Source organism: Micrasema longulum, unplaced genomic scaffold (genome assembly GCF_059751315.1).
Source record: "Micrasema longulum isolate JH-2025_06_02 unplaced genomic scaffold, ASM5975131v1 h1tg002261l, whole genome shotgun sequence".
Lineage (NCBI taxonomy): Eukaryota > Metazoa > Arthropoda > Insecta > Trichoptera > Brachycentridae > Micrasema > Micrasema longulum.
In genome coordinates this window covers 1-72089 of record NW_028279419.1, presented here as the reverse complement: position 1 = coordinate 72089, position 72089 = coordinate 1, and the positions used below count along the sequence as shown (strand labels likewise).

The window sequence follows — 72089 nt, the reverse complement described above, 5'->3', positions numbered from 1 at the left end:
TATCAACCATTACCAATAAGTAACATCAATATAATCTAGCATGCGTAGACTTTAATAATAGTCATCGGAACCCATAGATACATAAATATAATAAAGATTAACTATAATTGATATAGGGTATAGGAGAAGGTTCATTGTAGATAGGCAAATAAAAAAGAAACGTCGGCCATCTTCGAATTCATTTTATATATGACGTTTGCACAAAATTATTTTAAATCTTAACCAGTACGGGTCTTTAATCAATTAAGATAAAAATAACAGTTTCAAATTATCAAATCCCGTAAAAAAAGCATCATAAACAATCGTTAAGTTTTTTCTATACAAAATACGAGAAGCGCTCTTTGCTAACTTTACCCCAAAGAAGCTGGTTTTAGATTCCCATATAAACATTTTGTAAGTTTACTGTTTGCATCACATGCAAATTGCACCGTGAAATAAGCCCCATATAAACCCCACGTGCGGGAGCGAGATAAGAAGACATAGTGCCGTTCGCGCACACGGATTTCATACGGTTCGAATCTCGGGATGCGAACAGTACCAACGTCGAACAGGTCTCTAATTCTCATGGGGCGCGAAATTTAAACAACGAAATGAATTATTTTTAAGCGTTTGGTCCAGATTTGGTAATTTTGAAATGAAGTTAAGAAGCAAGCCCGGCTTAAGAGCTTCTATGGAAATACCGCCACTGCTCTGGTCCCAATGAGGTTCTGAGTAAATGCAATAATTTGTTTATTCGCAGAATGTCTATCAAATTATTTTTGCATATTATTCCAGAGTTCAAAGGGTATTTTCAGTAGCTAATTTTGATTTGATCTCTTCTTCTTTCTATATTTTTTTTTTTTAAAAATAGGACCAGTGGGACTGCAAAAATAGAGAGACATAACACTGTTCAATACTGCTTATAAGATATTCCCAAACATCCTTTTCCTCAGACTTACTGAATGCACCAATAGGATTACAAATATCATTGTGGTTTCACACTCGGGAAAGGAACAACTGACCAAATTCAGGGCCTGCGACAGATACTGGAAAAGTGACAGGAATACAACATAGACACCTACCACCTGTTTGTTGACTTAAAGGCAGCCTATAATAGCGTAAACAGAAATGAACTCTATGAAGCAAAGTCTGAGCTAAACATCCCAAACAAGCTGATTAGACTTGTAAGAACAACAATGAGCTCAACCATATCCAAAGCAAGGATCGATAAAGATCTCTTAAAACCTTTACAGGCGTATAATGGCCTACAACAAGGGAATGCGCTAATGCGGGAAATTACAAATTAAAAATGATCAATTCCTTTACATACCTAGGTTGTACACATGAAGAAATCAAGATGAGAATAATGGCTGCCAACCGTTGCTACTACGCGCTTCAAAAACAATTACGGTTCAAACTAGTACAAAAAATACTAAAATTATACAGTATAAAACTCTGATTAAACCAATCCTGGCATATACCTGCAAAAGCTTGGTTATGACTAAGGGATATTGAGGGAATCATGGCAGCTTTCAAAAGAAGAATCTTCAAAGTTATCTATGGTCCTGTGAGAGAAAACGACTATTGGCGTCGTTGCTACTATAGAAAGATATATGAAATCTACGGAGCGCCCGATGGAATCAACTCCACAAGGTGGGGCGCTTGAGGAGTGCTGACCATTGAATTAGAATGCAAGACAAAATCCCATAAAATGCCTTACTCTCTCTGTGCCACAAGGACGACGAAGGTTAGGAAGGCCCAAAATGCGATGGGTAGACTGCATCAGTGCAGATTTGACAATGTTGGAAGTGAGGAACTGGAAAGGAAGGGCAGCAGACCGGCGAGAGTGGAGAAAACTCCTGGATTCAGCTAAGGCCCAATCGTATGGTGATGATGAAGTACTGTATTTTGTAATTTGGAATAACAAGTCGTACATAAAATACCAGCAGTTGCCTTGCAAGTCCTGCAAATTTTTGTTTCCAGAAATCATTTTAGTTTTGAATTGGGTATTTTCTTTAAAGAGAAACATATAATATATGTTTACAAATCGACGTATAGTGTACAAATACATATTCGTATTTTTAGAACTTAAGTGTCCAGAAAACGAGGAACTTATTCCATGTCCCGGATACTGTAGTTTTGACGCAGACTGTGGGTCAGAGGTCTTTGGAATATATCGCAGTTGTCCTGCTCCACCAGTAGAAGAAGTACAGAGATGCTCCCCGACCTGTAGATGCAAACCTGGGTTGGTCAGAATCAACGATAAGTGTGTCACACTTGATAAATGTGAGTTCACACACAGTTCTTTATCATTATTAAATTATCTTGTAAGAGAGATAGTGTAAGCTAGGGTATTAAAATGCATGTTAGAACTACATATTGCCGATGACAAAAATTGGGAACAATTTGAGTACTTTATTTATTTTTTGGTTCAAGCAAAGTAAAATGTGCTCCTAGATCTATAAAAACTTTGTAATTAACTTGATACTAGACACTTTTTCCTTAAAAAAAATTATTTCTTATCAGTTTTAGTTTCTGCATAATTTCTAATCCTCTTTTTGCACAAAAAATGTCATTATAAAGTATTTTTTAGCTCTTAGAAATTCAGGTTAAAACTATTAAAGTACACATATAAGAATACGGACCCTGTTTTATTTTAGTAATTGTTCAAATCTAGGCAGACGTTTACTTAAAATCAACTAATATATTTTAATATAATTCTATATATTGTTTTCAGATAGGGATATTTTTTATAGAATAATAATAAAATTAATTTTTCCTCAGGTTGTGAGCCTAACACGAGGCTGGTAGACTGCCCAGCTCCATGTGAGTCTAGTTGCTCTGCTACTCCCGCCTATAATTGTACGGTAATGTATTGTACTTGTCCTCTCAAGAAATGTATTTGCGCCAAGGGATTTGTACGCAGCGAAGACAAGTGTATACAAAAGACAGAGTGTCGTAAGATAAATTTTATTGAATCTCAATTCTGTTAATTAGAGATGAAACTGATTTCCTGTAACTATCTGATATCCTTCCTATCCGGCCGGATACTGGATTTTAGAGCAGTATCCGGCGGATACCTTATATTCATTAAACTATGAAAATTTCATGAAATCAACGCCACTCAATTGATTTATTGATATCGACCGTATTTGGGAATAGGGAAATAACTCTCATGATTTGAAAAGTTTACCTTTTAGCATAAGAACGTTCGTTAGTGTTTAAACACAAATAAAAAATGAATATATTTTTTTTTCTTTAATTAAAAATCTATTTCCGTGAATAAAAGAGTCAACGGGCCGGATATCCGGCTATCCGGCTTACGGGCTCGCCAAATATTCAGTATCCGGCTAAACCGGTATCCGTTTTATCACAACTGTTAATATTGTCTTTCAGGGAGTAAATTGTTTCAATCGGGGAGTTTTCACCGACACCAGATATTGAAACAAGATTACGTTTTCGTTTCAATCGTAAGCGTTGAACACAAGATTCAGTAATAAATAAACATTGAGAACCATTTTAAATAATAACACGTACATTATGATAATATCTATAGTCGTCACATATCACACAGTCACTAGTAAAACAAATTTTTTTGATTGTAGAATTTAGTGCATTTAATTCATTGCGATTTCCATTACCAGATGACGTCGAAGTAGAAGGTACTTCATTTTGAACAATAATGGTATGTACAGGGACGTTTAGAACAGATTTTACATGACATTTTGCTAGCGCAGTCTTTTAAAAAAATGTGCTCCCAAACAATTGTAGAATAAATTACATTGTTTTGTGAAATTTTCGTTCATCGATAGGCATGGCTTTGAATTTATTGCATGCATATAATAAATGATCCTTATTACAGCAGTGACATTTTAAATAATATTGGCGGTGAAAGAAGCTTTAAATGTTCTAGCGCTTCCGGTTTTAGCTTTGGTGAATTGATTCTGAGGTGAAATTGACTGATTGTCTCTGTTGTAAATTTACATACATGTTTCAGATGCATTACATTGATATTCATTACACTGAATTAGAACAAATATTCGATATTTTCAATACAAATTCTATTCAATGTTTTAGCTTTGGTGAATCGATTCTGAGGTGAAATTGACTGATTGTCTCTGTTGTAAATTTACATACATGTTTCAGATGCATTACATTGATATTCATTGCACTGAATTAAAACAAATATTCGATATTTTCAATACAAATTCTATTCATGAATTAAAACGAATTCTCACTCGTTATTTATTGGAAAAATAATAGATTTATTTTTAAATATAATATTAATTTAGCTTTGTTTCCTGGAATACGTGATTTTTTATTTAGTTAGACATAATTTAAATTGCACATTTATTGCCAAATGGCAACTTCTTCCAACCAACTGATGATGATGATGATGATTTCACTAAATAAAGGTATTTAGTTTATTAGGTTTTTTTTATAATTTTTTTTTTATTGTTCAAAAAACTTATATTTTTTTTAATACTTATGTTGTATTATTTTTTTAATTATTATTATCTAGTTATTCTCAACTTTACTGTGTTATATTTATATTTAAAACATAATATTTTCTTATGATTATTGTTATATTTTATTGAGAGATGTTATATTTCTTTTTTACTTTTTGTTTTTTGTATTATATCTTCACTATTTTTTTTAGTTTTAAGTATTCTATTATTTCATACTTCATGTTTTTGTGCAATGCTGTGATTATTTCTGTAAATTATTATTTTTTGTAAAGGTTCTTTGAACCGTTGATGTATAAATAAATAAATAAATTCTAAAAACTCTAGAAAGTTATCGAAAGTAGGAATTTCTATATTATGGGACAGCTCGAATGAAGTTAGTATTTAATAAGTTAATTTATTCGAAAAAATATTCAATAATAAAAACGACCGTTTATTGACTGGAAAATGGAAACATAAAGTTTCTAAATTTTCAGACAAGGTGATAAAAAGTTTCTTAAATGTAATTTCACTTTTTATACCTCGATCAGGTAAAGATTTAATATTGTCAGGATGGTTATTTTCATCGAAATCGATTTTCATATCGTTTTTCTAGTAACTTGATAGCGACGCTATAATTAATGTTTAACGCTTCACCTTACAAGGTAATACAATTTTCGAACTTCATTGATGACGTCATTATTATGTATTAGGCTCTTAAATATTGACATAAAGTTTAACCACTTTGTAATCTGACCATTGAAATGTGACAGATTAATATATGGCAAAAAAAATATCTTAGAATTATTGCCGTGACTAGTGGATCCGCTTGAACAGTATTTAGGATTTACTTTGAGAAGAGAGTATAGGTATATCTTCTTAATTTCACAAAACTATTTCGTGAATAAACTATATCTGTGTTCGTATTTTGCAGGGTCAAAACCAGCCTTTTTAGAAGCTTTGACATTAATATGGCTTTTGAGGAAATCATTTTTGATTTTTTCTAAGTTTATATTGTGTATTAAAATCCTTTAGTGTAGAGATAAATGATGAATAGTATATTGTTATGAAAGAACACAAATATTATAAAAATATATACGGGTAGGTAGGTACGTAAAAAGGAAAAAACATAAAAAATAATTACAAATATTTTTTTATTTGAACGTAGGTACAATTCGAATGAATTGGATTCATCTGAAATGAAAATTCAAGAAAACTGTCTGCATCTTGTATCCAAAATCTGTTCTTAGGTACACTAATAATTTTAAATATGAATTTCAACAGTCAAGAAATGTAAAAAACACATGCTTAAAAAAATAAAGAACACGTTCAACTATACATATGTAATATACCAATAGAAAATCCCAGACTTTATCATGTGGTAAAAGAGTAGTAAATAAATAGAATGAAAACTTACTTTTTGTAGCAAACAAACTCATTTCCCAATTACAAACATGTTTTATTAGTCGGCCTCCTGGTGTAATGGTCAGCGAGTTTGCCTACCATGTGAGAGGTCTCGGGTTCGATTCGAAATATTTATTTAAAAGGGTGTTTTCACACCAGAATATTTCTTTAGTCCATAGACTGGTACCTGAAGTGTAAGACTGATCACCTTACCTTGATGTAACAAAAAAGTTATCAAGATACGCTGTGATTGGTGTACCAATGCAGTGCCCTATGCACCATTAGGCGTAGAAAGGGAATGATGGTGATTATTTATGAGTAATGACAAGTTCGACAAAAATGTGTTGCCAGCTGATAAAATTGTAATACCAGTATGTTTTTTGGGGAATTTTTATCTACGTTTCCAGTCATATGATGACTGTCCAAAGGTACACCCGTCCAAAGGTACACAACTTGCCCCTTCTATATACATAGTGTACGTCTAACCTTTTTTTATTTTATTTTCTAGCAAAATAATCATTTTTATGCGAATAATTCTTCTCTGGGGATAGTTGAATGCTATCAACACGCAACAGTGAAAACTTCAGTAAGTTAATTATTTTTAATTTAATTTATTAATTATAACGGTACATTTATAAGACAAATTGAATGATCCACTGGAATAATGATGATTGTCCGAAATAAGTCAATTTTAAACTAAGAACGGAATTTGATTGCTTTATTCACGTAGTAACTTTTTACATTTAAAAACTTTTATTATCAAAGTAAGATCGTAGTCGTGATAGATAATTTCTAATAATACGGCTACACGACTAGAATGCTAAGCGTCACTAACATTCACAACAGTAATTAACAATAATAATAATAATGCATGTTCATGGACAAAAACGACCATCACCTCCTTGTTGCATAAGTTCTAACAGTTTAGCTGTTTATTTAACTTTAAACCGGAGTTTTGCACTAACCGTTTGAAACTTTTATTCTTTAACAGTTCGGAATAATCGGATGGGGTGGTGCTTTTAAAACACATATTTTACCGGTCGAAAAAATACAAAAAATAATTATAAAAAAACTGTCTACTTTTCCCACTGTTCAATTATTTAAAAAAAATAAGGTTTCAGATATAAAATGGTGTGTAAATAAAATAAAATAAATAAAGACAAAATAAATAGTAGTGTTTCTAGGTTACAAAACGTCAGTACGCGACCTAGAACAGGTGGAAATATCTTAATTCCCAAATTAAAAGCAACTACAGCACATCATAATACTTACAGAGGAATATTTTTCTTTAATGAAATGAACAACGAAAATAAAAAGTACAGTCAGGAATAAAATATATATTTAAAAAAGTCCATTGTGGATTTATGAACATGACGTTTCCCAGCTTACGACATGGTTAAAAATAAATAAACTAACATTAACTGTGGAGTAATTTAATGTTACGCATCTCGGCGGCCTCCGTGCTGTAGCGGTCAAAACGCTTGACTCACGCACGGAAGGTTCCGGGTTCCATTCCCGGTTAGAACACAAAAATTAAATTATATTTTTCTCCAACCTCGGTGTTCTGTGTTGTAATTCATCAATTGGGCCTCCTGGCCTGTTGTTGTGCAAAAAAAAAGACTCGTGACGTCATAAAAGTAGTTTGTTTTTATTAAAATAATTTTTAAAAAATTTCGTTTTTTTTAGAAAAAAAAACCTTCGCTGTAAAATTAAATGCTTGCAGGAAATATTTTGACTATATGATGATTTTGATAAAATGTACTTTTTTGCAACGTACAGGTTGAAGTGATCAAGTGCAAACGATAACCAATAAACTATACCGCGTTGTTATGATAACCGGCAACATATTTTTATAGGAATAATTACCTCTTTGAAATCTAAACAACCATGCCACTTTTCTTCGAAAACGGTATTGGACATTGGACAGATTCGATATGGTCAATATGGGTTCTATAGAATGGAGACCAAATCGGAGAAGCATATTCTAGGTGGGGTCGAAGCAGTCGGCAGTCAAGAGTTTTAATGGTATTAATATTTTTGAAGTCCGTCGTCATTCTATTCATAAAACCAAGAAATTTGAGAGATTTGTTTACAATAATACCAATATGTTCACGATATGAGAGTTTACTATCTAAAATTGTTGTATTTATTTTACAACATTTTACAATCTTTAATTTATAAGGTACAGACACAGCTTATAGTGATAGGCCAGAAACGATGCATACTTGTGCCCCCCCACTCCCCAGAAAATCCGTATTTAGTCAGGGAACATTATTATTATTATTATTAAATATTTATTAAAAAAATGTTTTTTAATTAATTTCAGAATATCTTCAACTGTCCGTTCTGAAGGAGAAAAAAGGGTGCCTTAATTTTTGTAAATGTTTTTTTGTTATAAGATATATGTTTACCTCGAAATAATAAGATCTTGTTTATTTAACCCTTTCTGGTATTTTTAATGTTGTTTTTTGATATTTTTGAAGTTGTTTTTTGATATTTTCAATGTTTTTTTGTATATTATACTTAAGAAATTATTCAATACACCATTTTTAATTTACAGTGGTTCTCAAACTCATAATCAACCCACAAAATTAATTCAAAATGTTTTATTGACTTACAATATATTCATATAAAGTCATATAATTAAGAATAGTCCAGAAGGAGCGTAGAATCATATTTGAATACATCGGACTGTGTCCAATAATTCCCCAACTATGCCGCACATTCGCCGCGCGCATTTTTGATGTCGCCGCGTAATGTTGCACGATGGAAAAAATATAATCATAACACAAATGTCGGGTAAAAAAAAAAAGCAATCTGATAATTTCTCTAAAATATTATTGTGCACGCGGAAATATTGATTGACACAACAGAGTAGATAAGTAAAATGTCATTTAAAAAAAGTAATTGAATTAATGAACGTTGAATTTAAAATATAAAACAAATTTTATTTTACATAAAACGGATATTTTTATATCATGTCAAATTATATTTAATGTTTTAAAGATAATTTCGGTCAAATGTCCACCACAGAGTTTTGTAATCCGAGGTCCAATTTTCATTAGTTCTCTCATTAGACGAGCAATGTAGGGTAAAAAAAATTACTACCCTGGCAACACTAACAAAATGTCCATTTTGATTTCTTCGACAATGTGACAGATGGAAAAATAATTCAATTTTGTGTAATGTATTTCCTACTTACACATTCATTTGCTAATTACACATGAAATGTGACCCCATCCTGTTTATTTAAGATCCTAGCAGTATTTCTGCACTTTAAATTGACTGCACTGACAGAACACGGCATAGTTGAATTCAAATCAGGAGTTGCGTACTGAGCGACGTCTACAAAGAAACTAATGGGTCAAAACGCAAAACTTCTCATTTATGAGTACTTTAGTCGCCTTCTTTTTGATGCTCGTATGCGGTTTCTAAACTATTCTTAATTCTATGGTGAATGTATATTGGAGGGGGAAGAAAACCTTACTATGAGTTATTTAGAAACAATGATAAAAACAGATAAGGATGGAAAAACCTCAAATGCGCCAAAAAAAGGATAGGCAAGGAATTTAATACAAAAAAAAAAAAATTTGCTATGAAACTCAATTTTTTTATTGAAATGGGACCACGTAGAAGAGCATATATACCATACAAACGAAAAAAAACAATTAAAAGTTTTATTTCATCTTAGCGGTTCATAGCCGATGACACACACACGTGCTAAATTATTTCAACTGAAATAGAGCGACGATCGATTAAGCAAGTCATCGTTTCATATTGAATACAATACATGATATTCTGCGAGACATAAGAGCGATGTCCTACGTCACTATTATGGGTAACTTATACAGCGCCATTTTCGTAATATAATACCTCAAGGGCGCTTTACAAAGTGATTATAAAGTTATAAATTCAACAATGTTTTGAGTATGTCCAAATGCTTGCAGACTGGCTGGATTTTCTCCCTAGGGAGTTGTTCATATTTAAATTTGTTGCAACAGAGAGGGAAAACATTTTTGAGAAGGGGATGTGGAAGTTTGGGCATTAACAGGGCTTACGTCCTGTCATTGGCTGGTTTAAGTGGCCACTATACACACAAAGGTTTCAGGTCTTTTACTTCACAAAAGTCAACAAATGGAGGAGTTGAGGAAATGTGGATGTTCAAACATGGGGAGAATGGTGAATGTTACACAGTGTGAAAGTGGCCACTTAAACCAGCTACCACTATTCTATATGTTTATATATCTGTGTGGATTTAAATGTGATTATGTAATATTTTATATGTATTTTATGTATATTTTTTAGACACTATAATTATCATATATTAAATCATGTAAATGAATGCCACGATACGAGTTGTGCCCAGTGATTCATATTTTAAAAAAAAGTTTTATGTAAAACGTGAAATAATAATAAATAAATGACAGTTCGTAAGCCCTGTAAATGCCTTGACTCCCATACTCCCTTCTCAAAAATGTTCTCCCTCTGTGTTGCAACAAATTTAAATATAAATTTAATTTAAACTTTTTTAATTTAAGAAAAACAATGTACTTTTTCACCATATGCTAAGGATTTATTTAAATGATTTAGAGAACAAGTGGGTTTTAAGTTTTTTTCCGAAACATCACTTCACTCTCACAGCTTCGCACCTCTGCTGGGAGAGCATTCCATGCCGTAGGGCCTGCGACCGCAAATGCGCGTACGCCGAATTTAGTGCGTTGTTTGCGTAGAGGTATAGTAACTTTTCCTTTTGACGTAGATGTAGCTGATCTAAGCGTAAGACGTCTGTCAGCTAGTTCATCTGAAATGCAGAGTTCCCTTATATATTCTGGTGCAGAATTGTGCAGTGACCTACACATAAGCCAACTGAGTTTGTATTCCACCCTCTGTGGAAACCGTAGCCAGTGTAATTCCCGAAGTATTGGAGTGATATACTGAAATTAGAGATTCCAAAAAAAGCCTCGCTGCGGCATTCAATACAGATTGTAGGCGAATAATTTTATTCATTGGTAGACCTGCGTAGATACCATTACAATAATCGACTCTAGACGCAAACACATTTATTAATTGACGGGCGGCATCAACTGGCGGCCTCCGTGGTGTAGTGGTCAAGACGCTTGACTCACGCAAGGGAGGTTCCGGGTTCGATTCCCGGTGAGAACACAAAAATTAAAATGTGATTTTTCTCAAGCCTGGGTACTCTGTAATGTAATTCACCACTGTAATTAGGCCTCCTGGCCTGTTGTGGTGCAAAAAAAAAATGTTAAAAAAAAAAGCTGGCAAATTTTTGCGTGTGCATTTAATCTGTCTCAGCTGGTAAAAGCATGAACTTATCGTTCTACTAACTTGAGCGTCAAGAGAAATGTCAGAATTCCTATAACACATTCACGCCATAGAGACATGAACAAAAGGATGTTTCCTATAAAGAGACAGCTCACCGCAGTGACTCAGTTCCAGCATGTAGTCCAAATGTAGCCAGTTCAACTCTTTCTCAAAATTAGAAAATTGTTTTCTGAATTGCAGAAATGCGGATCTTCAAACTCTTCTTCTTTGTTCCCCGAATTACAATTTACTTCGGAGAGCGAACATTAAATTGCGTTGTTCCAAGATTGTCTAATGATCTCCCACAAACCATAATTAACATGAAAGATCTTCAAATGAAATAAAAATAACTGAAGAAATATTTTTTCGATACTTTATTGTGCCTGTTTATAAAAAAAATTGTAATATATAAATAAAATAATTGTAATATAAACCTGTCATAAAAAAAATGTGTCCCACCGAAAAGTCTTTAGACTAGGGTAACAAATTCTTGTATGTATTTTTTTAATTATAAAATAAACGCTGCTCTGCAGCACTGAAAACTGAAACATGGGCTAAATGGTGAATGTTACACTTTTAGTAAAGTGGCCACTTAAACCAGCTAATGAAAAGTCATATGCCTAGACTTCCATACTCCCTTCTCTAAAATGTTCTCCATCCGTGTTGTAATTTGTTACTCGGAAAAAAAACAAAGTCACGTTTACCCTTCTACGTGGGCGTAATTCAATTATGTACATAAGATCGTGACATTGTTTATTACTCAATTTGATAACGTATACAGCTTACTAGATAAAGCAAAAATTAATTTAATGATTTTAACTAATTATTATTGTGAGCTCGTGATAGTCTCAGGAAGCCTTCCCAATTTTTAACGGTTTTTCACAAAAGGTTTTTTTTTCAAAAACCTCTTTTGTTTTAGCATCTATAATTATATAAGTTAGATTAAAACGTTGCACTGTAGGAGTTTTGCTGGTGTATGTAAGGAGTTCCTTCGCCAGTCGAAGATGACAGAAGGAAATGACGGTATGCCATAATGTATATTTATAAAAAATAATAGAGTTATTCGAACTGACGGACCGAACTAAACTTCTCAAAACTTCTACACTGGCGGTACCTAAGGATTCTGCTGCTTTAATAGTAGTCTGTTGTGTTATTTTTGCCTTTAACTGCGAAATTGAGGTCATCTCCTATTTTCCTGACCGTCATCAATTTGACATCCGTGTTAAGTGCTCGTTGTTCAACTCAAAACTCACACAAACGCATTTAAAATCCTGTGGATGTAAATTTAAAAATAGATTATATTAAATTTTAACCAAATGTGCCATCTTAATCGTTTATCAAGAAATGTGTAAACATATTTTCTACAATATATATTTTACTGTGCATTTTTACGCTGTATTCATTATTATTATAATAAACACAAAATATTAAATACAAAACATGCTTAATTAAAATTAAATAAATGTACGACATTTTCTGAAGTGATTCGCTCTAATCCAAGAGAGATTTTTTAAAACATTTAAAATAATATGAAGATTTTAAAAATCAACAATCTGAACATTAAAAATGTTTTTGTGTAAGTTTTGCAAAAGCGCCAGCACTAGATAGTCGACCTATACATGATTAGATTAAATTAAAATACATGTATATTTATAAACCGGTGTTTTGAATCCATAGCTTAATACATACCCTCGGGACACCATTGAGGGAACATTATTCTGCATAAAAATAAGAATACAAACAATGTAAAAGTATAAATAAATAAATATACATCGATACACATTATAATATTTTTACTATTAAGAATCATAGCAAAATTCAGACGACCGCAGAAGAATCATGCGTATATTTTATTACCATATTAGCAACTAAAAAAGCAATAGTTGTTTATGTCACGCTCATAAGCGCGCCTGAGCGCGAAAGAGACAGAGATTCTTTTCATAATGCGTATGCCGTGCGATGCCATACCATGAGCTTATTCACAAATACTACACAATGCGTTTGTGTAAGTATTGCGAACGCGCCAGCTTTAAAAATCCACCAATTGGTCAATAAAAATATTAAAAATTTTAATCAAGAAATTTAATTGATATTTTTATAATATTTTTTATCTTAACTGTTTGCCGTGTAACTTGCCCCTAAAAAGAATTGGTGCATCGCATTTTTCCTGGGCTGGTATTCTGAACAGAATTGCGCGCGAAGAGATCGCTCTCTAAATCTAGGGTTTCCTAGGACAGCGGTGCCCGAATCTTAACGGCCGTAGTGAACGGTGATGCGGTGGATAGCCGTCGTAACGTCGACTAGAGAGTGGTTTTCTAAAGAAACGGTGCTAAATGGTGTTGATAACACCGTTTTCTTAGGAAACCGCTCTCTAGTCACCGTTACGACGGTTATCCACCGCATCACCGTTCACTACGGCCGTTAAAATACGGGCACCGCTGTTCTAGGAAACCCTAGCTTTAACATTAGTATTTAGCGCGTATTTACGCGTTTATAATGCGTTTTCTACGCGTGATTTTAGGTTCAGAATACCACCCCTTGATGTTGGTTTTTGGTCAAAATACTCTCGGACAAAAATCCGATTAGTTGTACAGTAGTTAGTTGTTTGCTTATAATGCTAGAAATCTCGGTTCGATTGCATTTAATATCGACATGAAGTATACTTTTAATAGGTTTATTTACACTGGAATATTTTTGAGTATCCTCGGACTTGAACCCGAAGCGTGAGACTGATCACTACCTTCGTAACCTATTATTAATTTTAATTTGGTGTACCAATAAAAACTCAATGATGCAAAAAATTAATAATTCATTGTTTTATTTTGGAAGGTTTATTGTGTTCAAATGAATGATAATTAAAAAGTTCTGTTACGTATATAAATGATCAATTTCGATATATTCGTTATATTAACCTTAATCATACATACAACTTCTAAGATGCGTTTTCTGGTATTGACTCTCTTTGTAGTAGCTTTGGCTACCTTTGTAGGTAAGACATTTTGTTTAATTATAAATGCAGGTTTATAATAAAGGCACTGTAAATAATGCATATATTGTATACTAAATATTTTGTACTAAATAATGAACACAGCCCAATATGCATTTTTTAGGATATATTTATGCATAGAAAAGTATTATAAAGGAAAGTAGAAGGACACAATGGTATATAGAAGACTTGGTGGGAGTGGAAGCGGGAGAGAGGTGTTTATATTTGAATTTGATTCAGTGATCCTTTGAAAGAAGACAACTTGTTATCAAAGAAATCAAGACTGGTATGTTTGTTGGCAGACCTAAGAATTCTGGGCAACCATAGTTAGTTCTATGGTTATAGGTGTGAAAGATATTTAATTTTATTGAGCTCAGTAGTTCAGACGCATCAAATAGTAAGTTGAGAATTTTAAATAGGACTAGAAAGAAGGTTGAATTCATTTCGACGGTCTTGAAGAGAAGATATATTTATTCTAGTTTCAAACTCATTATACATATATTGGTCTTTGGATAAGTCCAACTTCTAGCCTATCTTTCTGAAAAATCGAGTATTTTTGTCTCGATCGCTACTCTCAGGCAAAAAAGTCACCCCATATAAAAGTGGTTGACACGTTTGGCTACCATGCTTGAGGTCCTGGGTTCGATCTCTGAGAGGATCGACATAGTTTATTTACATTATTACATTTCACTGTACCTGGGTTAGCACCAGAAGCGTAAGATTGATTACCTTCACGTAACAGACGGTCGAGATACACTACACTTTATATAATAAATTTGTTTTTTTTCATTATTGTTATGTTTCTGATCCTATATTTGTGGTGATATACTCATGTGTCTGTATCAACTAATTGCTAGTCCCATCTCAACACAGGACTTTTAGCCCCATGGAGTTGGGACTTATGTCTCAAATAATGTGTAATAAACTTCCTAAGTTAATTAATAAATATTCCAATGAATTGCACTATGTACCGATTTGATTTCCGTTGAGATTTAAATAGTTAAAATGTGATTATGTAGGTGCTTAATAATATTGTTTTTCTTAACTTTATATTTGAAACACTAACTTTGAAGTTATTCATCATCATAAAATAAACAAAAACAATTTTGTTTCCAACCATTTTTTTTTTCTACCGACCAGCTTCAAAGCTAACCAAACTTCTTGATCAAGGTATACTAGGATATAATTCATTAGTTGATTATACCTTGATAAAGAAGCTTGTGTAGCTTTGAAACCGGTCGGCAGTTTAAAAAAAAATAAGTAACAAAGTTTTTTTTATAAATTTTACTTAATTGATTTTATAAAACATAAAAAACGGTATATAAAAATAAACATGATTTGTAAAAAACGTGTTGTGAAGAACAAAAGGTCTACTATTTTATTTTAATTTTTCCATATGCATAGGTTAAAAAAATTAAATGCTAGTAAATGTAAAAAGGTTAAACGGTAAAAACACTTAAACTTAAAAAGGACGTTCGATATAATAAACCGTGAAATACTAATTAACATCTTAAAAAGAATTGGTATAGGTGGCAACTTGATTGATGTGCTGAAAATCTATCTGACAAATAGAAAGGTTTAAGTCTAAGTCAATAAAACATTTAGCAATATTTAATACACGAAGGCTGGGGCACCCCAAGGATCCATTCTGGGTCCATTATTGTATATTACTTACGTCTCATCAATGTCAAAAAATTTTAAGTATGCCAAACATTACATTTACGCCAGTGACACGGCACTTGTAATTTCTCACAGACATCCATCTATTGCGAAAAGTCAATTACAAGAATACTATAATTCCTTGCTTAAAAGTTCCATGATATGCGTCTTATAATAAACGCAAAAAAGACTAAAATTATGCATGTCAGATCCCCTCATGTACCAGCACTAAATCAAATTAATATAGTATCTCATAGTTAAAACGGTATTCATAATAGTATCGTCATATTTTTTAACTGTAAAAAAAATTGGTGTAGTTAATGAATATGTGTATTAGGGTACAACAATTGATTTATTTTTTAAATGGGATAAACATATACTAAATTATTTAAAAGATTAATAACAGTTATAGGCAGCATTTTTAGAGTAAAATATTTTGTTCCAATAAAAACATTAAGACTTATTTATCAATCATTAGCGAAATCAATTATTAGGTTTGGTATTACCAGTTGACGCCTTTCTTGTAAAATCAACATTTGAAAAATTCAATTTTTACAAAACTCTGCTCTTAAATTAATCAACAGATAAGCTAGGATTGGTAAGGAAGAGGTACCCAAACTTTTTAAAAAGCAAGGGTGCCTGTCCGTAAATGCTATTCTACGGCTCAAATTTGTTACTAGATATCAATTTGATAGTAACTACCAGAAAAGGTATATATGTACATAATACAAGGCTAGCATAGCGTGAAGGCTTGTTAGTACTGAGGTTTGTTAACAAGTAAAGCTAAAGAATACTTTATTATACAATTCCTAAAACTTTCAATACGATTCTTAAGCCGATCTTAAAAGAAAATGTTGACAAAACTTTTAAGAAAAAAAATTAAATGGCTAATATGTAACAAGTTTTTATATTGATTTTTATTTTATATTAACAGTCATATATTGAAATTTCGTTTTAAAAATACGTATGCTTTTAGTTCTTTATAATGTTTTTATTACTTTTTCAATTTACTGAATTTATTAACTTTTTTATTTGTAAAGGAAAAATAAGAAACCTGCTGACAAGCTGGTTTCGCGGTTTAGTGGGTTTCATTATTTTTCCTTTTATATTTTCTGTTCATGTTTATTTATTTAACTGATAAGCGTTGAAATTTTTCACGCAGGTATATATGAGCGTTAGGACTATAAAGTACATTGAACAGAAGTGAGAGGGAGTGATAGTCTCTCCGCTGTTTAATTTTGAGCCATTTCAGTTGCCTACGATAATCAAAAATGTGGTCAAATTTCCTAAGACCAAAAATGTACCTTATGCATGTATTCTAAAGTCGTAAATTAAAATAAATACAAATAAAACAAAAATAAATGAGGTAAATAGAAAAGATAAACAAATTTGTTTATTTTTCAATATTTTTACAGATACAATTAAACCAGCCACAACAAAGAAAAAAAATTCATTTGTATTCATTATTTTTTAATGTTTTTACAGCTACAATTGAATCAGCCACAACGGCTAAACCTAAATCTCCAACAGCAAGCCCAACAAAACCCCCAACAAAACCCCCAACATATGCTACTACTAAACCTCCAGCAGTAACAACTAAAACGCCAACTAAAACAACGGTTGCCCCAAAGAAACCTCCGACAACAACAAAACCACAAACCGTTCGTACCACTGCAAAAATTACTACACAGAAACCTTCTCTAGGTTGCAACGGAGACCCAAATGCAGAAAAAAAACCCTGTGGAGATCCTTGTCCATTAACATGTGATAATCCATCTAGAAATAACAGAGTATGTCCTGAAATTTGTATCGTGAATGGATGTGTATGCAAAGTTGGCTTTGTCCTAAACAAAAACCAAAAATGTATTCTACTTGCGAATTGCCCTAAGAAAACAAGTTTTTTTTTACAATAAAAAAAAACTAAGAAAAATATAAACAATAATAAAATTTGATTGTGAGTTTTATTTCTATTTTAAATTGCATTTATAAATATTGCATTACTTTTGTTATTACTGAGATTGTTACGTTTTTATGGACCAATAGTTATTTCCTAAAAAAATTAATAGATCTTGTCAAAAATTTAATAGTTTACATTAAATCCATTATTGTAAATCCAGACTAGGGCAAAGACACTCAGTTCATAGCTCCAAGACTGTTTAAAACATTTCATAAGGGCAATAGATGAATTATTTTAATCTATTTCGATTCATTTTTCATTGAAATTATGGATAAAAAAACAGATTTGAATTGCTTTTTAAAAAGTACGTCTCGAAACCGGTAGACATAGAAAAGTCGGTAAGTGGTATACAAATATTTAACAACATTAAGCAAATGTTTGAGCACAAATCAATGCTTTAAATATGAATAATATTTTATCAGTGAAATGAATACTGTACTGTACAAGTAACAGTTTGGACTGTATTCCACAATCCTGTAGCAAGGGGTAGGTGTTGGCCGTGTCTCGCTGCCGTCGTCGCTCTCGGGGTCGTAAATCCCGAAAGTTATGTAGTCTCGAAATTCCTCTCAAGTCCGGTGTCACTGCGTAGGTCGGTGGAAGATACTGGTTCGTAGTCCTGGGGTGAAGCGATGGTCAAGTCCAAGGTGTAGATCCAGTAGTAGAGCGGGAGGTCGGGCGGGGTGACGAAATGAAACGATCAGACTAACTTGATGTCTCGAGGCGAACTCAATATTTATTCTTTAAAATGTACACATTATATAGGGCGTGTTGCGGGCTCCCGCTACCTGCGTCCGAACCGGCGTTAGGCCAATACGGGAGTGGGGGGGGGAAATACCGCTCCCACTATACCCGGCCGGCGCGCCTCCCCCAAAGTGCATATAGGGAGGTGCCGGCGCTCGGCCCGGTCACTTCGCTGGGAGCCGCCGCACGCGCCACATCAATTACAAATGCCTTTTTTAAGGCAGTCCTTAGTCTTTATACAAATACAAATATGCATGTTAGGGCAATAACGCGTCAAACGTCTAGATTCAGGCCCTTTTTAGGGCCTGTAACACAAATTCCTGCTCTATAGTACCCCGGTATCGCTAAAGTCAGACCCGAAAGTGGAATATTCATCCTTTATTGTGGGTCCAACATTTAGCCTACAGATACCGGGGGCCCTAACTATGTTATTGCATTTTATTATCATATTTAACCGTCCGTTACAAATACCTTTATTATTTTCGGTATATTTTTAAAGGAAATACAAGCACACAAGATGCTTTAGCTAAATTAACTTTGATCATTTATAAAAGTCTCGACGATGGTAAAAAGTATTCAGGTATTTTTATTGACTTAAGAAAAACTTTTGATAGTATATCTCATGATAAACTAATTAGTAAATTAATTCAAATTGGTATTTGCGGAAATGTCTTATCTTGGTTTCAAAGTTACTTAAGAGAACGTCAACAGATAGTGAAACTTAATGACACTTTTAGTAATAAATATTTTTTTCAGATTTTGGGATACCTCAAGGCACAGTTATTGGACCTATTTTATTTATTATATATGTTAATAATATTTTTAATATACTAAATATGAATGGTGATATTATTTCATATGCTGATGATACCGTACTCATTATTAGGGGATGTTCATGGGACGAAGTAAGTTTAAAATCAAATATAGATATTAATAAATTAAAAGAATGGTTAGATGACAATATTTTGTCTCTGAATACTGAAAAAAACATATTACATCACTTTTACATTTAAAGAACTAGTTATACCTCCTACAAATATTTGTATCCACACAACAAAATGCAATGAAGGATATCAGTTTCATAATGATAATTGCCTTCAAATCACTGAAAAAAATAGCATTTAATATTTAGGCATTATAATTGATAAAAATATAAAATGGAAGGAGCAAATAAATAATATTGTAAATAGAATGAGAAAACTTATATATGTATTTATTAGATTAAGGAATATATAAACCATCGAAAAATTCAAATCAATTTACTTCGCATTCGCCCAATCCATAATACAGTACGGAATAATCGGATGTGGTGGTGCTTTTAAAACAAATATTTTACCGGTTGAAAAAATACAAAAATTAATTGTAAAAGTTATTTTGAAAAAACTGTCTACTTTTCCTACTGTTCAATTATTTAAAAAAATTAAGGTTTTAGATATAAAATTGCTTTATAAAAAGATTTGTTTGCTTCAAATACAGAAAGATAAAATAAATAGTAGTATTTCTAGGTCTCAGAACGTAAGTACGCGACCTAGAACAGGTGGTAATATCTTAATTCCTAAATTGAAAACAACTACTGCACAACATCATTATACTTACAGAGGAATATTTTTCTCTTATAAAATGAAAATAAAAAGTACAGTCAGGTATACAATATATTTAAGAAAGAAGTGAAAAATTACATCTATAATTCTTCCTTATGTAAAACCGATTGAAAACATCGTTTATACCTTTTTTGTAATTTATTTATGTTATTCTAAAAATACTATTAATTAAAATAAAATTAACTATTGTAAGATGTCACTCCCCATTATGTACACAAGAATTGTTTATTTCTTTTACGTAATGGGAAACGTTAATGTAAATAAATGGGCGTATGTATAGCCTGTGAGCTCGCCAATACATGACAGATGACATTAACATAACCATAGAAAAACAAAGCAGTTGAGCTCTCAGAAGTAAAGCAACGTGAATGCAGCAATGCTTGAACTACATGTCAATAATATTCTAATAATAAATAATATTATTTGGCCATACGGAACTTTAAAGCACACCTTGGTTTAATTACTAATAGTATTTTATCGGTTAGGTAGGTGTATTTAAAAAAAATGTTGCGTACCTGAAAAAAGCACAAATAATTATGTTTTTGTAAATGATGTCAGTAGCGACACTCAGAGAGTGGCTTTGTGACGTTTTGACATTTTTTATAAGAAATTCATGGCGTAGCCGAAATACTGTTATAAAAACGAGGATGTTTTTGTTGATTGACGTTAGCAGGCGCTACCCAGGGACGACTTTGTGACGTGAGAAATTATTTAAAAAAAGAGATTTATGGCGTAGCCGAAATATTGTAATTAAAACGAGGATGTTTTTGTTGATTGACGTTAGCAGGCGCTACCCAGGGGCGACTTTGTGACGTGAGAAATTATTTAAAAAAAGAGATTTATGGCGTAGCCGAAATATTGTAATTAAAACGAGGATGTTTTTGTTGATTGGCGTTAGCAGGCGCTACCCAGGGGCGACTTCATGACGTGATGAAATTATTAATTTAAATATTTTTTTTCATTTTACATAGCGTAGCCGAGATAAGAAATTGCGTGGTGTTTCGAAATTTAACCGTGTAGGTAGCCGCCTAGTTACAATATTATTTTTGTATTTGTATAACTCCTGTTTTATAATGTTTATGTATTTATCGCTATAAGAATTAAACTAAAGATAGTTTTTACTTTTAATCGCTATCCGTTTTTTAAATTATGTTTGTAACACTCAGTAATATTTATTTTTCAAGTATTCAATGTTATTTTTGCATTTTAATTAATATTGTTAATATAAAGCGTATTTTTATTTATTCGAATTTACTAGACTGTTTTTATTACAAAAAATAAAAATGCATATTTCTCTATGTATTTTTCTGTTATAAACAATCTATTAAAATAATACACATCAAATTTCCATTGTCTGTTGATTTTATTTGCAATCTTCTTTTTTTTCGATGGTTAAAACTCTAGGAAATTCAAAGACAATAAAATTTTTACTGTCATATATTGGCGAGCTCACACGCTATACATAGCCCAATAAATGTATTTGATAAATGTAAAAAATTGTATATAGTTGTAATATTGTATTTTAATTTGTTATTAATAAAAATATTTAAAAAAACTCATTTTCGTTTCGACAAAAAAATTTTGTTAAAATATTAGCACTTATTATTTTAAAAATATATATCTTATTCTTTCGTGCTCACATATCTTCAGGTTAAACCGATAACAATCAACCAGCTACAATAAAAAAATACAAATAATTGCAACGTAATTTGAAGATAATCTGCTTATTTTTATTTTATTTTTCAAAAAAATTATACAACACATTCATTAGAAGTTTAAAACAATTAAAAATTAATGTAAAAATCAAATAAAATAATAAAATATTTTAAAGGGTAAATATAATAGGAAAATCATATAGCGCTGTTTCATATAACAGTTATAATAAAGGCTTAGTTACCATTCACCATCTTTGAATATGTTCAATAGGTTTGATCTATAAAAACAATATCCTTCACTAAATATATCAGATACGTGGAAATAACTATTGTCGAGTTCATGAAGCCTATTACGGCATTTCAAGTATACACTGGCCGTGAATTGTTGCTATAAAACAGTAGCACCTGTTTTGCAATTCTTCCAGGCACCCTGAAGTTGATGAAAGATAACAGTTTTGGGCAATCTCATATTGAATTTAAAATTTTTAATAGGTTTAAAAAGTCTTTAATTTTTCTAATATCGTTAAATTTGAACAAATTTAACGTTTTTCATAAAATCCTAATTCGAAAATTCATGACTAATTCCAAGTTTAAAATTTATATTCCTTGAGATTTTTTTAGGACTCTTTTCAGAAAATAATTGTTGTAAGCAATTTATATTGTAGAGTTGTAGTGAAACTGACTTCTCCCTTATAAAGTATACATCAATTTCAGAGTGCCTATGTTTTTGAATTCCGTAGTCACACGTTATTCGTTTTCAGTGATTTACTAGTTATGTTGTTTATGTGACTAATGAAAGATAACTTTTGATCGAAAACGACACCCAAGCCGCGAACCTCAGAAGTTGAGACTAATTGTATATTACACATCAGATAATCAAAGACTATGGGATTTTTTATTCTAAAAAATCTCATTATCTAGCGTTTTTTAATATTAAATTATAGTTTATCAATATTAAATTATAGTTTATTAGCGGATCACTACTGGAACATTTTATCTAAATTACGTTTCAGTCACAGAATCATTTACAGTATTAATAACTTTAAAAATCTTCATGTCATCGGCAAACAGCAATCAAATACATCCATTATATCATCAACAACGACGATGAACAATATTAGGCCCAAATGGGAACCCTGTGGAACACCACTAGTGGCACAGAAAGATTGGGATAAAGTGTTTAAATTTTTTACCGTTAGTGTTTTATCAGTCAAGTAACTTTGAAACCATTTAGTCATAAGACCACTTATTCCTAGTTTAGATGGTTTTGCGACAGTAAATTTTAAACACACCTTGTCAAAGACCTTTCTTAAGTCAGTGTAAATAGAATCTACCTGTTTCCATAATTTAAATTAATTTTTTTATGGCATTTTCGATCTAGCAGACATGAATCTATGCTGAGAAATTGTTATTATATGCTTTAAGTTTGTTGATGCAATTAATTTATTCAAAACAATTTTCTCGAAGAGTTTAAGGATAGCAGATAATTTTTTATGTCATAAACATACTTTAATAATAAGAATAGCATTTTTTCACTAATACTTTGTTATTGTGACCAATTGACACTGCACATCACATAACAAGGTTATTCACTTACTGCATTAAAATGAAAATACAGTCCACTCCGCTAAATAATATCATAGAGAAGGGCCCCAGGGCTTAACCCCCCGCTATATCTCGCCCCGCATGCGCGGAGGAATTCGTTTTACCACCATATTTTTTTTCATCCTCAAAAATAGACTTTCTTTATCTGATTTATGCTACTTATAGTAATTAATTAAATAATAAAGTAGACTCTTTTAACCTACTCTCCAAAATTAATCTAAATGTCCCCTTTTGCGTGACAAGAAATAAGTATTTATTGCATCTGCCAGTCTGTAGCACTAACTATGCACAACACTCTTTCCTATATCGTTCTTTCTTTAACTGTAATTGTTTTTTTCATCTATTGATATATTTAAAATGCCCCTTAATTTATTTAAAAATAAATTAAGACTCATTCTTTCTGGCTGCGATACGATCCCACTTGCTATTTAATGATGCTCACACTTACACACACCTAAACACTTACTCCTACACAAATACACATAAACACACCCTTTTGTTGTACCACAATTTAATATGTATGATTTTTATTCAGAAACTTCACACAATTTTTATTTTTATTGTATCTGTCTGTGTGCAACGTTACATCTCACTTGTGCTACTGTGAGTGTTTATAATGTTCAAGAAAATAGAGAACGCCACCAGTTGTAAAGTTAAATAAATTTCCCAACGCAAGGAATGTGCGACTCTGCGATATTCATAGGCAACTAAAGCAGGTGTATGGAGACAATGTTATGGATGAGTCGTCTGTTTGGAGCTGGTGTCGATTTTTCAGCTTGGAAATAGAGAACATACATGATGACGAGCATTCAAGACGGCCGTCAGTCATTACGGACGAACTGCTGAGTTCAATTGACGAATTCGTTAAAAAAGATCGGCTCATTGCAATTGACGAGATCCGTGAACATTTCTGTAATGTTTCACGAACAGTTGTTCATAAATTTGTTAAAGACCACCAGCATTACTCGAAAATTTCGACAAGGTGGGTCCCTCGCATACTTACTGATGAACACAAAACCACGCGTATGTCTGCAGCACTGACGTCTTTGGAACGTCATTCTGATGAAGGAGACTCTTTCTTGACTCACATAGTCACAGGTGACGTAACGTGGGTTTGTTATGCAACATCCGAGAGTAAAATACAATCAATAGAAAGGCACCATGTCCATTAGGCTGGATCGGAAAGTATATTGAAAAAGGAAAGAAAAACTGAGTATCAGTACTTTCTTCGTCTTCTTCTTCTTATCAGCTCGTTTCTTTCCACTGCTGGATATAGGCCTCTTCCACATTATTCGAGGTTTTTCTGTCCTGGGCACTCTGTTTTCATCCATGGCCCACGAGTTCGACGACGTCGTCAGTCCATCTCCTCTGTAGTCTCCCTACTTTCCTTTTACTTTCGTACTCATCGTATTATATATTTACATATGTTTGGATAATTTATATAGCGCCATTTTTGTGAAAATCACTTCAAGGGCGCTGTACATTCAATAAATATCCCAGCACGTCTTGCAGCTACAGAGCGCATGGACGGTTGGGATTCTAGTTCCTCGTCTCCAATTGTGATATATAAAAAATACGATATATACGAGCTAGATCACGCTAGATCACAATATAGCACATCTTGCATCTACGGAGCGCATGTCTCAATCTAGCCCCTATTTTTATTTTTTTTTTATTTATTTATTTCTTAAGTTAGCTTATATTAAAACTAATATAAACTATTATGTACATTTACATCATCTATATATATTTACATTTCCTTACAGTAACTTATACATTTATTTTTAAATTCTTTCAGACACTTTTCATTCTTCATACATTCAGGCATCTCATCATACATTTTTAAACCCTTATACATCAAACAATTTTGCGACTCAGCTCTTTTCAATAATGGTAGTCTTATTTTATCCTTTTGTCTAGTACATTATTTTTTTAATTTTTTTATTTGACAATGAAGTTTAGAGTTTAAGTGATATTGTAAAAAATGAAATAAAATACAAATTTATAAAAGTAAAAGTTAGATTACAACAAGTCTTGCAGCTACTGAGCGCATGGACAGTTGAAATTCTAGACCTCATTTACAAAATTTAGATATTTGATAGTTGATAACATTTACATAATACGATTTATAAAATATGATAGCTAACATCACAAAAAGTTGACAACCTCGAAAAAGTAAGTTAAAATAAAAAAATATATGAAATTAATATTTAAAAAATTTATGAGTATTTTAGAAACAAGAATTAAAACAGACAGGAATAAAAAATATCTCAAATGCGCGAAAAAGGTACATATTTGAAAGAAATTAAAAACATTACATTCAAAAAATAATAAAGAAATTAAAAGAAAAGAAATTAAAGTTGGTTTAACACAATATAAAAAGAATAACAAACAACGGTATTTTTTTTAAATTAAAAAACCTTACACACGCGTAAATCATTTCACTTAAAATGGATCGACGATCGATGTAGCCAGTCATCGTTTTATATTGAATATAATACATTATATTCAGCAAGACATAAAAGAGATGTCCTACAGTACATGCACGCCATAGAGACATGAACAAAGCAATGTTTCCTATAAAGAGACCACAGCGCGTGGTAGCGCCCAGTCAGCCCAGCCAACCCGGAGAGACAGCTCAACGCAGTCACTCAGTTTCGGCATGTAGTTTATTTATTTTAACACTTATAATACATATACGTATACAATATATATACATATAAGGGCGGGCATATTGCCTTAAGAAAATTTCTTTCTACCTACCCAAACCGTTCAGTTTGAGAATATTACAAATACATAGACATATTAAATCTTAAGATTTTATACAAAAATTAAAAACAAAGATTAACAAAATAAAAATATATAAAAAATTAACACTGCACTATGAAGAGAGGATAGGGGATGGGAAGGAAAGAAGAAAGATAAAGGAACAATTTAAATATTTAGATAGTGACATTTCAATATTGACTTAAATGTTAATAAAGATGGGGCGTCTTTAACATTAGTGAGTAGATTATTCCACAATCGAGCGGCTACTACTGTGAAAGAGGAAGCAAGAAAATAAGAGCGATGACAGGGTATTAAAAGGGTTCTTTCGTTACTAGAACGAAGAGATAGTCCGTATTGTGAAAGAGGTTGGAAGAACTTTCTCAGATAAACAGGCGAAGTGGGATTATTTAAAATATTGTGAAGAAGTGATAGAATATGAATGTTTCTTCTATGCCTGATACTGAGCCAGTGTAGTTGCGTGCAATACTCGGTTATGTGGTCAAATTTGCGAAGATCAATGATATAACATTTACAAATATTCTGCAATCGTTCTAACTTATCAAGTAATTCAGAGTTAGCATCTGGATAACATACATCCGCATAGTCAAAGAGTGGAAGAAGTAAGCTCTGGACTAATGTTTGCTTAACATTAATCGGCAAGAAATTCTGTAATCTTTTAAGTTAGTGCAAGTGTAGTTAAAGTGCAGCCAGTTCAATCCTCCTCAAAATTGGAAAAGTGTTTTCAGGCGTTGCCTAGTATGTGAAATAATTCGATCGGGTTTCTCTACACAACAATAAAGGTTTCAGCTCTTTAACTTCACTAAAATCAACAGCTAGAATAGAATAGAATGTTAGAAGATAGATCTTCAAACTAGGACAAAACGTTGAATATTACACAGTGTGTAAAGTGGCAACATAAACCAGCCAATGAAAAATCATATACCCTGTGAATGCCTAGACTTCCATACTCCCTTCTCTCAAATGTTCTCTATCCCTGTTGTGATTTGTTACTCTAAAAAAACAAAGTCACGTTTACCCTTCTTCGTAGGCATAATTCGATTATGTACATAAGTTCGTGACATTGTTTATTACTTAATTTAAAAACGTATACAGTTAAGCAGATAAAAGAAAAATTAATTTAATGATCTTAACTAATTATTATTGTGAACTCGTGATAGTTCTCGGGAAGCCTTCCCAATTTGCACGTTGAATTTTAAAAGTTCACGTGCATAAAGAATGACCATGTCATAAAAAATGTTTTTTATTCAAAAACCTCTTTTGTTTTAGCATCTATAGTTATATAAGTTAGATTAACACGTTTCACTGTAGGATTTTTGCTTGTGTATGTTAGGAGCTCCTTTACCAGTTGGAGATGATAGATGAAAACGACGATATGATATGATGTATATTTACAAAAAATAATAGAGTTATTCGAACTGACGAACTGAACTGAACATTTCTAAACTACTACACTGGCTTAATTAAAATACATGCCTGATATTTTATCCTCGAAAACTTGAAAAAAGTTGTTTTTACGTTAGAAAAATTGTAAACGACTTACCAGTCTTGAAGATGCATACTTAGGCGAAAGCACTCGTTGGTAAATATTTTTATTTTTTTTAACATTTTGAAATTTTATTGACATTAAAATTTTTTATCTTAACTGTTTGCAGTGTAACTTGCCCCTAAAAAGAGTTGGTCTATCGCATTCTTTCTGGGCTGGTATTCTGAATGGAATTGTGTGTGAAGAGATTGCTCTATTATAGGGTTGCCTTATTTCACTAGGGTCTCGTCGGGACGTTCTGGAATGGGGATATGCAGCAACAAAAAAGCAATTTTTTAATGTTTTTTCAGAAATATAATAGATATGTTTTTCTTACATTTTATGTGGTGCTTCAATTTATATTTATATTTATATTTTGTTTCTGACTTAATATTGACATACTGCTATATTGATTCTACCGTCCCCGGCAGCAGACGACATTTTTTATCGTTGCTTTTTACTAGGCCAACATCTACCTACATCTACAGATAAGTCGGTGAGTGGTTTTATACAAATTTTATTAACATAATATTAAAATGTTGGACCACAAAGTTAATGCTTTGAATATTAGAAATATATCAACTTCACCATACTCGTTACCTAGCCGGTGTAGTCTAGGTATTGGTGAATTGTAATAATAATTGTGACTGCCAGGAGATTAAAAAAATAACGTTAGCTGCCGAGTATTTCGAACAGGTACTTTTAAGCTGATAACATTAGTTGATTCCGGGACGTCCAATACGCCATTTGCTATTTTATATAAATTTAATAAATCATTTATAATTCATATTTTACAAAGAGTTGACATATTTAGTGTACATAATAAATTATCGTAATCAATATTTTCAGTGGGTATATTAAGTTTGTAATTTATGAATCTATGGAATTTACGTTGTACTCTTTCTAACTTTAAATTATGAACATTGTAATAAGGGGACCAAATTGTTGAATTGAATTCTAAATTACTTTTAACCAAGGCAGTAAATAGCACTTTGAGGGTAGTGATGGAATTAAAATCATTTACAGTTCGCTGCAAATATCCAAGACATTTCATCGCCTTATTATTGATGGGATCAATGTGAGGAATAAATGTCAATTTTTCGTCAAAAACTATCCCCAAATCCTTTATTTGTGTAACTCTTCCCAGATTGATATTATTAAGGTTTTAATCGAATATTATGGGTTTTTTACTTCTTGTAAATAATATTACACAACACTTGTCGACACTTAAGTAAAGTTCATTTTTCTGACTCCAGTTGTACAGCCTTACCAAATTAGATTGAAGAACTCCACAATCGGTATCAGAGGTAACAGTTTTTGAAATTTTAAGATCGTCAGCAAAGAGAAGAATGTCTACTTTCTCAAATATTGACACAATGTCGTTAACAAATAAAGAAAACAGTACTGGTTCCAGGTGGGAGCCTTGGGGTACCCCACTAGATGCCTCAAACTGATACGAGTTATAACCGAATACTTTTACTAAGATTTTCCTTGATGACAGGTAGCTTTTAAACCATTCCAAGATATTACCAGTAATTCCCAATGAACTAAGTTTGTGTATTAAAATTGTATGATAAACCTTGTCGAACGCTTTACTAAAGTCAGTAAAGCTGGAAAAAGTAAGCGTTGGTCTAATGTTTGCTTAACATCAATCGGCAAGAAATTCTGTAATCTTTTAAGTGAGCGCAAACTGCTATAAAGTTTACGACTAACTTTGTTAACCTGATCGTGCCACCCTAAATGCTTATGAATACCAAAGTTTTTGACTAAAGTCATATATGCAATTTCTGTACCATCTTTTTTGAAAAGAGGAAGTGTGGAAAAATTCACTTTTGAATACATTACATTCATTGATTGCATTTAATATTGACATGAAGTATGTTTTTAACAGAGTGATTTACACTGGAATATTTTAGTATCCTCGGACTGGAACCCGAAGCGTGAGACTGATCACTACCTTCGTAACCTATTATTAATTTTAATTTGGTATACCAAAAAAAACCTAATGATGCAAAAAATTAATTAATCATTGTTTTATTTTGGAAGGTTTATTGTGTTCAAATGAATAATAATTCAGAAGTTCTGTTACGTATATAAATGATCAATTTTGATATATTCGTGATATAAATCTTAATATTACAAACAACTTCTAAGATGCGTTTTCTGGTATTGACTCTCTTTGTTGTAGTTTTGGCTTCCTTTGTAGGTAAGACATTTTGTTCAATTATAAATGCAGGTAAATAATAAAAGGCAATGTAAATAATGCTTATATTAAATACAAAATATTTTGTACTAAATACTGAACACAGTTATTTATGTATACGCCCAATGGGCATTTTTTAGGATATATTTATACATGATGTATTATAAAGGAAAGTAGGACACAATGATTTATAGTAGACTTGGTGGGAGTGGAAGCGGTAGAGAGGTGTTTATAATTTAATTTGATTCAGTGATCGTTTGAAAGAAGACAACTTGTTATCAAAGAAATCAAGACTGGTATATTTGTTGGCAGACCTAAGAGAGCATAGGGGAATGAAAACAATAGTTAGTTCTATGGTTATAGGTATGAAATATATTTAATTTTATTGAGCTCAGTAGTTCAGGCGCATCAAAGAGTAATTTAAAATTTTTAAATAGGACTAGAAGGTCGGATTAATTTCGACGGTCTTGAAGAGAAGCTATATTAAGCTAGTTCTCATTATACGTATATTGGTTTATGGATAAGCCCAACTTCCACTCTATCTTTCTGAAAAATCGAGTATTTTTGTCTCGATCGCTACTCTCAGGCGAAAAAGTCTCCCCACATAAAAGTGGTTGACACGTTTGCCTACCATGCTTGATGTACTGGGTTCGATTCCTGGAAGAATCGACATGGAATATTTACATTATGACATTTCACTGTGCCTGGGTTAGCACCAGAAGCGTAAGATTGATCATCTTACCTTTACGTAACAGATGGTCGAGATACACTGCACTGTATTTAATATATTTGTTTTTTTACATTATTATTTTTTTTCGGATCCTATCTAATATTTATTATTTATTTTAAAGAAACAAACAGTCGATAATGATATAAAAACATTAAAAAAGTACGGTTGAAAGACAGACCAGCGAAGGTTTTAAATAAGAATCATACATATTCAAAGTGGTACGGCAAAAGGGTGTGTTTATGTGTATTTGTGTGGGAGTAAGTATTCAGGTGTGTGTAAGTGTGAGCATCATCAAATAGCAAATGGGATCGTATCGCAACCGGAAAGAATGTTATTATATACTCATGTGTCTGTGTCAACTAATTGCTCGTCTCAACTCAACACAGGACTTTTAGTCCCACGGAGTTGGGACTTATGTCTCAAATAATGTGTAATAAACTTCCTAAGTTAATAAATAAATATTCCAATGGAGTGCACTATGTACCGATTTGATTTACGTTGAGATTTAAATAGTTGACATGCGATTATGTAGGTACTTAATAATATTGTTTTTTCAATTATATATTTAAATCATTTACTTTGCGTTTATGCATCATTATAAAATAAAATAAAAAAAACGGTTTTAACAAAATTCGACTCTTAAATTATTCAACAGATCAGCTAGAATTGGTACGGAAGAGGTACCCGAACTTTTTAAAAAGCAAGGGTGGCTGTCCGTAAATGCTATTCTATGGCTCAAATTTGTTACTAGATATCAATTTAATAGTAACTACCAGAAAACGTAAATACATATAATACACGGCTAGCATAACGTGAAGGCTTGTTAGTACTGAGGTTTGTAAACAAGTATAGCTAAAGAATACTTTATTATACAATTCCTAAAATTTTCAATAAGATTCGTAAGCAGATCTTCAAAGAAAATGTTGACAAAACTTTTAAGCAAAAAATTATTAAATGGTTAATATGTAACAAGTTTTTATATTGATTTTTATTTTATTTTAACAGTCATATATTGAAATTTTGTTTATAAAATACGTATGCTTTTAGTTCTTAATAATGTTTTTATTACTTTTTCAATTTATTTAATTTCTCTAACTTTTTTATTTGTGAAGGAAAAATAAGAAACCTGCTGACAAGCCGGTTTCGCGGTTTAGTGGGTTTTATTATTCCTCCTTTTATATTTTCTGTTCATGTTTACCTTCTTAAATAAAAATAAATACAAACAAAATAAAAATGAATGAGGTAAATAGAAAAGAAAAACAAATTTGTTTATTTTTCAATATTTTTACAGCTACAATTAAACCAGCCACAATAAAGAAAAAACAACAAAATTCATTTGTATTAATTATTTTTCAATGTTTTACAGCTACAATTGAATCAGCCACAACGGCTAAACCTAAATCTCCAACAGCAAGCCCAACAAAACCCCCAACAAAACCCCCAACAAAACCCTCAACATATGCTATTACTAAACCTCCGGCAGTAACATCTAAAACGACAACTAAAACAACGGTTGCCACAAAGAAACCTCCGACAACAACAAAACCACAAACCGTTCGTACCACTGCAAAAATTACTACACAGAAACCTTCTCTAGGTTGCAACGGAGACCCAAATGCAGAAACAAAACCCTGTGGAGATCCTTGTCCATTAACATGTGATAATCCATCTGGAAAGAACAGAGTTTGTCCTGCCATTTGTATCGTAAATGGATGTGGATGCAAAGTTGGCTTTGTCCTAAACAAAAACCAAAAATGTATTCTACTTGCTAATTGTCCTAAGTAAACCGGTTTTTTTTACAATAAAAAAAAAAGTAAGAAAAATATAAAGAATAATAAAATTTAATTGGGAGTTTAATTTCTATTCTAAATTGCATTTACAAATATTGCCTTACTTTTATTACTAAGAAACAAAATGGAAGTTTAATCGGCCCCTACATGAAAGTTTGTTTTTTTCAATGAGTAATGCTGCCATACAGACAGCAGGTCAGTAATCAATATTTTATTATTTTTGCATTCTAAAGGGATTATTTTAATTGCTTGAAAATAATAAGCCTTTAATAATCTTGTTAGCCGTGCAAAAACTAATTATTAAAATTATGCTTTATACAAATTCAAATTTTTCCAACAGCTAATGAGGAAGTTCAGTGGTTTGTTTAAAAAAAATATTGTTAATAGACTAAGGAAAAAAATATAAAAATGATTTTTTACGTTTTGTATTTCTGAAATAACTCCGCGTGTGACGTCAGAGGTTCTCTTTCGCCTCTTCTCGATCAGTTCTTCCCATTAGTCCACTGACTGCGAGCAAACCGGAGATTTTCCATCATTAATAGATTAGTGGAACTAGTGACGTCATTCAAAGTAGTTTGTTTCTATTAAAATATTTTTTAATCTGTTTTTCGTAGATTTTCGGGAAACTTTGCCAAACAATTTAATGATCCAATTTTTACCGTGCGCAAGAAAACATTTATTGTGTCTGATTTCCCGTAGGGCTGAAATTCGTCATTATTTCAGGAAGAACTATTGAAGCTACAAGAAATCTGTTGCCAGCAATGTCTAAAATACGTTTTTATGGACCAAGATTTATTTCCTGAAAATATCAATAGATCTGGTCAAAGATTTAATGGTTTACATAAAAACCCTTATTGTAAATCCAGACTAGGGCAAAGACACTCATATTTCACAGCTTCAAAGCTGTGTAATGCATTTCATAGGGACAATAGATGAATTATTTGAATCTATTTCAATAAATTGTTTTGCTGAAATTGTGGATAAAAAAACAGATTTGAATTGCTTCTTTTTTTAATGAATAGCATTTAAATGGAAACGAATACATTTATTATAATTTTCTCATTTTGATTGGCGAAAAAAATGTGTTTTAATATTAGCACTTTTTTAATATTTTTCAATATCTTTCTTATTCTATCGTGCTCACATATCCTCAGATTTAACCGATAACAATCAACCAGCCACAAAAAAATTGTTAAAAATTGTAAGGTAATTTGTAGATAATCTGTTTATTTTTATTTTATTTTACCAAAAAAATATATAACGCATTCAGTAGAAGTTTAAAACAAAAATATATTTAAAAATCAAATTAAATAATGTAATATTTTATAGGGTAAATATAACAGGAAAGTCATAAAGCGCTGTTTCATATAACAGTTATATTAAAGGCTTATACCCGTATGCAGAGACAAAACTTAAGGTGAGGAAAATACATTCTATTGTCTTCACCTTCGGGTTATTCTCTGCATATGAGATTAGAATGTACTATCCTTACCTTAAGTTTTGTATCTGCATACAAGTATAAGTTACCATTTACCATCTTTGAAAAAGTTCAATAGGTTTGAACTATAAAAAACAATGTCCTACACTAACATCATCCGATACATGGGAATAACTATTGCTGAGTTCCCGGAGTCTATTTAATACAGCATTACTTACTATACACTGTCCGTGAATTGTTAGTATAAAACGTGAATTGTTACTATAAAATCTGTTTTGTAATTCTTCTAGGCACCCTGAAGTCAATTAGAAATAACCGTTCTGAGCAATCCCATATTGAATTGACAATTTTTAATAAGTTTAATAAGTCTTTAATTTTTCTTGGATGGTAAAGTTTAAACAAATTTAATGTTTTTAATAAAAAATCGTAATTAAAAATTCATTACTAATTCCAAGTTAAAAATTTATATTCCTTATTTTTTTTTGGTCTCTTTCCAGAGAATAATTTTGTGTTGAGAATAATCATCGTGATTTCGGGTGTGACAGGGTTTAAAGAACACCTGTATAACCTTTAAAAATGAAATTTATAAATTATGAATTCTTAGATTATTCTTATCTTAAGACCAATACATAATATTAGGGCTGTTTCCAGTATATTTTACACCCTTAATCCTTATTTTTTTTTGTGCATTACTCATGTAATTTAAAAATAATTTTGTCATCAATTAGCTTCGTATACCACTCACGTTTGTATTAGCTGCAAGTAATATGTTCTCGGCTGTGCATGGCATTTCTGAAAAGGTAAACGAAAACAAAAGTTATGTTTGTATGAATTTTCAAATGACATGTTATATATATATATACAAAATCATAGTCTTAGACTTTTTTTCGTCTAATTGAATTGGTTTTTTTTTTCGTATTTTCAATCGAGGTCGGACATTATCATTTGTCTGTTTATTACGATAAGCTATCTTGTACTCACCAATTGAATACCATTGCTGTGTAGGATATCCCATCTCTGTTCTGGCAGCGTTGAGAGCCTGTCTGATCGCAAACACTACAGAAACAGACGTGGTCAGAGGAGGCTCACCAGTTGCTGAAAAAAAATACGAAAGTCGTATTGACGTGTGCCAATTTAAATGTAAAAAAAAATTGAAACTCAAATATTTGAGTTAGATAAATCAAACAGAAGAACAAACAATAGAATTAGTTATTTATTTGGGATTTTTTTATAACATATTTACTTACCCTTGGAACGTAAAACCCCCGAAGGATTAGGAGCGTTTCGTCTGAACGAGACTCTCATATCTATAGGAATATCTTTCGCTCCTGGTGGTTTGTAATTCCACGAGCGGTTTGTTAGTAATTCTCCAGTATTTTCATCATAAACCAACTTTTCTGATGTCCAATAACCGAGACCCATAACAAAACCTCCTTCAATCTGTAAGAAGTACATTTTGTAAATTAGTATTTTATTTTATTTATTTGGATAACCAGCAGCCATAATTATCTTATATATATAACAAAACAAATAACAAATAAGCCAATTACAGGTTTCCACAAGTAGCATCACAGTAAGTTTAAAAAGATTCTCGAACATAAAATGAATAGTAATTTTATGTAAATTCAAGAGAAAAGAAAAAATACTACGAATTATTTCGAAAGCAAACGCTGTACGCCATTAAGATTATTTGCAAATAAATCGATGTTAAATTATTTATTTATTACATTAAAATTATTAAAAGTTCGCCATAAATATGAATTTTCCCTATAATTAGATGAAACAAGACGTATGTGAAGAAGAAGGTTATTTCTTAAAACTTTGGAAGGAACAAAGTAGTACCTAGATGCATTCGTGTATTTGAGAAAATGTATTTTATCTTTGCATTACCTGACCAACATCCACTTGAGGACTGAGACTTTCTCCCGTATCTTCTAATATATCAACCCTTAATACTTGATGATTTCCTGTTAAAATATCCACCTCAACTTCTGCCATAGTGACTCCCCACACAACGTAAGGTTTAACGTCATCATTAGGAGTGAACATGTAGTGTGCACAAAGATCCACAAGAGAAAGGTGAGCCTTTTTTATTAGCTCCTTCCACGTTGGTTTAACCATTTGTTTCTTGATCGGTTGCAGTCTGTTTAGCAAGGCTTCGCAGGCCTTCACTGTTGCGAAACAACACGATTCGCTTGACCAGCTGCCTCCAGATACCATAACATTTGGCGCTGTGAAGTTGTTGCTAGGTTTGACTACAACCATCTCAAGAGGAATACCAAGAGTGTGAGCGCATACTTGTGCTACTTTCGTATTGATACCTTGGCCCATTTCAATTCCTCCGTGAGATACAGCCACGGTACCGTCATTGTGATAAATAGAGACTACAGAAGAAAAATTGCCAGCGTAAAAGAAATTAAATTTTAGTGGTAAAGTACTGATTCCACGTTTACGCCAGCGATTTTCACTGTTGAACAAAGCAATACTTTTACAGCGGTTTTCAAAATCAGTAGTTTTCTTAAAGCTTTCTAAAAGTTCAGGGATGACGGAAGCTTCTTGATCGACGTTTGCCATCCTGACATCCAGAGGATGTTTTCCTGTTTCAACTGCAATGTGTTCCATAATATTTTCGATCATCGCTATTCCCTCAGTTGCTCCTGCATCAAACGTGTTTCTGTTACATTTATAAATTTCATTAAATATAATATATATTTTTTATAATTCATTGAAGTAACTTACCCGGAGAACGGCATGCAATATTAGAAGCAGTATCCGTAAGAACGCTAAAACCTTGCACATTCCAAGTATCAGTATCATAACAGTTTGAGAAACACGTCAATGTATGGTTGGTTATTGGATCATTGTGACTACAACCGTCATCTGCGTAAATCTTATTATTCAAATACTGAATTTTTCCCTTATCATCGACGCCAACCTACAGCCATTAATAAAGTACAATGATAGGAGTAAAAAAAATGACAAATCAATTGATACAATAACATTTTCAAACCCTGTACCTCATAGTCGCAAGCGCATGGAAGTCGTTTGCCCATAAAAGCCATATTGGCTTCCATGGACATTACGAATCGAACAGGTTTATTGAGTCTCATTGCTGCAAGGGAACATGCAATGGCAATCTGAGGAGGACGAGTAATCTTTCCTCCGAATCCACCTCCGATTCTTTTAATGTTGATGTTGATTCTAAAATCAATAGAGAATATACATGTACCATGTAATATTTTTTATTTATTTATTTTTACAATACGCCTAAGGGGCGGGGCGGGGCATTCACAAAAATTATACAGGTGAGTACAAAGATGGTAAGTAATAATTTTAAAAATAAACAACACTTTTTTGTATACACGTAGAAACAAAAAATGCAAGATGCAATGCAAAATAAAAAGCGAAACTTTGCATAATAAAAAAATAAAAAAATATGGATACAAGAAAAATATTAGAATTAAAAAGCAGATTGTAAACAACTTGTGTAAAGAATTTTAACAAAAGAAAATGGTATTAAAAAATTAATATTAAAAAAATAATCAAAATTAGTTTACAGTACGTATATAAGATAATAATATAATACACGGTACACAAAAATATTTGACAAATTAATTTCAGAAAGAGATAAGATAATAATTATACACAAAAAACGAAGAAAAAATTACATGAAAATGAAAGTTTTATTACAACTTTAATAATTAGTTTTAAACAGTGCATTTAAGAACGTTTTAAAATAAATAACTCGATTCGGTATTTTAAGGTTGATAAGATGGTTTGTATATGGATTTATAGAACATAAAAGGTCAGTAAAATCTCAGCATGATAACGTACACATTATTACAGTCAGATTTACTTTAAAATTATTAAAATTCACGTTTATCAAAATTGATGTATGTCATTTCACTTTTATGGCAATCAAGAAAGTTCACCAGCCACATTATGATATTTTAAAGGTATCCAAATTTAATAACATAACACTGCTGCTTACCTGTTTTCTGGAATATTAAGCGCTTGAGACACCGCAACCTGTGTCAGATCCATCCACTGGGTAGCGCAGAATATATCTAAACCATCTTCTACAGGTAGGACGATGCACGTCTGGGTCTCAATTGTATAATGGTATTGTCCGTGAAAATCAAACGAACCTTGAATTACCCTCGTGACATTAGCTCCTCTTATTTTAGCCTCTATTTTATTTTCTACAACAATTCTCTCACTTAAATCGGGTGATTTTAGGGCCTGTCTCACAGAAATTACTGGTTTTTTCACGTCTTTGTAGATCACCTTAACATTTTGCGATGCAATGTTGGCAAGGCGTTCTGTATTAGCGACTATCAAACCGATCGGTTGGCCGTGGTAGAGAACTTTTTCGCTGCAGAAAATTTCTTCGTCATATTTGTTATGTAATAGTTCACACACGTTTCCTGGAGTAAAAGAGTTTTTCCCGGGTAAATCAATTGCGGAATAAAATGATATCACTCCTGTCATGCTCTGAAATAAATAAATGTATAAATCTTTTGCCTTTGAAATAAGTTAAAATTTTACTGAACATACGCGAAATTGCTTACAATTCGATTATCATAAGACAGTATTCTGAAAAGTTCTTCGAGATATTGCTGTGTGCCAACCTCGTTTCAAACCCTTTTTGCCTTTTGTCATATTGAAAACTATCGCAATTTCTGGTTATATTCAATATGGGGGCCATCTTTTGTATTCCTATTTCTTTCACACAAGAGTTATTTATTACATCTTTTCCGGTGGTCATCTCTGGTGGTCATTCACAAATACACGTCAATAATTTATTGTCTTAATGTGTTTACGTAATATTGTTCAAATTTATATTTTATGCCGAAACAGTTTAAGATCAATTTTTAAGAAAGATAGGCTGGAAGTTGGGCTTATCCAGAGACCTATATACGTATAATGAGTTAAAAACTACTTTGAATATATCTTCTCTTCAAGACCGTCGAAATAAATCCGACCTTATAGTTCTATTTAAAATTCTCAACTCACTCTTTGATGCGCCTGAACTACTGAGCTTAATAAAATTAAATATCCCAACTAGAAACCTCAGACAAAACTTACTCTTTCATACCGATAACCATAGAACTAACTATGGTTTTCATTCCCCTATGCCCAGAATTTTTAGGTCTGCCAACAAACATACCAGTCTTGATTTCTTTGATAACAAGTTGTCTTCTTTCAAACGATCACTGAATCAAATTGAATTATAAACACCTCTCTCCCGCTTCCACTCCCACACAGTCTACTATGAACCATTTAGTCTTTCTAATTTTGTTATAATAATTTTATATGTGTAAATGTGTCCATAAAAATGCCCATTGGGCGTATATATAAATAAATAAATAAAAGAGCAGGTGCCTCTTGGTTAAAGCATCATATCTTTAAGCTTTAAGAAGTTTGCATTCAAGTAGTATAATAGCTTAAATTTCGATTGTTAGATATTGTTTGGACATATCTTGCGATTTTTCTAAATTGCGCCTTTCTTAACTGAAGCTTTTATTATCTCCTCCATTTAATGTTAACACTTTGTATCCCGGAGCCGTGTAAACACGTGATTATATAACCATTAGTTGTGTCCCTGTCCCGTGTTTTCACGTGGTTTACCAGCTGTCTAAAAAAGTGCATTTTATTGACATCTAGTGACTTCTATTAATACATTTTCACTGCTGGTAAACCAAGTAAAAACACGGGACCGGGACACAACGCATGGTTATTATAATCACGTGTTTTCGCGGCTCCGGAATACAAAGCACAATAAAAGGAGTGAGACCCTGAATATGTGTAAACATTGCAATGTGGCTCTCTCCATAAAAACCAATGCCGGCAAAACTATCATACAAAAATGACTTATTAAATTGTTTAAAATAAATATGAGAAGTTTTAATTGATTTAATTTAGTATTTTCATAATTATGACACTTATAAGAAACTCTTCACAAAGCATGAAATTTCACAAAAATGGGCCAGGCACAGGGTAAATTCTATGTGTATTCGGCCGGTATTCAAAGTGTTAAGATACACTTTATAACCCAATACATTGGTTCCAGGAGGACACATTGAAAATAGATTCCTAACTTAGTACGTCGTGACTACGACAATTTATTATTAAATGTAAATTCGAATATTATTAATTATAAGTACAGTAAACCCAACGAGTGAATTGTTATCTTCGAAAGTGAATTGAATAAAACAATACCATCTTCGAAGCTGCCTTTTATTGACGACTGGAGGGCGATTCAATTACTCATTACAGAGTGCCCCTCAGCACCCCACGGCATCCAGCCCCGAGAAAGCCTGAGTTAGTTCGTATGTAGGCCTTTTATGCTTCCAAAATGTTTTGGCCTCGTCTGTGCTTCACAAAAGTTGCTTGATCCACTTATTGGCAGCTTCTTCTTCACATTTAATTTATCTTTTGAAAGGGACCAAATTACATGGCTTATTAAGACTTCATCAAAGTTCGGCCTCACTTTTTTGACCGTAGCAGCCTTGGCTATCTCATCTACTCTCTCGTTTCTTCGATTTCCCCAACATGAGCTCTAACCCAGCAGAATCGAACATATATGCCTCGTATACTGAGGAAATAATTGGTTAAAATGATTGAATGAAAAATGGGTAACTTCAGTATTGTTCCCAATGGTTGTACTGTGTAGCAATACGCTCCAAAAAACGAAGTTTGTCGGTTAATGAGTGACGTTGTTTTACTTGTCCAGCCGGGTGGCCGATAGGAGAGAGGAATGCACGTGGGGAGGCGGAGAAAGATTGTGAAGGGCCGCCGTTGAATGGGGAATACCCGGATAAAAGGATGCGTTTAAAACGAAGGACGCGTTTGCTGTGCAAGTGAACAAGTGGAGCAACGTTACGCACTAGCCTCGTATTTTAGAGCGTATCGCTACAACTATTGCACTCTTCTTTCATGACTAACCAAAACAGCTGCTTTTTTACTTACCAAGGCACTTGAAGCATCAATACTTTCAATTCTTCCATTTGGAACATTGCTTAAAACAAATGCTGCAAATAGTTCTCCTGGTTGAGTTGGTAGATCATTAGCATACTTGGCCTCTCCAGAGCACTGAATTAATGCTTCCAGTTTCGGTATTGGTTTGTTTAAAGGCCACACCTTCTTATTGGTATCAAAGTCCTGCTTTCCACTTGATACAACTCTTTCGAACTCATTTCCTCCAGAAATTTCTCTTGCCTCCAACATATTTTTTGGACTGATATGAAGAATGAACTAAAAGAAAAATAAAACAATTGTACATTAAGTATCAAAATATAAATAATACATTACAAAAAAAACATTTTAGGGGAAAGAATGTAAAAGTCCAGGCATCTATAGGGCGTATAACCTGTCATTGGCTGGTTTAATTGGCCACTTCACATACTGTGTAACATTCATTATTCTGGCTTTATTTTAACATATATATTCTTAGTGAGTTATTTATAACTCGTTGAAAATGACCCTCCAAATCAGATCTTTGGGTAAATTATAAAAACGCAAATATTCATTTTTAACAAAAAATAATATCAACTTGTGTGAAAAAAAAACATGTAGCTTGAAAAACAGGGGTATAAATATCTTTAATTCTTTCGAAAGCAATGAGGAAGTTCAGCCCTACGGGGAAATGGATATAAAAATGTGTTCTTACGCGCGGTAAAAATTAGAGCAATAAATTGTACGGTGAAGTTTACTTGAAAACGTATGAAAAAAATAAGTATGGTTATTTTGATGAAAACGAACTACTTTGCATACGTCACTAGTTCTTCTGAATCAACCGATGATAAGTGAGTTGTAATAGATTTACGGTAGGTTAACTGACTAATTAGCAGAACTCGTCGAGAATAACAACTTGAATCGTCGTAATTTAAAAATACGAAGTTAAAAATTCATAGCGCTTATAATACGATCTATTAAAATTAAATGAAAATTTTGGCGTAGTTTAATAGTCTATAAATAAAAAAATTTAAAACACTGAATTTCCTTATTCAATGCGCTACTGTCGGGCGGGTTATATTTTCCGACAAGAATTATATTGACATTAACAAATTACGACAGGGGTGGAGAACATTTAAGAGAAGGAATTTGGAAGTCTAGGCATTTACAGAGCAAATGTCATTGGCTGTTTAAAGTGGCCACTTTACATGCCTAGATTCCATATTTCTTATTTAAATGTTCTCCATCCCTGTTGTAATTTGTTGATCTTTATAACTCCCTAAGGGTTGAAATCCATCCTTTTGTCTCCAAACATTTGGACAAATTCAAAATATTATAAGCATATTGACATTTAAATAAAATACTTTTATCACCATCATCATCATTCTATATCCGCTCCCTAGTTGGAGCATATGGTATCGACAAAGAGCCTCCATGCATATCTATCGGCTGCCAACTCCTTTGCGTCCAACAGACAGTTAGCAGTGGACGTCCAGGATGTCGAGAACCTGATGCCTTGTAACGTAGGCAAGCGTGGTTAAGGCTCTCAGGAGACATCCGCAGTATATGGCCAAGCCAACCGTATCGCCTCCGCTTAGTGACAGTTGTCACCGGATTTTGCTGCGTCCGTTCTCTAATTACTTCATTCCGCACAAAGTCAAACCACCGCACAACCAAGATTCTTCTGAGACACCTTTTCTCAAAACTCGGTTTTTTTTTTGTTTTGGGCCCTAGTAAGGTGCAGTTATATAGGCGGCATTTGGTTTTTCACTTAGTTAATATCCGATCTCTAGACAGCCTTCATACTGTTGAATGTGGCACCTGCTACTCCTAACCGCACTCCCAGTTCTTTTTGAAAGCTGCTATTTTCTGTAACATATACTCCCAGGTATTTGAAACTCTTGACCCTTTCGATTATTTGGTTTAATAAAGTCAGGGGATTTTGAGCATCGAGTATTACACAGAACATGGGTTTTAGCGATATTAATTTTTAAACCCATGCATGCGGAGTACCTATTTAGCTTATCTACAGTGACCTGAAGACCCCCGACTGAATCGTTAATTTTTATACTGAATATTAAATTTTCTGGACAAATGTCTTAAGCGTAAGATTTTTTTTTAGTAAGATGGGTAGAAATTATAAGGAATTTAAGGGAAAAATCTGATTGAGATCCACAAACAACAAATGCTGTTTGTAAACATTCAAAAACAAACTTTTTATAAACACAAAAAAACAACATCTTTCCATTTTTTTTTTGTATTTGCATTCTCGTCGAATGCAACCCTGGTAGATCGATAAATGAAACATTTATGCTCCTTACTTATTTTTAACATATTAGATTGAAGATTTTAGTATCTACGAATCCGCAAAGCGCAAAGATCTACATTTCCCTGAAAATCACACGTAGATTGGTAAAGCCTTTTAGGAGTTCAGTGACATCACACGTACAGAAGAATTTTACTCGTATATATATAAAAGATATGTAATAGATACCCTTTTTGTGTCTTTTATGATTAAAGATTTTATTTTATTATTAGTTATTTATCTTAAAGAAACTAACAGTCGACAATGATATAATTACATTAAAAAAAATAGTTTAAAGACAGACCAGCAAAGTTTTTTAATAAAAATCATACATATTATAATATTGTGTTACAACAAAAGGATGTGTTTATGTGTATTTGTATGAGAGTAAGTGTAGATGTGTGTTTATGTGTATTCGTGTGGGAGTAAGTGTTCAGGAGTGTGCATCATTAAATAGTAAGTGGAATCGTATCGCAGCCAGAAATAATAAGTCTTAATTTATTTTTAAATAAATTAAGGGGTTTGTAAAATATATCAATTGTACTTTATTATTTAATAATTTATTTAGATACAGTGCGTCTATTTCCAAGAGCAAAAAATCCATTTTGTTTTACAAGGTAATTTAACAAAGATATATACTGGAAAACGTATAATTTGAATGTATTCGTCGATACAATTTCAAAAGCATATATATCTTCAATTATAGAATTATATAAAATAGATAGAATTACATTTTTTTTTAAATTTCTTTTACAGTACACAATATTTGTTAATAATTTGTGACGTACCTTGTAAAAAAGATTGACCGCCAATTTCTGCCTGTACTGTGGCGACGGCTCTGGTGGTGAAACGTCTGGAACTATTTCTTCAGAGAGTTTCAGTAAAATTAGTTTTAGGGTCTTTTTGTCAAAAATCTTCTTTCCCTTAATGCAGTTTTCCGTCTTTGAAGCGTGGACAAATTTAGGGGTGATTCCTCCATAGACAATAGAAGCCTCGGTAACTGTTTGCTTGTCAGCGGCAAATCGAAGAAGGAACCCGGCATTGACGTGAGCGTGGGCATTTTGAGCACGTGGCATAATCTTAAATATATGCAAATAAAATATTAGTATTTAAAGCATTAACTTTGTGGTCAAAATTTTGAATAAACATCTGTAATGTAACCACTCATTGACTTTTCTATGTCTACCAGTTTTGAGAGGTACCACTCTATTCACCAATAAATAAACTACATTAACATGCAAAACCCCCTTTACACCTTTAATTTATTTTTTTTAAACATTTTAATTATATGACACATGCTATTAGAAGCTGACACCAACGTCAACTAATTATAAAAATATTTTAACCATTTTGTTAGTTCAGTAATTTGTATTTAATTCAAAACAAAATTACATTAAACCTTATTTAATATGAGTAGGTATGGGTACCTAATTGATTTATTACCTTAAAGCTGTGAAAAACATAATCTTCTGTAAGAGGTGGTAAATTTATTTTCAGAATTATGCGTTCTCTCATGCTCATTTTCAAATACTCCAACAGGGTAACTTCAAAAAAATGCCCATTCTTTTCACCTGTAAAAATATAATTTTTAACAAACTAAAAGAAAAATTAGAAAAATTCTCATGTTTTCTTACTGATAATTATTTATTTAAAAACCAAAAATAAATTTGAAAAAAATAACATTCTGCAACCACAGATCTGAATAAAAAATACTCAAAAATACATATGTGTACATAGTGCGTGGTGACCAGTGGCGGGCGTATTGCGGCGCGGGCGCCGCGCGCGAGTCAAGGTCTGACCACGTGGTTTACGGAGAAGACATGTCAAGTTCTGTGCTACATGCGTAGATTTGCAAACAAGCGATGTTGTCTTGTATTCAAAGAACTAAGTGAGAAGAAAGTCAACCGTAGGAAACTGGACTCAAATCACATAAAAAACTAATAGCTATCAGGGCGTGCAAGGGATACAGAATAATCTCCTTGTTATTAGCTCGGATTTTGAGTGGATATCCTGATTTTAGGAAATTCCTGATTAGCCTACTACGAATAAAGAATACCTCTCACGAGTCCAACCCTCAAAGATGTAATAGAGGCTTATGTAAAAACAGAAAAATTCACTATAATCATACATAAACCTTATACATAATAAGCAAGGTAAATTATAAATGTAACTCCCGTCTAAAAAATCTAATCTGGTTTGACTTCCCCGCAAACCGCGTGGTAGATCGCGGGTACTTGGCTCGCGCCGCGGCCGCACGCAGCGGCGCAAACGCAAACGCTCGCCACTGTGGCCACACACTTTGGAGCGTAATTTGAATCGGGTTGTAGTCCTGTGGCTAGTGTCTCGGACTCACGGACCAAAGGTCCGTGGTTTCGAATCCCACTCTACCCCAACTTGATTCCCATTTTTTACAACTCGTTGAAAATGGCCCACAAAATTAAATATTTGGGTAAATCATAAGAACTCAAATATTTTTTTTTAATAAAAAAAATAATAAATATATAAATTTTAGTTCATTCTTAAAAATATTTATGATTAAATACTTTACAATAATATATGACCAAATTAAATTAACAATCAATTCCTCACTGGCAAAAACCTTGCTGAGGAAGACGTTTTACAATTTTGGTTTAGTTTGATTTGAAAATTACATGTCACTCACCAATGGTTAATGTCGCACCAATTGCTTCAAATATAACAAATACGTCTGATTGGAACTCATTGCGATTATGTTTCATGGACAAATTTCCAGCAAGTGACCCGAGCTAAAAAAAATAAAGATTATAAAAGAAAATGCAAAATTTAGTGTTTAGCACAAACCCGGTATTAATGGATTTCTCACATTTCTTAACGGGACATGGCCAATCAAATCCATGTGTTTATAAAGTTGTGCAGTGTATTTGAACTTTAGATTCGTCTGCGATACTTCTTCAAACACTTTCATCGTTTCAGCTATGGTCATGTTCGCTCCCAGAACCAGGTTCTCGTCTATCTTGAAGGACTTCAACTCCTTAACGTCTCTGATGTCAATCATGATTTTGGGTGACTGTTTCATGGGGTAAACACCTAAAAGACGCACAAAGTAAACTACGAGTATTAATTACAAGAAATTTCTTCATTTCTACATCCGCTCCTAAGTGGAACATGTGGACATCAACAAACGCCTTCAGGAGACCCTATTGCCAGCCAGCACTCTTGTTTCCTCTCATGTCAAACCCAAGTCTCTTAGTTCCTCCGAACATAGCCGAAAGATCGTCATCGACAGCCTTCCAGGGCGGCGGGAGCTCGCAGGTGAAAAAAAAATTACATTGTAAAACATATATAACAACAGTACCAAAGGAGACAAATATAAAGGCTATCTTCATCGGTACATACCGAGACAATATACTTAACTTCTGTACTATCTCTGTCTATCTCAATATTTTCTACCGGCTTGCCCTCTTGACGTCATATGATCGAATCCAATCAATAAATGACGCCGAAAATTTAGTCCGCGTCTAGTCTAATTTAGTCCCTACTTGATTCAAATTTTAAATAGTTCTCATTCATATTTTAAATAGGCTTCTGCTATAAAAAGTAGCCACTTCAAAGCGGTTATTAACTCAAATAAATCCCAATCCAAGCAAAAAATGCTTACTTGAACATGATTTTCGTATGACTTTTGACCATTACCAAGATGGTATGCTTCAATTTCGTTTGTATTTATCTACCGAAGTATTTCAAAGTCGATTCTTTTGACATCTCGATACATATAGTACACAAAGGAAGATAGTAAAACGGATGGAAAAATCATAATAACTAAATTCATTATTTATGGGGGCAATGTTTTTACGGCTAGATGCTTATTATCTGTTATCTGTTAATCAGGTAGCAGCTAGCCACTATCTAGCCGTTTGGATTCAAAACTCAAAGTGATATCAGAATTTAATTCGACTTTAAAATTTACTTCTTTTCCTCTCGTATTTTAAATAGGCCTTTAAAAAACAACCGGCCACCCCAGAACGATAAAAAAAAAAAAAATAATAATTAAAGCAAAAACTGAACGGTGGAATACATTTTTTGACACTTTTAATAAATAGATGTGTGTACTGTGAGGTACTCGACCCGTTGGTACATACCGATATACCGACCAATATATACCTAAACCTTGAAGGGGGGTTAGTAGTGTAACTTCGTAAGCTCGTGGGGAAATTTATCTTTAACTATGACGTCCTAATGAAGGAATGTCGCTCTAGTACGTAGATACGTGTACTGTGGAGTATGCGCCCCCTTGGTACATATCAATTAACCCACCCAAAACATGAAGGGGGGGGGTACGTAGTGTATCTTCAAAATGGTTCTTAAGAATTTATCTTCAACTAATCCGTTATGGTAAAGGTATAACGTCCCTAACTTTTTGTGAATTTCGCGGCCCTACTCTAGTTAAACAGTTTTTACCCATTAAAATGAACAGCAGAATAATGGATAATATTTTTTAGACAAAAAACGTACTTAGTTAGCTAGTTTTATAACCAACATCAAGAGGCATATCCTAAACCCATCAAAAATATTTTTAACGTACCTTTTGCAGTGTTTCCGTCAACAAACATGTACGATTCACTTCCTTCTTTTCCAAAAATGACAAATATGTCGCTGATTTCAAACACCTTAAACCATTTACAATCTGGAGTGTTGAGTTCTATCTGATTACTTCCCAGACACATTTCCGTTATGGGTCTCTCCATGTTTATTTTACAGGTGTTTTCCGCAGGACAATAATCAGCACAACTCTTGGTGCAAATCAGACCGTTTTTGTTGCACATGTTCAGTTCTTCGATATCGTCAATTTGGCTCAAAAGTTTGGGATCGCAGTCCTTGGAGAACGTTTTGAAAGCATCCAATATCGGACGGTATCCGGTACATCTGCACAAATTACCAGCGAAAGAGTTTTCCACTTCAGCCATAGTCATGTCACCTTTTCGGTTCTCGTACAAGCTGCAACAAATTAACTAAAACCGACTGGAACACCAAATGAATATAGACTTTTATCATAACTGTGGCTGCATTGTGGCAATAAGGTAGAGGCGAACCACGCATAGAAGCGATTATGCGCAGCTTACCATTATTTTTGACTATCCATAATAATGTTCTACGGTGACTTTATTTACAGAAAAACAAACAAATAATTTCTATTTCTTATAAATCATTTCCACCATTTGTATTTTTCACAAAATACAAACAAAATTACTAATCAAACGCGCCCAGAGCCAGCAATGAGCCATGGAACTAACCGATTACTCCAGCTTATTTCTTAGTAAAATAAGTGTACTTTATTCTGAACACCTGAACACTTTATTCTAAACCCAGCGGCGGGATTTTCCTCCTAGAGTAAATTTGCAGATTACACAAATTCTTTGAAGATTTTCGATTTGAAAAACCGTATTTCAAACATTATATCTAAAGGACTATTTTTCTTTGAGATGATACTTTTGCCATGACTCGCAACACATGTGGCGCTTGACGCGGCCATTTTTGGCATTATTTACTTTAGCATAGAGACAATACTCCTACATATGACAACAGCTATATAATATAATGCCAGAACTATGGAAATGTTGTAAGAGCCACAAGCTAAAGCAGTTACTGACTACTTTCCTCATTGAAATTGGTTGACGAGAGTCTGAGGGGTTGATTGATTCTACAATCAATTTGATTGTAGCAACACGTGTTTTTTTAAATATTTTAATAAAAACATTGTACTTATTTTTTGTTTTAAAAATTACTGTTGTTAATTTTTTTTATAGTATAGATATGGATACGGATATTGATATAGATATGGAATATAGATATAGATATACAGTATTGTGCGAATTAATGAAATAAGAGTAATTTTTTACGTATAGCAACACTCATATGTCAATTTGACAGTTATCGCACAAAATTTGTTAGAAAAGGTGGGGATAAAAAAAAATTACTGTAGCTCATATTGACCAAACGGTGGAATATCCTGGGAAGAGGATGTTTTGGGGCTGCTTTTCGTTTATGGAAACCGAATCTTAGAAGGAATTATGAATAGCCTGAAGTATAAAGCTATATAGGAGCAGCACTTGAGTACAGAACTGACTAAATGTTGTCCCAATGGTGGGGCTGCATTTCAGCAGGACTCAGCTCCTTGTCACGTATCGAAGTTTATGCTTAAGTATTTCAATGATAAAAAGATAACTCTTTTAGACTCGCCTAGAAAATCACCTGACCTTAACCCTATAGAAAATTTGTGGGCGATTTGTAAATCTAGGATACGAAAATTGGACTGCACCACCAAGATAAAGATGATAGAAGCTGTTATTCAGATCTGGTTTCAAGATGACAGAATAAAAGAAAATTGCCGAAGTTTAATTGATTCAATGCCAAGACGTGTTCAGGCTGCCATAAAAGTAAAAGGAGGACATACATCCTAATAAACAAAAAATATTTTATGATTGTAGGTCACCTGTAACTGAAAATATTAATAAAAAACGTATTTTATGATAACAACGAATTTTATTCCATTGATTCGCACAATACTCTTGATATATATAAAGAAATAATGTTTTTAAAGAGCTTTATCCAATCATGTACACATTTCAATTTTGAATTTTGGTATTTCTGTTTTGTACTTCTTTTTTATTTTTTATCTCATAAAACTGCTATATAATGTGCTTTTTTTTTAAACTTCTAAATTCTGTTAAAAAAATATTTATTTTTTTCGCTCTTTACAGTTAAGTTAGTAGTAATTATTATTAAAGAAATAGTGTGATAAAATATTTTAATGTAAAGGATCTTCACCGACAAGCCATATAAATTGGCTCGGTGAGTTCTGTTATAATAATAAAAAAATGTATACTTTAAGTAAATTAATTAATTTAATATTATTATTAATTATTATTCCCGGAGCAATCTTATACAATGGTCTCTTCCCCTAGACAAAATCCAGTTATGGATCCCGTCGCCATTTTTTAATTTATATAAGATCGGGGATTGTATTCTGAATCTTCTAGAGAGTGATTAATATGGGGATTTTTATTTTTTGCATGCAACTAAACTTGGCTTCATTTATAGCCACAATGATGATCAAACGTCAAATAAATACGGACAAGTGAAAGAGGTTGAATAGACCAAACCGTCTTCGTTTTTATCCGTTTTTTAAACAGTTTTATATAATGTTTGACGTTTAATCATCAGTGTGGCCATTGCATAAAGCAAAGTACCGTCAGATTAAATAAATCAAAATCCCCAAATCAACCACTCTCTAGGGGTAGAGAAGATTCAGAATACCACCCCAAGTTTCACATCAGTAATTAATTTAATATTTTTAACTAAGTATAGTTTAAAGTAGTATTTTAAATAGATTCTTGAATCATAAAGCAAGTTTAACTTTAATAAATTTATAAATTGTTTACTGTAATTAAATTCATTTGCAGTAAGAACCGGTGTTTTTATTTCAAGTATTTTCTCTCTTTCATTTATATATGTGATTGATGTTCGGAACCCTCATGTTTTAGCATTGTAGCCTAGCCGGTGGAGGACCGCAAGTTTGGAAAGACAAATTTGCGTAAACTCTTTCCAATTTAAATTTATATTTACCTGTGCATATTCATTACCCAACCGGGGCTGCAATATCCACACTGCGTCCCATTGAATGCTGCCAGTCTCCTCTGTATTGGGTGGTAGCCATTCTTCTGGTTCCCGATTCCCTCTACTGTCGTGATACTCCACCCATGGCATGACAAGATAGATACCAGGCACTAGAAATTGACGTCACCACTATTTATTTTACTTAAAATCCAAATCAAGCCAAGAAAACTCAATCTTTGTGTTTTAGATGTTGACTTACAGAATTGGCGGAAAAGACCTTTGATTTTTTTGTCACTGGATCCAGAGCAGCTACGGTGACTATGCAAGCTCCACACCCCCCTTCATGGCACATGGCCTTGGTCCCTCGAAGGTTGGCATTGTTTCTCAGAAAACTGTTCAGGGAGGTATCAGCGCATGTTTCTTCAGACACTGAAAAATTATTACATAGTTAAAACATTATCATTATTTTGTGTAGGACCAAACTTCGTTGACAAATTATTTATTTTATTAGATATTTACCATCTCGATATTTATTTATTTAAATATTACATCTACATTACAAACATACATTTAATACATATATATTATAAAAAATTAAAAAATACATGAAAGAGACTCATGTCAAAGTAATAGGAGAATCCTGCTCCGGAAAACCCCTTCTGTTACATGGAACAGATCAATATCCAGAACAACGTTGTTCAGCATAGCTGTAGCCTTTTCAACAGGCATAACTACCGGCAAGTTGGTCCTGTTTATCGGAATATGAAACAATCTATGCTGACGGTGTCTTAGATAATTATCAGGAACATACAAACCAATGCTCTTCGTAATCTTAGAATTATCGATCATACCGCGCAACAATAAAAATGTGTTTTATTTTATAATGCACATGACTATAGAAATGCTCTTTCACTATTTCGCATGGAAAAATCGTTCCGTATTTTAAAGTTTTTTTTTATTTTAATATAATACCTATATGGAGTATTTCATAATAATTGAATATTTTAGTAATTAAAAGTAAGGTAATAATCATTTACAACTTACATATATCAATATATATATTTTATTTATTTTATTTTATTTTATTTTATTTTATTTTATTTAGAAAACATACAGTCATACAAAATCAGTATTAAAAACAACAATTTTTTAACATAAAAAGACCAATTAAGTTTTCATAAATTAAAAAGATACAAACATTAAATGTGACAAAAAATAAAAAATAAATAAGAATTTTAAGTGAAAAAAAGATAATTGTTGACATTTGCGTTTTCCATGGAGGTAATAAATTAAAATAAATAAAAATACCGAATGTACACTCCGAGCCATATATATATTTGGATAATTTAAATAGCGCCATTTTTGTGAAAATCACCTCAAGGGCGCTGTACAATAAATAAATATCAGAAATTAAGTAATCTAGCCCTTATTTGCATTTTTTATTTTTATTTTATAAAAGTTTATTTTTATCAGTAACACTGAGAATATTTTTTTTTTTTTTTTTTAGTAAAAAGAAATATTTGCGTTCTTATGATTTACCCAAATATTTAATTTTGAGGGCCATTTTCAACGAGTTGTAAATAACTCACTATTAGAAAATGGAATCAAGTTGGGGTAGAGTGGGATTCGAACCACAGACCTTTGGTCCGTGAGTCCGAGACACTAGCCACAGGACCACAACCCGACCCGAATTTCCTTTACTTGTGACATTACTTACTTTTATCTGTTTAATTTCTATTAAATAAAAACCTAAACATATTTTTATTATTTAAAAGTATTGATTATACTTGAAGGTAATCGTGCAAACTACCGCCGAAAATCCCTCGCGTAAAATTAAAAAAAAAAAAAAGTAGTTACATAAGGACGTTTTTTGAAAAATACTTTGTTTCCGTAAATTTATCTGGATGAAAGAAATGTTAAAAAAGACGTATAATACGATAAAAAATGTATTAATAACTTCAAATGGAGAAATTCGTTATCTAAGCTGGTCTGGTATTTATGTACATATCTATCTTATTATATACATACCAGCGTTGCTATTCTGAACTGCTCTTGCGGCCGTAGAAAACATACAGTACGAAATACGCGAGATAAAAGCTTTTTCTACGGCCGCGAGAGCGTTTCGAATATCACCACAGAGCAGCTATCATAACATCATAATTCACTTTCCGCAACTAATGGTGCATAGGGCACTGCATTGGGGCACCAATCGCAGCGTATCTTAATCATTTTTGCTACATAAAGGTAAGATGATCAGTCTTACGCTTCAGGTACCAGTCCAGGGACTATGAAATATTCTAGTGTAAAAACACCCTTTTTAAATCAATGAGCCCGAGACCTCTCGCATTGCCGAGGCAAACGCGCCGATCATAACACCACGAGGCCGATAATTTATGGATAAATGATAATTTCGCTTCGTGTTTAGATAAACAAATCGTAATAATTATGTTTTTAACACTTTCTTGAGTATTTTGATAGCAATTCATAATAATATACAAGTTTATCCAATAGATAATGTTATCAAATCATAATTATAATCTCATAACGGTTGCCACAAGAAAGACGTATGTTTATTTTGTGTAACTTTTTTGGATTTCTTCTACAGAAGAAAAAATGAGGGAATGAAATTAACGTGGCAATTGATTGGCAGTCTTAGCTAAGTTGGTCAATACGCGATTAAAGAATCTAGTAAGAGTGGCTGCAAAAACCTCAGAGTAATCGTTCGCTACCGCTAGAGAAGTCGTTTTGCTGTATTGCATAGAACAAAAGCATTCCAAACGTTTGGTTTGGTTTTCGGTTTAACAACAAACGAGTAACGGATGCTTTCGGTTTGTAGTACCTACCAGGGGCGAATCGTCCATATAAGCGATCATGGGCAGCTTACCTTTATTTTTGACTATCTATAATAATATTTTATAGTAATTAGAACTAAGGGAAAATAAATAAAATGATTTTTTAAATTATAAACAAAGGTCGTTTGTTGGCCTTGTGGTGTAATGGTCAGCGCGTTAGCCTGCCATGCAAGAGGTCTCGGGTTCGATTCCTGACATGATTGATATGAAATATTTATTTAAAAAGAGTTTTTTCACACTAGAATATTTCATGGTCCCTGGACTGGTAACTGAAGCGTAAGACTGATCACCTTACCTTCATGTAACATGTAAATTTACAGTTCATGTAAAAATGATCAAGAAACGCTGCGATTGGTGTACCAATGCAGTGCCCTATGCACCATTAGGTGCGGAAAGGGAATGATGATGATGATAAATAAAGGTCACCGTATATTCTTAAAAAAATACATATAAACATTTTTAAGCGCACCGAGCGCTCAGCTCGTTCCCAGTGGGAAAAGAAACTGCCCGATTACTTCAGCTTATTTCTTCATACAAAATGTATACTGTATTTTAACACCTCAAAATCCAGTAAGTGTTTTTTTCCCCTGAAGTAAGCTCGCTTATTATTTGAAATTATTTGAAGCTTCTCTATTTGGAGAGTAGCAATTCGAATATTATTTCCAAGGACCATTTTCCTTTGATGATAGTAATGTTCCGTTGTCTCCGTCGATATCTTCTGGAGGCCTTACTTATTAGATTTTATTATACCAAGCTTATTCTAAGGAATCACTCTACCTGGTGTAACTATTTATACTCAGTATAAGAAAAAGGTTACTTATAAAAATATTTACAACCTAGTATAATTACTAAGCTTATTCCATCTTTCATTTTTTGACCATGCCACATTTCTGCGTACATTTATGAACAAGCTGCGTGTGCATATGCAGTAACAAATACTAATACGTTTATCGTATTAGTATTAGTAACAAAACAAAACAAAGTATACTTTTCTTTTTTTTTCCTTTATGGGCCTTCTACCAAAACTTGATAACACGGCCAAAAACAAGTTACATCAGTAAATACAAGAACAACATAAACAGAAAGGGATAACAATATAAATACCAACAATAAGTACACGAATAACATCAAAATATCGATTATAATAATAAACACATAACCAAACTAACAAAAATTTCAACATAAAATGAAATAGGCACTAACAGAAAAACCCACCAAAATCTGATAGTGCCTATTTAACAGAAAAGAGAAACTTACAGTAAAATATTAGAAGAATGATAGAACTTAATTACTATAAAAATTACAACAAAATAATCAAAATATTAACAAACATAAACAAATTATACTAATGTCAAACGAAACGTTCGAAATCTAAGTCAATCAAAAATTAAAGTAGTATTTATTTACATATTTTTTATTTTTATTTTTTTTATTTGAAAATTTATTTATAAACCCTTACGGATTATTACATTCATTTTACATAAAATAATATATACATTTTTCATTTATACTCTGTTGTTCAAAATAATATTTTTTACATCTTTTGAAAAGTTTGTCTGAGTCTTTTGTTTAGTTTTGTCTGGTAGTTTATTGTATAATTTCAGTCCCTGGTTCATTAGTCTTGATTGTTCTTGTCTTGTTTTAGAAAGTTGTATATGGTATTTGTCTGATATTCTCGTATTATGTCCATGTTGACTACAATTTTTTACTAGTTTTAGTTCTTCGTCTACAATTACATTAGTGGCTAATTTATGAATAAATTTTAATGATACTAGTTGAAAGAGTTCAGTTATATTTAATTGCTTAGTTTGTTTAAAAAGTTCTCTAGTTGCAGTTAAATAGGGAAAGTCATTTACTAACTTTAATATTTTATTTTGTTGTCTTTGTAGTCTGTCTATGTCATTTTGATATCCTGCTCCCCATAATAGTTATATTTATGTTTTATTTTATTATTTTGGTGCTTAATACTTGTAATTTATTCTAAAAGAACAAACTGTGAATAAACTATTTTCTTGGTGTCATGGACAAAAATAAAAGATAATATTGTATGTAACCCTTTTTTAAAAAAGATTCGTATATATTACGACACACACACATTGATATTAGCCACAAAAAAATGTAAATATAATCTTTTACCAAAATGGAATATGTCATTGATAGACGCATATATTTTTATGTAATAAATTTGAATGTGTAACATAAGAAATCTTTTATGTATAAATGCTGTAAAATATAACAAGGATAATTTTCAAAACAAATGCTTAATAAAATTATCTTCTATTATCTTAATGTAATGTAAATTTGAGGATCATTTTTTCATATGACATATCGAATGCTAAACGATATTTCACTTTAAAACGTCTAAATGCAGCATGTTATCTAAATTGTTTGAATAATAAAAATATAATATGTGACAGATGACAGATCGAAGGCTTGTTCTAGTGTTATACCACGTTGGATGCAAATATAAACGTGGAATAGAATTTTGACTACACCGTCATTCTTCTATCACTATGCTAAGACCTAATTTTACACCAGGTTTATAAGGCCCAAGGCATAAGGTATCTAGGGAGCAGACAAAATAATAATGACATTTTTCAAATTCTAATTTATCCTTTTTGGCCCGTACGAATAAGACGAATTTGTCTCTTAGTTAATGTTCGTGTCTTTGGTAGTAATCCAAAAATTATCATAAACTGTTTGTTTTAATGTATTTTATTACATAGAAAAGTATTATTTGAATAAATAATTATACCTGAGTACGCTTCTCCATTAATACTGAATGTTATTCGCGACATATTACGATGCTCGACGCACAACCGAACTTTACCGACTTCGAATCGGCAATAATTTATTTTACTCTCCAATTTAGATTGATAGAGGATTATATTAATGTATATCTATTAATAAACACATTACGTGGTATCTAGCTAGTTATGCTAATAATCGGTTATGAGTGAATTCGATTAGTCCTTTAAAAATAGAATATATATTAATTTAATTTGTTTAAAGTTTAGTATTTCGAATACTACTGCTATACAATGCATCGTCGTTGACTTCATTAAGTAACACCTGAGCAAATTCCATTTGCCGCTGTTTTTGTTTAAAATTAAACAATTTTGGAACAAATTTTGCTGCCATGCGTTTCATACCCAAAGCATTTGAAAAAAATGAGCCAATTGATGTGCCAACATCATCAGTAACTTCTCTGACTGTGATTCGGCGATCGTTCATAACCATTTCATTAACTTTTTACATGCTTTTCTTGGTTGTTGATGTGCTGGGGCGTCCGGGCCGTTTGCCATCTTCAACGTCTTCACGGCCATCTTGGAAACGCTTTTACTACACGTAAACTCTTGTTTTACTCATGGCAGACTAACCCTATGGTTAATGTTAACAAAGGCCTATGCCTTTGTTAACATTTCACAAATTCTTTGATCCATTTTTTTTAACAAACGAAAATCGCCGAGCTCATAAAAACACGTCTAACCTTTGGAGCTGCCATAAACATAGTAAAGTAGACAATAAATACAGATGAAAAATTTTGCATACTTCAGGGGCATGTATGGTATGTCAATGGCTTTAACTTCACAAACATCAACAGATGAAAGAATTGAAGGAATATAGATGTTCAAATATAGGCAGAATGGTGAATGTTACACAGTGTGTAAAGTGGCCACTTAAACCAGCCATTGACAGGTCATAAGCCCTGTAGATGCCTAGACTTCTATATTACCTTCTCTTAAATGTTCTTCATCTCTGTTGTAAAATGTTAATATAAACAGCTCCCCAGGGAGTTGAATCCAGTCCTTGTCTACAAAAATTTGAACAAACTCAAAATATTGTTGATAAATTACCTGGTCCATGAAGAAGTATAGAAATTGAAAAAATAACATTTTCAAGCGTTGCTTGGTATGTAGGTGAAATAATTCAATTAGATGAATCTCACCCGCATAAATAAAGGTTTCAGCTCTTTAACTTCACAAACATCAACAGATGAAAGAATTGAAGAAATATAGATGTTCAAATATGGACAGAATGGTGATTGTTACACAGTGTGTAAAGTGGCCACTTAAACCAGCCATTGACAGGCCATAAGCCCTGTAGATGCCTAGACTTCTAAATAACCTTCTCTTAAATGTTCTTCATCTCTGTTGTAATATGTTAATTAATGTGTTAGAGAATATATCCAAATAAAATATTCTAGTGTGACTACTAACACAAACGAAATTTGTACAAAAACATATAGTTATCAAACATTTGAGCGCACTGTACCTAGCCTCTTCCACATTCGTAAATCTTGTCATACATGTCTTTTGGTTGTGTCTGCTTTTGATATTTCTTAACCTAAAATATGCATTTCGCAGAAAACAGCCAGATCTTATTAACATTGTATGATACCTCATCCAAACTTTGAATGTATGAGGTAACATTCTGTATTGAAACATGTTTTTTTACTACAGGTATTTAAAAATTAATGAATTTATGAACTTGAAATACTAGTGTTTTTATCCACCTTAACTTATTTAGGAAATTCATCTTCCCCTCAGCATCAATACCGTAAGATTTTTCTAGTTTCTGCAAATAGAGAAATGCTGTTTATTACTGCAACATTATTTTGTATCAGCCTCGTGGTGCGATGGTCAGCGCGTTTGCTTACCATGCAAAAAGTCGGTTCGATTTTAGACATGGCTGAAAAAATGAATTTTTGAAAAAAAAAAAACCTTTCATTTCAGCTAAAAAAATGTTTTCGCAATGTGCGGATCTAAAAAGAGGCCACAACACCTTTAAAATGATACGGGTAAGTGGGTGGGGCTTTAAATGCCAGTCTAGATTAGCTTCAATTGACCTGTTATCCTATTAACAAAGTGCGCCGTTCACTTTGCTGCCCGCATTGACTCTCCTTACAACATATTTTTTTGCTGCGTCATTTCTTGAAAACCTATATTTCGATATTATTATTCAGTTTTTTTCACAATTAATTTTGCAAGATAGAGGCTCGGGACTGGATATTCCTTGGAGAGAGGGATTTAAGTAGGAACCTTAATTATTTTTCTATTATTTGAGCTGGTTGTTTACTGTAAATGTAATGTTTTTCTTTGTTTGTTTTATTAATATATTTAATTTTTGCTTTTTTTTTGTTTTTTACAATAAACATAAGTGATAAAACAGAGTATTCAAAAAATAAAGCATAATTACATAGCACTGAAATACATTTCAATAGTAAAAATATTAAACAAAAAATCCCACAAAGGCATGGCCTGTTCGTGGGTATACAAGAAAATGTTAATGAATTTTTGTTCCTATAATAAATAATGGACAATTAATTTTATTGATGTGCTATTTGTTATTTTTCATGATGTTCTTGTTAAACTATAATTTTATTTTAGTACTAATATTATTGTGTTAGTATACTATTTTTCCCAGTGGCGGTTACGCATTCTATAAAATAAAATTCAAGTATATTTTGTTGAAACAAAATTGTGTAATCTTAACTCTCCCCTCCCGGTGATATGTAGCTAGTAAACATTGCATCTTTCATCATTCCATGTCCGCTTCCTAGTTGGAGCATATGGTGTCTACGAAGGTCCTTCGGGCATTTCTGTCGGCTGCCAGCTCCTGTGCATCCTTCTAAGTCAGGCTCGCGTCCCGTAGTCCTGACACGAACTGCCGAACAGTCCAGGACGTCGAGAACCTGATGCTTTGTAAAGTAGGCAAGCGTAGTTAAGGCTCTCAGGAGGCATCCGCAGTACATGGCCAAGCCAACCGTATCGCCCCCGCTTGATGACAGTTTATCTCATAACTTTAATATCTCCATAAATATAATAAATTATGGGTTAAGATTTTTGGTATTCCTCCGTCATACATTTACCAGTTAACTTATTTTTTTATTGAATAATGAATGCTTATTGGGAGCAAAAAAATCATTTTATCGAAAATCGTAGATAAATCACTAATACAATACCAATTTTACCCAAGTGTCGCATTTTGCTTATGCAATAAAAGAGTTTTCCTTAAATGTAATTGTCTCACTCACTCTTTACGTCTCACTCTCGATAAAACAGGTATATTCGGGAGCGAGAAAGACAATTTCACGCGTAACACGCGCGAACAGCAAAGTTTCTAGTACTTCATCCAGACGCCTGTCAGTAGCTTCCCAACTTTCGCCGAGGGGGGTTGTTTAACCCGTGCTGCATGATCATGAGCTAATGATTGTTTTCATGTTTTTAGCAATCGGAATAAAAGTATTATCACTTTTGACTTCAACTATAAATAATTTAAGCAATTACCTATGAATATTACATTTTTTCGATTTAAAGTGTTTAATTTTTGCATATGTAATAACTACATAGCACTGTTACGCGCGGATGTTTTTGGGACAGTAAGGAAAATATGATTGAAAAATCAAAAATACTTTAAAAGTATAAAAATCAGTTAACATATATTTTTTTTTGTTTTTTTAAAAAAGAAATATTTGCGTTTTATATGATTTACCCAAATATTTGATTTTGAGGGCCATTTTCAACGAGTTGTAAATAACTCACAATTAGAAAATAGAATCAAGTTGGGGTAGAGTGGGATTCGAACCACGGACCTTTGGTCTGTGAGTCCGAGACACTAGCCACGGGACCACAACCCGATTAACTGCCCCGATTATTGCCTGCGCAACAAGTTCTTGTCGACCAATGACACATGAATAAACTTGATTATTATCTAAATTTATTTCAACAGAGAGGGAAAACATTTTTGAGAAGGAAATATGGAAGTCTAGGCATTTACAGGGCTTATGACGTGTAATTGGCTGGTTTAAGTGGCCACTTTACACACTGTGTAACATTCATCATTCTGCCCATGTTTGAACATCCACATTTCCTCGCATTTGGACATAATCAAACATTGTTGATTATTATCAACTATTAAAATATGAACATTTGATATTGCTGATTTATTTATTTAGTTACAGATAAATACATTTCATTTTTATATGCTAGAGTGATTAAAATAATATACAAATAAAAAAAATGACCAGCTCGAGACAAGACCTAGTATATTTTATTTATTGACTGTTTAAAATACCGAACAATGAAATCGAGTGAAGATAAGTCCACTTCATAGTTTAGTGGCTGGCGCGTTCGCCTACCATGCTCGAGATCCCGGGCCACCCTGACATGGTGGACGTGAAATATTGGTTTTAAACATAATTTTTGTGATATATTTCATTCTAGATCTTGAACAAAATGCCCGATTTTTCTTTTGAATGGGCTGATTCTGGGAATGTCATAGACTTATTAACTATGATTTTTTCTTGGGCTTGACATGTTTAATTTTTTTTTGATATCTTAATTGGGTGTATAGAAGCAAGCGATGTCGATGAGTAGAAGGGTGGCGACGGCTCTGATTTGCCCGATCGGACTTGGTTCCCCATCCACTAACAACATACCCTATCATCGTCACAAGTGGGAAAATTTGATTGATCTTGACAAGGCCAATTGAATTAAATTAAAAAATAATCAACAACAAAAAATAAATTATTGATATTTAAAATAATTACTCCTAAAAAAACAGGTAGTAAAAAATTAAGAATATGTTTTAAAACATAATATGTATTTACAAATACTTATGGAAATGCGAACAAACAATGTGTCTTCGTGGCGGTTTCAATTTCTGTAGACATAAACGTACAGGGGTAAGTTTACACTCTACAGTGGTATAGTGTTATTTTTTGTGATTGTTTTTTTATTAAGGCTACGATTTCAAGAATTCAATGTTGTTTTCTATAAAACTTAAGCATCAACAGCCGAAATAATGTTTTTAGCAATACATGGCATCTCTAATAAACAATTTGTCTTCATGACGATTTTTACGTCTGTGGCCACAAAATGTGCAGGGGAAAGTTGATCACTCCACAGAGGTGTGTTTTTTTATGTGATTGATATTTCATTGGTATTTTATTAAGGCTACCCGCTTATGATGGTTTATTAAATTATTCTCGAATCCAATGTTGTTTCTTAAAAAACTGAAACATCGGCAGCCAGGAGAATGTTTTCAGCGGTACATGGCATCTCTGAAAAAAAAATGGAAAAAAAAATTATGAAATTTTTTGCATATAATAGAAAAACCATTCTGATAAAATAAAGATTTTATATTTAGTTTCTATAATTGGATTTGCATATTGGTGGGTTAATTATTACTAAATGACTCCCGAATTGAGTTATTGTAACTCCTGGGAATTGTAATTCAATGTATTATACTTTGTGTTATATGATTTATAAATAAAAAAATAAAAAATAAAAAATGGCATTTTTTTCTTACAAATCAATAATGTAGATGGTATTGTTTAAATTCGTATGCGAAAAGAAACACAAAATAAAATTTAACCAGCGATAAGTGTATGTATATAAATTAATTAATTCAATAAAAGTCTTCAATGGAAAAGAAGGAATAAAGAAAAAATAATAATGTTATCAACAATATTTTGAGTTTGTTCATATTTTTGTAGACAAGGACTGGATTCAACTCCCCGGGGAGCTGTTAATATTAATATATTACAACAGTCAGCTCTTTAACTTCACAAACACCAACAGATGGAAGAATTGAAGGAATATAGATGTTCAAATACGGGCTGAATGGTGAATGTTACACAGTGTGTAAAGTGGCCACTTAAACCAGCCAATGACAGGTCATAAGCCCTCTAGATGCCTAGACTTCTATATTATCTTCTCTAAAATGTTCTTCGTCTCTGTTGTAATATGTCAATAATACAGTTTTTTTTTTTTCATACACATATTATTTACAAAGAAATATAATTACAAAAATACACTTTAGAAAATACACCTTAAAATTAAGGTATAACATGAATTGGAAAAAATGCCCACAGAAACTTCAGCGTCTGAGCGTGGGCCATTCCTTTTTTAATTATTAAAAAGTTAATAGCATATATATATGGTATGACATGAACATGAAAATAAAAGAAAAATACATGAAAAACTACATTAACATATGCTGATGTTACGAAAACATGATTTATTTGCAGTATGCATTTATTTTTAATTTTAATTTATTTTTTTAAAGAATGTGTCTATCAGTTCCTTCCATCCGAATCCAAGAATTCAAACCTACGTTATGTTAAGTTATGTTTAAGTAAAAGATATAAAATGTTTTTACACAGGTGATTGAAATAAAGTTATTGTAAAAAAATTCTTGATAGTGGATGGGAGACGATAAGTTGATCGGCGTGGAAATTTTATGAGTTTGTGGAGGAGAAATATATTTTTATAATTGATTATCAATTTTTATGCATTTAAAATTTATTAAATCATTGAGAATTCAAAATAAATATTGCTTTCGTGGTTACTTTTAGATAACGAGAATGTATATTAATACCGCAATGTCATACCATATATATTACGTACTTGAACCTTATCTTTGGCAAAATAAAAATTGAAACATATAAACTGAAAATATATATATTTATTTTTTTATTTATTAAGGAAAAACAACAGTTGTTATATGAGAATACAAAATATAAAAAATAGTACATACATCCAGTTAAAGTTTTTCACAAGTATAATGAGTAAAGAGTAAAATAATATATTATATAAGACATGGGAAAAAAAAGAGCTCGTAAGAAGGTTAAGGGATGAGGAAATAGAGTGGAGGAGTGGAGGAGAGGGATTTTCATAATATAGTTGACCAATTCAAAATTTCGATATCATAATAAAATAAACATATTTAAAGGAACATAAACTTATTACACACTGACAAATGTTTCATTTTACAGTGTTTCAAAAAGTTTTTTTTTGAAGTCACAAAATTTTGTGTTAAAAATATCTAAATGGGGACAAAGTAAATTAAATTTGGAGCAGGTACGTTAAATAAACGACTTTTGAACATAATTTTTTTTGGGCAATGAATTATAAAAAAAATTAACTTGTGTTGACTTTACGGGACAATAGATATATACTAAGATACATGATTTTCAAACTGTTATATTTATGATTGTGCTCACCTATTGGGTACCATTGATTTTGTGGTAATCCTTTATCAGCTCTTGCAGCATTCAAGGCCTGCCTGATAGCAAAAACCACCGAGACACTTGTATTTAATGAAGGTTCACCAGTAGCTGAAATGAACATTTAAAAAACTTAGCAATTACATCAACAAGTTTAATGGGTCTTTAGCTAGTTAAAAGTGACACAGAACCACAACCCGTCCTATGGCAAGACATATCATTTAAACTAGACTATTATTATAATGTTTACTATGGTCAAAGCACCAATGAATGACCGTTTAAGGTTCAGCTTGTAGTGAAATTCACATTAAAGGTAAAAATTTCATTATTTAAGCGTACAAAATAAAATAAAACAATAAAAAGCACATTAATTTTTCTAAGTAAAGTACCTTTACTTTTTTATTGAAATGCGAATATTACAATAAGGTTTAATATTACTCTAAAAAAATAGCAGAATCATTAGTGAATTACTACCCCAGTAAAAATAATACTCAGATTTAGTTACATCATAACATTATAAAACACATTAGAATATGGATATATTCAAAGAATTGCATTAGAAACAGCATCAAATAAAACACTAACCAAACCTTTCCTTATAAAAAAAAACACTATCAATCTCAGAACGATAACGGAAAGAAGCCTACAGCTTTTGTCATAGTTTCTAGTGTTAAAAGTTTTTTAACTGGACACATGTAGCAATTCTTATTATAGTGTGTTTTATTAACCAATGGTCATTTACTGGTGCTTTGACCCTATGTATGTTGTAATCTAACCTTTAGAACGCAATACGCCTGAAGGATTGGGTGCATTTCTTCGAAAAGAAACTCTCATGTCCACTGGAATATCTTTCACTCCCGGAGTCTTGTAATTCCACGTACGGTTTGTGAGTAATTCTCCGGTGTGTTCATCAAAAACAAGTTTTTCAGATGTCCAGTATCCGAGACCCATTATGAAAGCACCTTCAACCTGATCGCAAAATTGAATATATGAAAGTGATAAACAATGATAGATGTTACAATTAATAAACTTTAATGAGTCTTTTAACTAATATTACCTGCCCCACGTCCACTTGAGGACTAAGACTTTCTCCAGTATCCTCCAATATATCAACTCTCAATACTTGATGATTTCCAGTCAGCAGATCGACTTCGACTTCTGCTACAGTCACAGCCCAAATAACGTAGGGCTTGACGTCGTCTTTACTTGTAAACATATAATGTGCGCATAAGTCTACCAGTGATCCATGAGCTTTTTGTATTAATTCGGACCAAGTTGGATTGCCCATTTCTTTTTTTATCGGTTCTAGCCTATCCAAAAGTATTCGGCAAGCTTTTATTGTAGCGTAACAGCATGCCTCGCTCGCCAAACTTCCTCCAGAAACGATGGCATTAGGCGCTGTAAAGTTATTGTTTGGCTTGATGGAAACCATTTCGAGGGGTATTCCGAGGACGTGTGCGCAAACTTGCGCTACTTTTGTATTCAATCCTTGACCCATTTCGATTCCAGCATGAGACACTGCTACTGTTCCATCGTCGTGATAAATTGAAACCATCGAAGAGAAATTACCCCAAAACGAAAAGTTATATTTAAGTGGGAGCAGACTTATACCACGTTTGCGCCAAAGGTTCGCCTTGTTGAATTGAACAATTTCGTTTTGTCGCCTGTCAAAATCAGAAGATTTTTTTATTGTTTCTAATAATTCCGGAAGAACGCTTCCTTCTAAATCCATGTTCTGCATTCGTACATCTAATGGATTTTTTCCAGTTTCGACTGCAATATGCTCCATAATATTTTCTATCATTGCTACGCCTTCAGTTGTTCCTGATTGAATAGGATTTTTTTTTAGTTAATAAGAATTAACAAAATTGCATGAGATTTGTAGTTTAAGAAATGCTAAAAATTACCTGGTGCTCGACATGCAGTATTTGATGCTGTATCAGTTAATAAACTGAATGGCTCAGTCAACCAAGTGTCTGACTTATAACAGTTGGGAAAGTAATGCAAAGCATATTCAGTCACGGCGTCATTGTGACAACATCCATTGTCCGCGTAAAATGCGTTTTTTAAATACTGTATTTTTCCTTCGTCATTAATTCCAACCTAGATGAAAAATTGGTCGAGTTAAAAATGTGCAATATTTAAATTTTTTCCGAATACTTAATTCAAGAAACTATGATAATTATATTACCTCATAGTCACTTGCATATGGTACTCTTTTGCCAATTGCTGCCATATTAGATTCCATTGACATTACAAATCTAACAGGTCTGTTTAGCTTTGTAGCTGCAAGAGCACAAGCAACAGCTATCTGACTTGGTCGAGATATTTTTCCACCATATGCTCCACCCAGTCGGCGAACATTTATGTTGATTCTGTAAAATAAAACAGTTATGTAAAGGAAGCGTCGCCGTTTATGTAAATATCATTAATTTTACTCAAATGTGAATCTTTTAAAATTAACCTATTTTCTGGGATCTTTAATGCCTTCGAAATTACGTTTTGGACATGATCCATCCATTGAGTGGCTGGGTAAATATCCAATCCATCTTCAGTGGGAATGCAAACACAGGATTGAGTTTCCATTGTATAGTGATATTGACCATAAAAATCAAATGATCCTTTAATAACCTTTGTCACGTCACTGCCCTTGGTTTTAGGTTCAATTTTATTATGAATTTTCATTCGGTCTTTCACGTCAGAAGAACTAAGGGATTGCCTGACATTTATTATCGGATTTTTGGTACTTTTATCTTTGTAGGTAATTTTAACTTTTTTCGCAGCAGTGTCTGCTAATTTCTCAGTTTTAGCGACGATCATAGCAAGAGGTTGACCGAAGTAAAGAACTTTCTCACTACATAATATTTCTTCTTGGAACGGATCAATAGGAGTAAACGTGTTAGGTCCTGGGATATCTTTAGCGCAGAAAAATGCAACCACGTCCTTCATTTTCTGAAAAATAAAACGATATAAAAAAAAATATGGATTGAAACACCCATTTTTTTATTCCATTTGATTAATCAACTAACCAAGGCTTCCGATGCGTCAATATTTTCAATAGTGCCACTAAATTGAGTAGATAGCACAAAAGCGGCATAGACTTCTCCTGGTTGTGTTGGTAGATCGTTCACGTATTTTGCTTCTCCGGAACACTGTACCAAAGCTTCGATTTTTGGTATTGGCTTATTTAATGGCCAAACTTCTTTATTGGTATCATAATCTTGCACCCCGCTAGAAACAGTTCTAAATATTTCTTCGCCGCCTGATAGCTCTATATCTTCAAAAATACCCTTCGGGCTAATGTGGAGGATAAACTGTGGAACGAATATTAAAATCAATATAAAAATCAAACCAAAATTATAAAACATTTTATAAATACGAGATACGCTCATACAATATATAGATAATTAACCACCTTGTAAAAAAGATTGACTGCTAATTTCCTCCTGTATAAGGGAGACGGTTCTGGAGGAGCAACTTTTGGTTCAATTTCATCCCACAATGTCTTTAAAACCTGCTTTAAATTGTCTTTATTAAATATATCCTTTCCTTCGACATACTTTTCTGATTTCTTTGCATGTGAAAATTGTGGATTAATACCACCAAAAATTACGTTCATCTTGGAAACTGTTCTTCTGTCTTCAGAAAATTTTATAAGAAATGCAGCATTAACATGAGCATGGGCATTCTGAGCGCGTGGCATAATCTACAAAGATTTAATTAGTATGAAAAACAATAAGTTTTAGAAACGAAAATAAAACACATTTTATACTAGATTTTAATTTACCTTAAAACTGTGAAATACATCGGTATCTGTCAATGGTGGTAAATTTATTTTCAGTATAACACAACCGGTCATATTAAATTCCAAGAAGCTCAGCAATGACATATGTTTAACATTGCCGGTTTTATCACCTAAAATAGCGAATTATTAAAAAAAAATCATACTCATAAATATACTTTATAACCTTACATATAATTGCTTTATAATATGGAAACTTCACTGGTCCATTAGAATTAAGTCTAATTGTGTAAAATATTAAACTTTGTAACTCTACTGAATGTTTCCAAAATAAAAGAAAATAAAATAATAAAAATACTGTTGGAACTAAATTAAGTTATGCATACCGATTGTCAATGAAGCTTCTACTGCTTCAAGTAAGATAAAAATATCTGATTGAAATTCATTGTGCTGATGCTTTATCATAAGGTTCCCTGCCAATGATCCAATCTGAAAGGTTAACATTGTTATACTAACAATGGCAAAGTTTATTCGACATGTTTAATTTACCATTTCATTGGCTTACATTTCTAACTGGTATGTGAGCAATCAAATCCATGTGTTTACAGAATTGGGTTGTATATTTATAATTGGCGTTGGTCTTGGAAACTTCTTCGAAGACAGTCATAGCAGCGTTCATTGTCATATTCCCTCCTAAGTGCAATTCTTTATCAAGAGTGTGAATTTTTAACTCAGCCACATGACTAATATCAACCATTATTTTAGGAGTTTCAGCCATGGGATATACACCTACAAATAATAATAACTTGGGTTCTTATTTGTCTTTAAAAAAAAGTCAATCTGATAATGTAATGTTATTTTCTTACCTTTTGCAGTATTTCCATCAACGAGCATGTAAGAATCTGCACCTATTTTATTCAATACTTCAAAAATATCTTTGATGCTGTAAACTTTATACCATTTACAGTCTGGAGTTTGTAATTCTATGATTTTAGTTCCAAGAAACATTTGATTTACGGGACTTTCCATATTTGCATCGCAACTATCAGTTTTGTGCGAATAATCGCCGCAGCTCTTGGTACAAATAAGTCCACTTTTGTTGCACATTTTAATTCCTGAAAGCTCTTCAATGTCGTCAATTTGCTTCATGAGCTTAGAATCACAATCTTTGGCAAATGTTTTAAAGGCATCTAGTATCGGACGATATCCCGTACACCTGCATATGTTTCCAGCGAATGAGTTTTCCACTTCGGCCATGGTCATGTTATCTTTACGATCTTCGTACAAGCTGAAATTTTTGACATATTAATACATTTATACAGTTGAATCAAAGTGTTTTAAATAAAGATTATCTTTTATATCGCGGTTAATAACGGACGTAATAAAACATAACTTGATAACCTAATAAGAAAGAAACAAAAGCGTCTCGTAAATAATAAATTAACCCAAAGTTTGACAGCAAATAATAATAATAAAGATCGAAAGCGTGGGGCAAAATTTTCGTATATTGGAAAAACTAGTGATAAAATTGGAAAAATAATTTATAAAAATAAATGCACCGCAGCCTTTTACAATAATAATTCCTTGGCTAATTTGTTGGTTAATACTAAAGACAAAAACGATAAGTTATTAAACTCAGGAACTTACTTTCTAAATTGTACCGACTGTAAAAATACACTGGTAGAGCCTTTAAAACACGCATAAAAGAGCACATACAATCATGGGGATATTTCTAATTTTGCCACTCATTTAATAGAAAATAAACATTTCTTTGCATTAAAAAATAATTCATATTGCACCTAAAGGCCATAAACTTGATAAACTAGAAAATCTCGAAATTAATAGATTAAAAAATAAACCGGACGTAGAATTACTTAATGAACAGATAACACACGTGCATTCTCCATCACTTTACCCATTGTAATATATATTTTACTAATGACTTTTTACCCTTTGTTTTTCAGAAATCATAATTGAAAAAAATCACACTCACGACGGATGGGACACTAAAAAAAAATTACTTAAACTCATTAAAATTGCATTATATCAACTCATTAGTTAACCCGAAAAAAAATTGACAATGATCCTTAATTATAATTTTAAAAATACTTTATAGTTTTATTCCACTTTTATTTATAATTATTTTATAATTTTTTTTACCAGTGACCGGGTTTCGTCATTTTATTATTATAATTAAAATCCAGTTCCACCAGAAATGTCAGTAGAAAAACTCAATATAATGATCCTTAAGAAAAAAATAACTTTATTTAATTTATTTTTATATGATTTTGAATTATCTATCCTTACTTCTGTTTTGTATAAATACATTGAACTCCTTAATAAAGATACCAGTCTCGAAGATGTTGCGAAAGCGATGAAACTGGTGACTGGATATTCCAAATTTGTGGATTAAAGTATCACTCGTCTTTTATTTATATAATAAATTACATTGAACTTCCATCAAGAATTTTCACTTACAAACTTGAATGTTTTATAAAGATTATCATTTATTTAAATTGTACCTGTGCATATTCATAACCCAACCAGGGCTGCAATATCCACACTGCGTTCCATTGAATGCTGCCAGTCTCTTCTGTATTGGGTGGTAGCCATTCTTCTGGTTCCCGATTCCCTCTACTGTTGTGATACTCCACCCGTGGCATGATAAGACAGACACCAGGCACTGAAATTTGTAGTAAAAGTCTAGTTAATTGATGAGTAAGACTAAAATGCCTAATCTTTATTTTAACTTTTGACGATACTTACAGAGTTAACAGAAAATACTGTAGGTTTTTGTGTCACTGGATTCAATGCAGCTACAGTGACTATGCAAGCCCCACATCCTCCTTCGTGGCACATGGCCTTAGTCCCTCGAAGGTTTGCATTGTTCCTGAGATAGCTGACAAGGGAAACATCAGCACCGATACCATTCGAAACTGTAAAAAAAAACTAGCTCTATTCAACTGAATAACGACTTCACCTATTTTATATGATAATTTATAAATGGTTCTGTTATCAAGACGCATTTAAGCTGCAGAAATATAAATGTGTAGATCTTCGAATACTTGTATGTATTTTACCGTGAATTTCTGATAACCATAATATGACGCGTTATATAATATCGAGCCATAATCGGCAGAACAACGTTGGCGACAAATAGTAAATTGTGCAGAAGAAGGTATTTTTTGTAATTTTTGTTCCATATATACATTTTTTAATAATTCGGTATATGGGATTTATAATGGTTGGTTACTGCCAATACTATGAATATTATTATTTCATGTTGGCATTTTAAGTACAAATAATAATAAGAATGCATCTTTGCCCAGAATTTTAAATTATTAAAACACGTTTTTTGCTGCAATAGATATATATTTCCACACTTTAAGCAATTTTTTTTAAAAAATGCTAGAAACCTAATTAAAAAAAAAAAAAAATTAATCTAACCGTATCTACCTAATGTTTTATTTTTTTGTACCCTTTAATATTGTAATTATTTTCTTCTGTTTGAAAGAAGAAAGAAGGGAGGACTGATAGCTCCGTATTACTCCGTATGGATCTGCCGGCGAAAGGATTTTTAAGTCAGAGTAAACAAAAAACTTTTTCTTTAATTTTTTATTTTATTTCATTATTTATCGTGATATTTTATTTATTGTTTACGTGTGGAAAGATGCGGAGAAGCTATTTCAATGTACGCTTTTTTTCATTTTTTTTTGACATTGTATTTAGTAATGTATAGAAAAACTATAATTGGCCTATAATTGGCCTATAATGACAGCCAAATTGTTATAATACCTTTCGCTTTTAAGATGGTGGTGGTAACGCTATTTTCCCTATAATTCTGACAGTGGTGCGAGCTGGCGTAACCGCCTACGTTGTCGTCGGTTACGTTGTTTTGCTTAGCTTAAAAATAATATATCGACATATGTATTTTTTTTAAATAAGAGTGAAATGATGCGGAGTAAACTATAATTGGCCTACAATTTTGATTTATTTGTAAATATTTGTTCTCATTTTTTGTTACAGTATTGGCGGTGTCAATCTTTCTACAGTATCAGTGATAAAGGATCTCGGGGTATTTTTTGATGAAAAATTGTCTTTTGTATATTATGTCAATGAAATTTCAAGCAAGGCATTAAAAATATTGGGCTTTATTTTGAGAAATACAAAAAATTTCAAGTCCATCCGATCATTGAAAATATTTTACTGTTCTCTTGTAAGAAGTCATTTAGATTTTAATTCATCAATATGGTCACCCTGCTATAATGTTCATGTTTATAATATAGAAAACATTCAACATAAATTTCTACGATATATAAACTACAAACTAAACATTCCAATACAAAATGTGAATTATGACTATTTATTAACACTGCTTAACCTAACACTTTCTGAAAGAAGAACTATTAATGATCTCATTGTACTTTATAAAATTGTAAACTCTCTTTTTGACGCACCAAAAATACTTGAATTGATTAGTTTTAGAGTACCTGCTGTCAACACTAGGAGTACTTTATTGTTTCATTGCTCCAGTACTTCTTCCAACCAACAAAACAATTCATTGATACCGAGACTGCATAGGTTAGGTAACACTTATGGAACGGCTGCAGACATTCTGTCCAATTCTTTACCATCTTATAAGTCCACAATATCAAGTTTATTTGTAGCTGCTCGTCAAACTATTATTGACAATTCAATTCCATAAATTAAAAAAAAATACTTACTTGTTAATTTATTACCTTATACCTGTTTTTTATTTTTTACTATTATATCAAATTGCATTGTAGTATTGGCAAATACA

At 32.3% G+C, this 72089-nt stretch overlaps 3 protein-coding genes across 4 annotated transcripts in view; 1 reads left to right on the top strand and 2 right to left on the bottom strand.

The window, feature by feature from the left end:
• The window catches only part of LOC148272646 (zonadhesin-like), a 28172-nt gene extending 19926 nt beyond the window's left edge, over nt 1–8246 (top strand). The window contains exons 7-10 of the mRNA XM_088239765.1: nt 2065–2265; nt 2764–2937; nt 6337–6414; nt 8155–8246. Coding sequence (XP_088095891.1) covers nt 2065–2265; nt 2764–2937; nt 6337–6344 — 383 coding nt within the window. The 3' untranslated portion in view covers nt 6345–6414; nt 8155–8246. The remainder of the gene's footprint in view (nt 1–2064; nt 2266–2763; nt 2938–6336; nt 6415–8154) is intronic.
• Nucleotides 8247–34393: 26147 nt separating this feature from the next.
• Nucleotides 34394–56376, bottom strand: LOC148272645 (uncharacterized). Of its 2 annotated transcripts, none has more exons than XM_088239768.1 (16): nt 56290–56376; nt 50942–51111; nt 50692–50852; nt 47651–48063; nt 45932–46155; nt 45752–45854; nt 44533–44660; nt 43878–44168; nt 40800–41084; nt 37819–38321; nt 36845–37028; nt 36567–36762; nt 35718–36484; nt 35075–35267; nt 34809–34922; nt 34394–34619 (listed from the first exon to the last, which is right to left on the bottom strand). In XM_088239768.1, the coding sequence occupies exons 1-16, from the start codon at nt 56330–56332 to the stop codon at nt 34552–34554; spliced, it is 3843 nt and encodes a 1280-aa protein (XP_088095894.1). In that variant the 5' UTR covers nt 56333–56376; the 3' UTR covers nt 34394–34551. The 2 variants fall into 2 exon arrangements, 1 of the variants encoding a protein (XP_088095894.1); XR_015824807.1 differs by having other exon boundaries at nt 34503–34619; nt 35221–35267.
• A 4089-nt stretch (nt 56377–60465) lies between these two features.
• Nucleotides 60466–70222, bottom strand: LOC148272644 (uncharacterized). Its single transcript, XM_088239766.1, has 15 exons — nt 70055–70222; nt 69811–69971; nt 68155–68576; nt 67854–68077; nt 67675–67777; nt 67334–67461; nt 66962–67252; nt 66576–66860; nt 66011–66498; nt 65738–65921; nt 65454–65649; nt 64604–65370; nt 64323–64515; nt 63544–63657; nt 60466–61599 (listed from the first exon to the last, which is right to left on the bottom strand). The coding sequence occupies exons 1-15, from the start codon at nt 70145–70147 to the stop codon at nt 61544–61546; spliced, it is 3705 nt and encodes a 1234-aa protein (XP_088095892.1). The 5' UTR covers nt 70148–70222; the 3' UTR covers nt 60466–61543.
• Nucleotides 70223–72089: the final 1867 nt, after the last annotated feature.

What these genes read in the sequence shown, in the direction of transcription:
- LOC148272644 (XM_088239766.1), bottom strand. Translation starts at nt 70,147, where the DNA reads ATGTGCCACGAAGGAGGATGTGGGGCTTGCATAGTCACTGTAGCTGCA. An exon ending in TGATGGAAATACTGCAAAAG is followed by an intron (nt 68,078 to 68,154) that starts GTAAGAAAATAA and finishes TATTATTTGTAG; the next exon opens with GTGTATATCCCATGGCTGAA. An exon ending in AGAAGCTTCATTGACAATCG is followed by an intron (nt 67,462 to 67,674) that starts GTATGCATAACT and finishes TCGCTATTTTAG; the next exon opens with GTGATAAAACCGGCAATGTT.
- LOC148272645 (XM_088239768.1), bottom strand. Translation starts at nt 56,332, where the DNA reads ATGTCGCGAATAACATTCAGTATTAATGGAGAAGCGTACTCAG. An exon ending in ATGTTTTTCACAGCTTTAAG is followed by an intron (nt 44,169 to 44,532) that starts GTAATAAATCAA and finishes CATATATTTAAG; the next exon opens with ATTATGCCACGTGCTCAAAA. An exon ending in TTGATGCTTCAAGTGCCTTG is followed by an intron (nt 38,322 to 40,799) that starts GTAAGTAAAAAA and finishes TATTTATTTCAG; the next exon opens with AGCATGACAGGAGTGATATC.